Genomic DNA, 61,284 nt, shown 5'->3' with positions numbered 1-61,284 from the left:
AATAGCAATTTTTTGAAATGAGAGAATAAGAACAATGATCAAGTGTATTTTAAAAAAATCTTATCTAAGAACACAAAAATAATATGAGTTCACTAAAGGATAGATCAACACAAAAAGAAAAGATTCATCCGACATATGAATTCATAAAAAATATATGGATTCATCAAAAAATAATTAAATTGAACAACTAAGATCAATCAACATGGAAATGGACATAAGTACTACTAAGTAGTAACATGCAATATTTGCCATAGTGGTCAAGGATTTCAACCCAAACAGTGCATGCATGGGCTTCAGGCAATGTTGAAAAGTCATTAGCTCGTAATCATTGAGTCACAACTTGAAATACAATGTTATCTTTGACATCATGTCTGTTGTGAAAAACAATACCAATAACAAAGTATAATAGGGAATTAGGGAACAGAAGAAGAGGAACACAAGAATTGGTTATAACTGCTATTCTTTCACTTTCTCTTAAAACAAGATTACAAGTTTACAAGAATAACAAATAACCTCTCTCACCCTAAATTAGGATTTGCAGCTTAGCAATGATGAGAGACTAGTATGCTATTTATAATAAAACCTAACATACTAACTAATGGGCTTTTTCAGCAAGGCCCATTACACAAGCCAACTTAATAAACAAGCTAACTTAACAAATTAGGGTTTAAACACTAAAACCTAATTTAACATGCTAACAACCCTAGCATCTTCGACATCTGCATGCTAGACCCATCTTCGACTACATCATGCACACTTCGACACCAGCATGTGAACAATCCTTCGACTTCATGCTTAACTCTGTCGAACTGTCGAACTAAGAAACTACCCTTCGACAATACTAGAGTTCGATCCAATATCTCACAAATCTCTACCTTGGACCTAACTCTACAACGTCAAGGAACAAACTAGCTTTCTTCATGCAGCTTTATCAACTGCATACAGTGGAAAAACTTGAAACTGCATACAGTGAACTGACTTTTATTTTTTATATGCAACAATGTTGCGGTGAGCATGAGTCGCCACCGACTTTTATTTTGTCCAATGTTAGGAAAGGTAAAAAGTACAGAAAAAGACCTTTTTGAAAGAAAACGGGCTCGGGGGGTAAGTTATGAAAAGGGAAGGTGCAAGCACCCTTTTCATCCGTAGTTATCTACGGGCTCTTAATTTGCTTAGCTCATGTTTGTTTGTTTTGAGTTGAAAAGAGGCATAAGGACTTTAGCGTGAATGCGTAGCCTTAGTTTTTCGAAAGAGTGTTGAAAAGATATTTTTGTTGAGCTAGGCAGATTAAGAACACTACCCTAACTAATTGGTCCTTTTCTATACTTTTTACGGTTCCTAGGATTATCCATACTATATAGAAGTAGGAAATCCTTGTTTATATTGGACGTATGGGTCATCGAAGGGTCATCGAGGTCGTTGAAGGCAACAAGTAGAGGAACCTTAGCATTTTAGCGGGACTATCATCATTTTTTGAGGGACAAGATCATTTACCGAAGGCAACCTTAAGGGACATCGAGGGACTATGATCTTTTATGATGATTTTACTCGAGGGTCATCGTTTTGCTAAGATACCTCTACATTCGAGGGATACGACCTTTATAATTATTCGTAAGGCAACCAAGAGGGGCGTACCCTAGAGGTGAGTGTGTGCAGCAATCACGTGTGTTATGTTCAGTTATTTTATTTATCTTTTAATTAAAGGTGATCTAAAGATTAGTTTTATCTTGTCATACAATCCTAAGGCATACATCTAAACAGTTAAATATGTGCAGGAAATAAAGAGCGGAAAATAAAGTTTCTACGCTATTACAAGGCTTCGGGGAGGGGATTACAATTTGCCGAATAGGGGATGAAAATTACGAATTAATACAAAACCCAAATAGAAATTAAAATGGAATGAAATAATTAATGTATACGAAAGCTTATGAGTATCCCCAAAATAGTCCGAGTCCTCAAAGGAGGTAGTACCTCGCACAAACACGAAAAATGTTAGTACAATATATCAAATGATGCATGATTAAAATGACAAAAATATGAGCAACAATTAATTTAAAAATTAAAGAGATAGCAAACGTATTAAATTCTAACAAATAATAATTAAAATATTTTTGTATTTTTTGAATATTAATAAAAATAAATTAACTAATACCTTTTTGGTGTTTTTGAGATTTAAAAAGAAAATCTAATTAACAATAATATCTTTGTATTTTAATAAAGAGAGAAACATTTTTTTTTTTGTGTTTTGAATAATAATCACTGATGAAATAAATTAAAGCACATAAACTTAAATAAACTAAAATGAATTAGTATAACTAAATTGATCAAGAAAATTTAAATAAAGAAAATATGGGTGCACAAGGAATAGAGAATGTTCTTATTAGATCAACATATGGGCCTAAATCAAATTCTAATGCTGAGTTTTTAATTCACTTTCAAGCTAGATATATGGTGTATTTTTCATAATAACAACACTTAATTCCTTTGACATTTTCAACATCAAACTTCATCCAATAACACCAAGACACGTGGCATATTTAATTATAATTAAAAAAAATCAGCAAGAGGAACAATACAACATACACCCATACGTAGAGAGAGAAAGATGTGTGGTACTCTTCTTTCTTTTTCAAAGAAACAAACTCCTCACTTTGCTTCTTCTCACAGAGCAAAATTCCTCTTCTTCATCTTAAAATTCAGCACAAGAGAAAAGATGCAAACACACATTAATAGAGAGAAACATGAATTGAAAATGGGAAGGACAAAACAAACCAACGACAATTGTGATTGCCGGATCTAATCGCGGCTGAATCTTGAAGTTATCGCGGCAGCTGCAGTGCACGGTGGAAGGAGGCTGGTGGCTCCGAGGAGAACGTCGGTGGCCCTCCGACGGCGTTCGTAGTGATGCGATTGGGAGGGCTGGACGCGCGGTGCGGTGGCTTCTTCTCCGAATCCGGTGATAGCGGAGCTTCGCGGTCATCGGCAAGGCGGTGGTTGCGGATTTGGTGGCGGTTCTTGTGTGCGGCTGTTTTGTTTCTCTTTCTCTATTGTATTTTGTTTTTCTTTCACAACCTGTAAACAAACTGAAAAAAAGAAAAGTAGTACTAATAATGAAATAAAGATAGAATTATCATGAATTTTGAAATGGTTATTTGGTGGGATTAATTGTGATGTTAAGCATCATGTGATTTCTGCAGGTTAGATTATGTGAAGGTGGATGATTTTAACAAAAAAGGATGAAACTTTTATTTCTGAGGAATATATTTACATATTGTGGTTTTGATGGTAGATTAGGATGTGATTTAAGTGATATAGGTTTGTATTGTAAAAGATAGTTTCATGGTGCATTGAGAAAGACAAGGTTTTTTGTTTGTTGGGAAAATGATTTGAGAAAAGTATCTCCTCCTGGTGTTTGTACGTGAATGAGTTTTTATAATCTCATAAATTTGCCCAAATGGTATCAAACAAGATATTAATTGATATAATGAGCCTAGTCAACCATGATTAATCCCTTTTAATATTTGAAGATTTTTGTCTTGAAGATGTTTTGGTATGTTTGAAGATTTTAACGTGTGAATATTTTGGAATTAATTGGAAAGTCTTTTTTTGTTATTTTTGTGAATATAATGGAAAAATTAATAATTAATAATAATAAAAAATTAAAATAAAAAACGAAAATTAACATAATAAAATTATTTTTGTGATTTTTTAATAAAATACTACTAAAATAAAGTTAGAAATAAATAAAAATGGAAAATGTCAGAAGTGGGATTTGAACCCGAGACCTTGTACCTGTCAGCCTTACTTGTTTACCAATTAGGCTACATTATTTATTCGAAATAAAAAACCAATTGAAAGTGTATGAAGCATCGGCCAGTATTTTGCTATTCATTAAAATATAAATAATTTAAGAGTAAATTATTATATTTTAAAATAGACTCTAAATCGAATATTTATAAAATTCAGGATATCAATGTAAATGAACCCGAGATTTTATAAAATCCAATTTTAAAAATAGTTTTGAATTTTTGAAAAGTGTGGGCAAATTTTGGGGTATGACAGCTGCCCCTGTTCAATCTTCTTAAACCTGAGGATGTAGATTGGCTTGTGTGCCAGTCGGAATCTGAAGGTGGAAGAGGATTGAACACTAGAATACCAAGAAATTTGCCCTTGCGGATGTAGGGATTTTTAGCGGAGATGGGCTTAGAGATGCCATCTAGTTGAGTGGGGGGTTCATGCTTCCCAGGGTGTGTATATGATAGATCTTCAGAATGTTTGGGGTTCAAGCTTCCAAACGTATATCTGGGATAGAGATTTATAGATGTTCGGGGTTCGAGCTTCCGAAACATTTCTGTCGTAGATTTCGGATTATCCGGGGTTCAAGCTTCCGGAATATATCTGTTGTAGAATTCAGATCATTCGGGGTTCAAGCTTCCGAAACATATCTGCCGTAGATTTCAGAACATCCGGGGTTCATGCTTCCGGAACGTTTCTGTCGTAGATTTCAGATTATCCGGGGTTCAAGCTTCCGGAACATATCTGTTGTAGAATTCAGATCATTCGGGGTTCAAGCTTCCGAAACATATCTGCCGTAGATTTCAGAACATCCGGGGTTCATGCTTCCGGAACGTTTCTGTCGTAGATTTCAGATTATCCAGGGTTCAAGCTTCCGGAACATATCTGTTGTAGAATTCAGATCATTCGGGGTTCAAGCTTCCGAAATATATCTGCCGTAGATTTCAGAACATTCGGGGTTCATGTTTCCGGAACGTTTCTGGCGTAGAATTCAGATCATCCGGGGTTCAAGCTTCCGGAACATATCTGTTGTAGAATTCAGATCATTCGGGGTTCAAGCTTCCGAAACATATCTGCCGTAGATTTCAGAACATCCGGGGTTCATGCTTCCGGAACGTTTCTGGCGTAGAATTCAGATCATCCGGGGTTCAAGCTTCCGGAACATATCTGTTGTAGAATTCAGATCATTCGGGGTTCAAGCTTCCGAAACATGTCTGTCGTAGTTTTTCTTTTTAGAACATCCGGGGTTCATGCTTCCGGAACGTTTCTGGCGTAGAATTCAGATTATCCGGGGTTCAAGCTTCCGGAACATATCTGCTGTAGAATTCAGATCATTCGGGGTTCAAGCTTCCGAAACATATATGTCGTAGTTTTTCAGAACATCCGGGGTTCATGCTTCCGGAACGTTTCTGACGTAGAATTCAGATGGTCCGGGGTTCATGCTTCCGGAACATATCTGTCGTAGATTTCAGATCATTCGGGGTTCAAGCTTCCGAAACATATCTGTCGTAGATTTCAGAACATCCGGGGTTCAAGCTTCCGGAACGCGTAGAATTCAGATGGTCCGGGGTTCATGCTTCCGAAACATATCTGTCGTAGATTTTGGATCCTCCGGGGTTCAAGCTTCCGGGGTGGATTTTTCAGGAATCTGGGGTTCAAGCTTCCAGACTATACATTTGATAGTGATTGATTTGTTGATGATACTCGCCTGACTGGTTGGTAGACCTGAAAGACAAAGTTAGTTTTATGCAATGTCATGATGCATGTAATGTATGTTTTTTGAAATGAATGAGAGTGTTAGGCATATGACATGAGGTGTATGATGTATGAATGCAAAATGTTGCTAATAACGACAAAAAAATTGTAGCCGTGTTTGGCGGGGAAAATAAATCCCTGACTGTTCAGCGCCTTTGAGAGATTTTTTTGAATCTCGACTTGACTGCCCCAGATGAATTGGATAATAACATGTCATGCCCCTTGTACATATTGGCATTTTAACCAAATGAGTCATTTGTAGGAAAAATTTCTGCTTTTGACGTGCTTTTGAAGCGACTTCGTCTGTCTGGAGGACTTTCTGAATTCTGTGATACCACAAGCAACCTGCCCCAGTATCATGAGTTTAGGAACGATGCCCCTGATTGATCAACACTTTTTGAGAGAGTCTTCGAGTCTTAACTTGGTTGCCTCAGATATATGAATTCTTACTCAAAAAGGGTATTCAACTTTTTTTGTGCCCCTAAGGGTGATCAGTATTTGAGATATTCTTGCTCGAATTCAACGGAGTTCTGAAGACAAATTGTCCCTTGGGAGGATTAAAATTTTCATCTGCAGTTCATGATGTAAGCTTTCCTGGTGTCAAGTACTTGTTCATATGCAAAGAATGTTTAGTATGAGAAATATAATTGTAATGCAAAGTTCATGTTTGTCTTGAAGTTTAAAGAAGAATGTTTTTGAAAGGATGTCAAAACATCAATTTTTTTAAAAGGTGATGTGATACCAACTCAAGTGTTTAGCAAAACTCCTAGGAGTCAGTTTACAGTATTCTCGTTATAGTATGCTTTCGAATTAATCCTGCCTCAATTAGGACTTTTGAGGGTTGTAACGTGGCCAGGTTCACGGTTTTTTAGAAGAAAGGATTTTTAGGCTCAAAATTTTATTGGTGCCCACCCCCTTCGTGATATTCTCCAACCTAAGTTCAGTTAACTTGATGCGAGCATTCATCCTTCAAGAGGAGTTTGAGACGATTGAGGAATCAATGAGGCGTTTGGACATGGCAGTCACTTTACCTTTCATATTTTGTGTCTGATCACACGACTTGTTCTTTGAATTTATAGTCACACGACTTTGCCCTTTTGTTGAGGATATTTTTTTGTTTCCCTAACTTTTGCCTGGATAAATTATTTTGAATTTCGAGTTTGAAGACCAGCGGGATGCCCTAACTTTTGCCTAAGTCATTTGTTTTCAAGTTTTTTGACTTAGCGGGCTTTATGTTCTCTTCTTCTTTTTTATTCATTCTTTTTTTTTGAACAACTCATATGATTCTAAGACGTCTTCGATTCGTTGGAGAGATAGTGACTGCCTCATTTCTTGGTTGATGAGGGATAGTCGTTGTTGCATTGTCATATTTTGACCTCCTGTTGCGAGAGATGACCATCGCGGTCTCGAATTTTCCTCAACTTTTTTGAAAGATAACCATTATTGTATCCTTAGATTCGTGTTCCTGATGAATTTTGAATGCTCAATCAAATTAACTGAATACTACCCTGCCCCTGGGTTAAATGTGAGGTTTTTTTTGTATAGAAAAGAAACTCCTACTTCAAGGCTCAAAAGGGGTTGGCAAGGGATTAACTTCCTTATATCTCCAGTGTTTGGGAATTTGAAACAATGCCTGTACATCATCAACAGGGTTTTACTCGAAAGCACACCATTTGAGATTATTGGTATTATGTGTTCGTCATTCTCTCTTCAGAGTCATCATGCTTTATCATTGAGAGTTTGGTATCACAAGCAAATAAAAACATATTAGAGCGAGAGCGAATGAATTTTTTCAAGACAAACACATCCAATGCATCGTTATTATAGTTCAAAAACAAACAAGTATTGCATATAGACAGTATTGAACGAGAACAAGAAAGATTACGCATGAAAATGCATGAGAAATTACGAATTGCCAATATTGAGGAGATTTTCTCCGTATGGACTTATTGCTTCAGAAGATCCATTGAGTCGAAGGAGAACTTCAAATTTGGCTTCCAGGTACAAATGATGATAACCTTTGTGTCGATCAGGCTTTGAACCTTGTCTCGGAGTGGCTGACGATCATCAATCGGATAGTCAAGTGCCATGAGTTGTAAGTTTCCAGCTTTAGGGATTTGAGGTAGAAAATGAGAAGCTCGTTGTCTGGAAACCTGTTATGCAATGATATGTATGCAAATGCATATGCAATGCTTTCAAGGATCTTTTTGGAACCCAATTTGCAACATTGACATGTAGTTGCAGCTTTGTTGAAGAACTTCGACTTCCGTCTTTGAACGTCCTTCTTTAAGAATCAGGCTCACCATATCCAGTGGGTCATAGCCTCTGATTCGGGATACCTCTGAATTTGAAGGTACATGGCTAGAGGAAAATAAATCCTCTTGCCCCTTGATAGGTATGGTGCCTATAAACTGAAGACACATGGCTAGAGGAAAATAAATCCTCTTGCCCCTTGTTAGGAATCTGGCTCTTGAGGATGGCACCTGGAATTGCGCGCCCTAAATACTTGAGATCCTTGAAAAAGGTTAGTTAGGTAAAGAGTTCAAGTTGTTAGCGTACACAAAAATCCTGCAAGGAAACCAAGAGGTTAGGGTATAAACAATCCAAACGGTTAGTGTATAAACAAATCCTGCAAGGAAACCAAACGGTTAGATAATGAATACAAACAAGTCACACAAGTAGCCTTAGGTTTAAAGGCTTGCATGAAGTTCAAAGGTAAGTACCCTCCCCACTGAGGTTTAGTTGGTTCAACCTGTCCTAGAATAGTAACCGGGTTCTATGGTGCTCATATCCTTGATCTTTCTCGAAAGCATTATCTCAGTCAGCGCTCGAGTGGCTGACCGAAAACATCTCGAAAGATTGATCTCAATGAGTGTAGCTTCGAGTATCAACCAGCTTCGGTCAAGGTCCAAAGCCGGCCATCTCACTACTTCTTAATAGGCCAAAGTCAAGTTCAACTAGGGTTCTAAGGGCAAATTAGTGCTTCACGACACTACATGGTAGCCTAATGTCTCCTCGATCATGTTCAAGGGCCATCAGAACCAACCAAAGTGTCACACTAACGGTGGCCACCATATCAACCATATCGGGACGAGCCGTACAGTCTCCTTGGTCTATTGCCACATACCTAAGGTACACTAGATCCGGGTGTAGGATCTTTCACACGAGTAAACCCAAACAATGCCCTTAAAAATAAAGCACGCAAAACAAACAATTGAGAACATTTATAATGAACTAAAGCCCTAAGGTAAACCCCTCTTAAAAATATGTCCCCAGCAGAGTCGCCAGTTCTGTAACTCGGTGAACTGACTTTTATTTTTTATATGCAACAATGTTGCGGTGAGCATGAGTCGCCACCGACTTTTATTTTGTCCAATGTTAGGAAAGGTAAAAAGTACAGAAAAAGACCTTTTTGAAAGAAAACGGGCTCGGGGGGTAAGTTATGAAAAGGGAAGGTGCAAGCACCCTTTTCATCCGTAGTTATCTACGGGCTCTTAATTTGCTTAGCTCATGTTTGTTTGTTTTGAGTTGAAAAGAGGCATAAGGACTTTAGCGTGAATGCGTAGCCTTAGTTTTTCGAAAGAGTGTTGAAAAGATATTTTTGTTGAGCTAGGCAGATTAAGAACACTACCCTAACTAATTGGTCCTTTTCTATACTTTTTACGGTTCCTAGGATTATCCATACTATATAGAAGTAGGAAATCCTTGTTTATATTGGACGTATGGGTCATCGAAGGGTCATCGAGGTCGTTGAAGGCAACAAGTAGAGGAACCTTAGCATTTTAGCGGGACTATCATCATTTTTTGAGGGACAAGATCATTTACCGAAGGCAACCTTAAGGGACATCGAGGGACTATGATCTTTTATGATGATTTTACTCGAGGGTCATCGTTTTGCTAAGATACCTCTACATTCGAGGGATACGACCTTTATAATTATTCGTAAGGCAACCAAGAGGGGCGTACCCTAGAGGTGAGTGTGTGCAGCAATCACGTGTGTTATGTTCAGTTATTTTATTTATCTTTTAATTAAAGGTGATCTAAAGATTAGTTTTATCTTGTCATACAATCCTAAGGCATACATCTAAACAGTTAAATATGTGCAGGAAATAAAGAGCGGAAAATAAAGTTTCTACGCTATTACAAGGCTTCGGGGAGGGGATTACAATTTGCCGAATAGGGGATGAAAATTACGAATTAATACAAAACCCAAATAGAAATTAAAATGGAATGAAATAATTAATGTATACGAAAACTTATGAGTATCCCCAAAATAGTCCGAGTCCTCAAAGGAGGTAGTACCTCGCACAAACACGAAAAATGTTAGTACAATATATCAAATGATGCATGATTAAAATGACAAAAATATGAGCAACAATTAATTTAAAAATTAAAGAGATAGCAAACGTATTAAATTCTAACAAATAATAATTAAAATATTTTTGTATTTTTTGAATATTAATAAAAATAAATTAACTAATACCTTTTTGGTGTTTTTGAGATTTAAAAAGAAAATCTAATTAACAATAATATCTTTGTATTTTAATAAAGAGAGAAACATTTTTTTTTTTGTGTTTTGAATAATAATCACTGATGAAATAAATTAAAGCACATAAACTTAAATAAACTAAAATGAATTAGTATAACTAAATTGATCAAGAAAATTTAAATAAAGAAAATATGGGTGCACAAGGAATAGAGAATGTTCTTATTAGATCAACATATGGGCCTAAATCAAATTCTAATGCTGAGTTTTTAATTCACTTTCAAGCTAGATATATGGTGTATTTTTCATAATAACAACACTTAATTCCTTTGACATTTTCAACATCAAACTTCATCCAATAACACCAAGACACGTGGCATATTTAATTATAATTAAAAAAAATCAGCAAGAGGAACAATACAACATACACCCATACGTAGAGAGAGAAAGATGTGTGGTACTCTTCTTTCTTTTTCAAAGAAACAAACTCCTCACTTTGCTTCTTCTCACAGAGCAAAATTCCTCTTCTTCATCTTAAAATTCAGCACAAGAGAAAAGATGCAAACACACATTAATAGAGAGAAACATGAATTGAAAATGGGAAGGACAAAACAAACCAACGACAATTGTGATTGCCGGATCTAATCGCGGCTGAATCTTGAAGTTATCGCGGCAGCTGCAGTGCACGGTGGAAGGAGGCTGGTGGCTCCGAGGAGAACGTCGGTGGCCCTCCGACGGCGTTCGTAGTGATGCGATTGGGAGGGCTGGACGCGCGGTGCGGTGGCTTCTTCTCCGAATCCGGTGATAGCGGAGCTGTTGCAAATTATTAATGATAATTAATAATATGATTATGTTCCAAAATGACAAGGAAAATATGTTATGATTTGAATTTTGAATTCGAAGAGTGGTAACTCTTCATGGAATATTGCAACTGTTGGTGAACCATGCTGTGGGCCAAAAGTCATAACTCTTGGAAAAGAAATTGTTTCACCAAGGGTCGCTACCTTGTGAAACAATATCAGCATGGCCTATAAAAGCATAATTTCGGATTCATAATTTAAAAAATCAGAAAAATGCAAATCCTCTAAAATAATTCCAGAGCACTCTTCGCTACATTCGAGTTTTCGCCGGTCTTGCGCAAACTCGAGAAGGCTGAATTATCCTGGGTATTCCTGCGTAGAAACTCCAAGACAAATTGGGAGTGCTTGAAATACTATAAGGAAAGTGTTTCGTGCACGATTCTAGCATCGATTCCATTCGGTTTCAATTGATTTTCTAACAATCTTATAGTAATTCAAAAATGACATCGAGACTTCTGGTTTGAATATCAAAGGATAAAATATTGGGTTGTCATTAATCCAGGTAAGTTTGATTGTTTTCATATAATTAGATCATTGTGCTTGATCACTTATACTATAATTTCTTTTTAATGTTTGATAAATAAGTATTTATTGTTATCAATATGTATATATTGTTACCGACTCTATTACGGCTTGTGATATGTATTTATTGTTAACAACATGTGTATATTGCTGCAATGTAAAAACATTAAAAGAAAAATTACTAATCTTTTTCAGAAATATATAATCATAATCATGATTTATAAACATTTTAATCAAATGAATAACTATATTGCAGTATATGTGTATTGTAGTCTCCCTATATATATAAATATATATCTTTTGTAGATCTTTAAGTAGTATATAACTATATGTGCTGTGTAACCATGATATTTGCAGAGTAAATTTAGTTATATCTTTTGGTTGATCAATGTGTGCACTGTAACGAAACAACACATACATATATGCATGTTACATATGATTCAATTTGATGTTTCAATAATAGTTTAGTTGGAAATGGCTTGAAATTTTTGAAATTAAATTGTTTGATTCTAACGGTAAATATTGTTAACGGTTAAATATTGTTAGTATAATTTGATACTAACATTTTAGTACTATTTGAATTTAATTTGTATAATTGAAATGGTTCATGCACAGTGATGTACAATTTAAACTTTAAGAGACTTATTATTATAAGAATATAAAGATCTGGATCATGACTTATATAGATCTCTGAATTTGGAGTCTAATGTAACTATTGAATCATGAGATGTGGAATTTTGAAAATCTTCATGGAGGATAAGGAATTCGAGATTTCCGCAAATTAAGAACCTCGTGAGGAAAGTTCTTCACGGATTGTTGAAACATAAATCAAAAGTTCGTCAATGATTGTTGAAAAGCAATCTGAACTTAGAATAAGCAAAAGTCTGAAAGGCTAAGGTTTTATGACCGAACAAAATCGATTGTTGACATATTTCTTTTATCTAATAAAAGAAAATAGTGGGAATTTTGTTCGTAAAATTCCTATTATTCTTCAAATGGAAGATGATCCTAAGAATTACAATGAAGAAGTAACTTCAAGGGACCTCTTTTGGAATGATGTTATCCAAGAGGAAATGGATTCAATAATGTCTAACCATACTTGGAAATTTGTTGATCTACCTAAAGGATCAAGACCCATCGGATGGAAGTAAGTGTTTGGAAGGAAGTATCATAAAGATGGTACACTAAACACCTATAAGTCTATATTAATATCCAAGTGTTTAGACAAAAGAAATGTGTTAATTATTTAAACACATATGCACTAGTAGCAAGGACAACAACAATTAAAGTATTGTTTGCATTAGTTTTTGCATGAACTTATAGTTCATCAAAAGGATGTCAAAGGACATTCCTAAATAGAAATCTCAATGAGGAGATTTATATGGAGAAATCGGAAGGTTATGTATATTTTACTAATGAACAAAAGAAGTGTACAAGCTTGTTAAATCCTTGTATGGATTAAAACAAGCACCGAAACAATGGCATTAAAAGTTTGACTTTGTCATTGTAAGATTCTCCGATTAAGGAGGAGACGCACAAGTTAGGGGGAGAATTTTCAATCTTATCAAAACAAGAATTCAAATAGTTTGTCATCATCAAAAAGGGGGAGATTGTGAAGAATATATCTTATATTTAGTTTTGATGAAGACAAAGGTTATCAAATAAGAAAAGGATCTAAAGTGTCATGTACATCAATGATGTGGTTGATCAAGAAGGTTGAACATAGAAGTTCAAGAGAAGATTTGAGAGAAGTGAACATAACTAAGGTACTCATTGCAATTTATACTATTTATTTTAAATTGCTCATAATTTAATCTCTCACTTCATCTAAAAACCTTCTTGCATCATCATGCATGATTATCTAAAAACCTTTTTCATCTAATTCTTGTGAAAAGTGTTTGTACACAAAGTTGTGTAAGAATTTTGTGATATTCCTTTGTCTCCATGTTGATCATTATCAAAGAGACGAATGAAATCTTAGAAACAAAGAGGTTTCTAACTTCCACATTCAAGATGAAAAATCTTGAAATAGTGGGCACTCTTTGCGATCAAAGTAAAACGAAAGAGTGGGGGTTGAGAAAACCACATTCAAGATGAAAGATCTTGGACTAATTGACACTCTTTTGGAGATCAAAGTAATACAAAAATAGTGGGGGTTATAAACTTAGTCAAAGACACTTTGAGAAAGTTCTTGATAAGTTCAAACTATCACGTTTCAAGAAAGTGAATATTCAATTTGATCTTAGTGTCAAAATGATGATGAAAGAGATGTGGCTTTATTAGAATACGCAAGTGAAATTGGTGTTCTAATGTAATGTACTAGACCTGACATAGCATTTGCACTTAGTAAATGAGTAGATTTACTAGCAATCCAAATGGTGAGCATTCCAAGGAAATCACAAGGATTTTGATTATCTTTCAAAACAAAATCTTGACCTCCATTATGGTAGGTTTCCTACCATAGTAGAAGGATATACCAATATGAGTTGGATATCGAGTGTTGGAGTTCATATATTTACAACTAAGTGGATATGTACACTAGTTGGGGTGAGATTTCTTGGAAGAGCAATAAATAAAGATGCATGACTATCTTGGCCATGAAGCCATAGTGTGTGGATATTTCTACCACTGGTCAAAAAAGTTGAATGATTGAGGGACCTTCTGTTGGAAGTTCCATTGGCTATAAACACGGTGTTTCAAAGGTGTTAACACAACGTGACAGTTAAGCCAGTTTAGCAAAAGAATTCAGATAAGTGTAAAATGAAAAGTTTGGGCACTGAGGCCTTAGATATTCTTTCGTGAGAAAATTGATTAAAGATGTAATCATTTCATTCACATATATACGATCGATCTATAATTTGAATGATTCATTTACTAAACCAATGGTCATGGATTAGTAAAGACAATCTCAAAAAGTGTGAGGTTGAAACTCCTTGAATAAGTGTTCCAACAATGATAGCAACCCAATCTGAAGTTAATACATCTTAACCTAAGATTCAATGGGTAACAACAAGTCGTTGATTTGGAAGTTGGTGCAACATTTTGTGACAATGTTGACTATTATATAATTGAGGGTTGAGTTTTTATAGAAACTCTTAATGAGGTTCTATATCGAGGAGGATATGTATCTCAAGAAATAGATACAAATTGAACTTCACCTATATGAATTTCAAGATGGTGCCATCTTAAAGTGAGAGTTGGAGTTTCTCTCATAAAAAATTCATGAAAACAGGAAAAGCACATGGCCATAAATAGTGCTAGGCGAGATATGTAGGCGAAGAACCTTTAAAGAGTGTGTGTATAGTAACGCCGGTCTGATCACATGGGATAACGGTTCAAAGCATAGCTACCTAACGTTCCGATTAGGCTTTGCGTTGTCTTTACTAAGGTTAAGTTCAAATCGAAAGATACCTAACTGTATTAACACTCTTTTGCTTTCTATATTCTGGAATTAGACTTGTCATTATTAGAACAAGTGGGGGATTGTTGCAAATTATTAATGATAATTAATAATATGATTATGTTCCAAAATGACAAGGAAAATATGTTATTATTTGAATTTTGAATTCGAAGAGTGGTAACTCTTCATGGAATATTGCAACTGTTGGTGAACCATGCTGTGGGCCAAAAGTCATAACTCTTGGAAAAGAAATTGTTTCACCAAGGGTCGCTACCTTGTGAAACAATATCAGCATGGCCTATAAAAGCATAATTTCGGATTCATAATTTAAAAAATCAGAAAAATGCAAATCCTCTAAAATAATTCCAGAGCACTCTTCGCTACATTCGAGTTTTCGCCGGTCTTGCGCAAACTCGAGAAGGCTGAATTATCCTGGGTATTCCTGCGTAGAAACTCCAAGACAAATTGGGAGTGCTTGAAATACTATAAGGAAAGTGTTTCGTGCACGATTCTAGCCTCGATTCCATTCGGTTTCAATTGATTTTCTAACAGGAGCTTCGCGGTCATCGGCAAGGCGGTGGTTGCGGATTTGGTGGCGGTTCTTGTGTGCGGCTGTTTTGTTTCTCTTTCTCTATTGTATTTTGTTTTTCTTTCACAACCTGTAAACAAACTGAAAAAAAGAAAAGTAGTACTAATAATGAAATAAAGATAGAATTATCATGAATTTTGAAATGGTTATTTGGTGGGATTAATTGTGATGTTAAGCATCATGTGATTTCTGCAGGTTAGATTATGTGAAGGTGGATGATTTTAACAAAAAAGGATGAAACTTTTATTTCTGAGGAATATATTTACATATTGTGGTTTTGATGGTAGATTAGGATGTGATTTAAGTGATATAGGTTTGTATTGTAAAAGATAGTTTCATGGTGCATTGAGAAAGACAAGGTTTTTTGTTTGTTGGGAAAATGATTTGAGAAAAGTATCTCCTCCTGGTGTTTGTACGTGAATGAGTTTTTATAATCTCATAAATTTGCCCAAATGGTATCAAACAAGATATTAATTGATATAATGAGCCTAGTCAACCATGATTAATCCCTTTTAATATTTGAAGATTTTTGTCTTGAAGATGTTTTGGTATGTTTGAAGATTTTAACGTGTGAATATTTTGGAATTAATTGGAAAGTCTTTTTTTTGTTATTTTTGTGAATATAATGGAAAAATTAATAATTAATAATAATAAAAAATTAAAATAAAAAACGAAAATTAACATAATAAAATTATTTTTGTGATTTTTTAATAAAATACTACTAAAATAAAGTTAGAAATAAATAAAAATGGAAAATGTCAGAAGTGGGATTTGAACCCGAGACCTTGTACCTGTCAGCCTTACTTGTTTACCAATTAAGCTACATTATTTATTCGAAATAAAAAACCAATTGAAAGTGTATGAAGCATCGGCCAGTATTTTGCTATTCATTAAAATATAAATAATTTAAGAGTAAATTATTATATTTTAAAATAGACTCTAAATCGAATATTTATAAAATTCAGGATATCAATGTAAATGAACCCGAGATTTTATAAAATCCAATTTTAAAAATAGTTTTGAATTTTTGAAAAGTGTGGGCAAATTTTGGGGTATGACAATAGAGCAACAACCTTCTAAAGTGTTGCTTTCCAACTAATTGCAGTGCCAAACATAGTGAAAACATATCCAGAAATAGATTTTTCGGAATCCATATAACCTGCATAATCAGAGTCGACATATCCTTCTATTACTGATTTACTATCTTCACCCAAGGCTCCACCATAAATTAGAACTCTATTCAGAGACCCATTTATGTACCTTAAAATCCACTTCAATGCTTGCCAGTGAGCCTTTCCAGGGTTCGCCATGTACCTGCTTACAAGACTTACTGCATATGCTATATCGGGTCTAGTATAGACCATATCATACATCAAAGAACCAACTATATTAGCATATGGGATGCTATTCATATAGGCTCTTTCAACATCAGTACTGGAACACTGATCAATACTCAGCTTGAATTGAGGGTTTGTTGGAGTCACAACTGGCTTCGAATTCGACATACCAAATTTTTCGAGAATCTTTCGTAGATATGCCTCTTGAGATAAGCATAACTTCGAATTCTTTCTATCTCTTCGAATGTCAATTCCAAGAATCCTGGAAGCAGCTCCCAGATCCTTCATATCAAACTCCTTATTGAGTTCAGCCTTCACCCTCGTCACATCTTCAACATTGTTGCTTGCTATGAGAATATCATCCACATAAAGCAACAAAATAACAAATGAATTACCAGGCCAAAATCTGAAGTAAACGTAGTGGTCGAACTGATTTCTAATGAAACTTATGCGTGCCATGAACTTGTCGAATCTCCTATTCCACTGTCGAGGAGATTGTTTCAGCCCATACAAATATCTCTTTAAATTGCACACACAATCTTCCTTCCCCTTTTCGACATACCCTTCAGATTGCCTCATCAGGATCGTTTCATCTAGATCACCATACAAGAACGCAGTCTTCACATCCATCTGTTCCAGTTCAAGATCGAACTGTGCCACCATGGCAAGCAACATTCGAATGGACTTATGCTTCACAACAGGAGAAAACACATCATTGAAGTTGACACCTTCTTTCTGAGTGAAACCCCTTGCAACTAACCTTGCCTTGTATCTTTTCGACGTCACTCCTTCAATTCCTTCCTTAACTTTGAAAATCCATTTACAGCTGACTAACCTTGCCCCAGCAGGTTTCTTGATCAGTTCCCAAGTATGATTATCATGAAGAGATTTCATTTCATCATCCACGGCCTTCAGCCATTCAGTTTTATTTCGACTTCTCATAACTTCCTTATAGTCTCTAGGTTCTTCGTCTAGAACCTCACTTGCAGAGATTAAGGCATAAGCTATAAGATCTGCATATCCAAGTCTCTGAGGTGGCTTGATGACTCTTCTCGACCTATATCTCGATAATAGGTAGTCATCGTCAGTTTCCTCAACTTCAGCATCTTCTGCTTCTTCTTCGACTTTATCTGGGATATGCAATTCAGCATCAACATGCTCCACCTCAACAGGAATCTCTACCTGTTCCAGCTCTTCGCCAGATGTTTCTGTACTTCGACCAACATCATTAGTTTTCTTAAAAGCCATTTCAGCTTCATTGAAAACTACATCTCGACTGGTGATACACCTCCTGTGACCTGGCTCTAGGCACCACAGCCTATAAGCTTTGACTCCTTCAGGGTATCCCATGAACATACATTTCAGAGCTCTAGGTTTGACCTTGTCTTGCCTAATGTGAGCATAGGCTACGCAGCCAAATACTCTCAGTTTGTCGAGATCTGGTGGATGTCCCGACCAAACTTCTTCAGGTGTCTTCATATCTAACGCTGTCGAAGGACATCTGTTTATCAGATATGTTGCTGTCGAAACAGCCTCAGCCCAGAACACCTTCGTTAACCCCGCACTAGTCAACATGCATCTGACTCTCTCCAAAATAGTTCGATTAAACCTTTCAGCCAAACCATTTTGCTGTGGAGTACCTGCAGTAGTTCTATGCCTTGCAATACCAGAGGCAGCACAAAAACTGTCGAATGCCTCATTGCAAAATTCAAGGCCATTGTCGGTTCTCAACCTCTTGACCTTTCTGCCAGTCTGATTTTCAACCAGAGTCTTCCAACTTTTGAAATTCTCAAAAGTTTCATTCTTAGTCTTCTGGATGAATACCCATAATTTTTTGGAATAATCATCTACTATGGATAGAAAATACCTTGCTCCTGAATGTGATGGACACCTTGCAGGCCCCCAAAGATCAGCATGGATGTAATCAAGGGATCCATGTGTTCTTTGTTTGCCTTTGTTGAACTTCACTCTGCAAGATTTTCCAAGTACACAGGGTTCACAAAACTTCAGCTTTTCGACTTTGTCTCCACCAAGCAGATTTTGTTTCCCTAATTCGACCAGACCCCTTTCACTGACATGGCCCAATCTCATGTGCCAGATTTCTGTTTTTGACAAAGGTTTCGTGGATGCAACATTTGTCGAACCACTTACAACTTCAGCCTCAAGGGTATACAAGCCTTGTTTCTTCACGCCTCTCAAGACTTCCTTCAAACCCTTCATGACTCCTAGGATACTTTTCTCTCCTTGGAAAACATATCCTTTCTTGTTGAATTCACCAAGAGAAAGCAGATTTCTCTTCAAATCAGGAACATACCTGACTTCAGTCAACAACCTTATTGACTCATCATGGAGCTTGAATCTCACAGATCCAACACCTGCAATCTTGCAAGCCTTGTTGTTTCCCAGCAATACTGATCCACCATCTTGATCACATAATTCCTCGAACAAGTCTTTGTTTGGAGTCATGTGCCAAGTGCAACCTGAATCCATAATCCACTCCTTCTTAGAGTCACTGCTTGAAACCACAAGAACATCAGATGATTCGAAATCATCTTGAACAATGGCAGCGTTGCCATTATCCTTACCTCCATGATATTTCAGGCGTTCAGGGCACACCTTTCTTGTGTGACCCTCATTCTTACAATGGTAGCATCGAATGCCAGATGCTTCGCCACTGTAAGACTTTGACTGGCTTTTGCCTTTCTTCTTGTCGAACTTACCATCCTTTCGTAAGAGTTTTCCTTTAACGGCCAAACCTTCGCCAACAGTCGAAGGTTTATGCTCCTTTCGTTCATTCAAGTCCTTAGAGTACAAGGCTGATTGAACTTCTTCAAACGTCAGGGACTCCCTTCCATACAAGAGAGTTTCTTTGAAGTGAGCATGTGATCGAGGCAAAGAACACAATAGTAACAGCGCTTGATCTTCATCATCGATCTTCACATCAATATTTTCAAGATCAAGAATCAGCTTGTTGAACATATCCAACTGCTCAGCCAATACTTTGTCTTCAATCATCTTGAATGAATACAAAGCTTGCTTCAGGTAGAGTCGATTTACTAGAGATTTGGTCATATACAAACTTTCAAGTTTCACCCATAACCCTGATGCCGTCGTCTCCTTTGATACCTGTCTGATAACCTTATCACCAAGGCTTAACAAAATTGCGCTGTGAGCTTTCTCGATTATATTCGTCTTCTCTGCTGCCGTCAATTCTGCATTCATGGCTGCCTCTCCCTTCAACGCTTCCAAACAACCCTGCTGAACCAGTAGGGCTTTCATCTTCAAGCGCCACAGACCGAAATCATTCACTCCGGTGAACTTTTCAATCTCATACTTTGTTGAAGGCATCTTCTCCATGCTCACCACACCAATTTGTTGTGAAAAACGATACCAATAATAAAGTATAATAGGGAATTGGGGAACAGAAGAAGAGGAACACAAGAATTGGTTATAACTGCTATTCTTTCACTTTCTCTTAAAACAAGATTACAAGTTTACAAGAATAACAAATAACCTCTCTCACCCTAAATTAGGATTTGCAGCTTAGCAATGATGAGAGACTAGTATGCTATTTATAATAAAACCTAACATACTAACTAATGGGCTTTTTCAGCAAGGCCCATTACACAAGCCAACTTAATAAACAAGCTAACTTAACAAATTAGGGTTTAAACACTAAAACCTAATTTAACATGCTAACAACCCTAGCATCTTCGGCATCTGCATGTTAGACCCATCTTCGACTACAGCATGCACACTTCGACACCAGCATGTGAACAATCCTTCGACTTCATGCTTAACTCTGTCGAACTGTTGAACCAAGAAACTACCCTTCGACAATACTAGAGTTCGATCCAATATCTCACATGTCTAACAAAGCAGAAGAAACCTACGAAGAACGATCGAAATCAGAAATAACCGAAATCAAAGAAAAATTTAAGTTTTATATAAACTTACAACAAAGATGAGAGCTAACTATAGAAAACATGAGAACACCATGAATCGATTTTTGCTATTCCAATGTTTGGTATCGATGTGTGGAAGCCTATTTGTAGAGGGGAAGAATAGAGGGTAAGAAGCATTGATAACCAAAAACGTGTGCAAAATTTAAAAGGGTTTACATTGGAAAGTAACACAAGGATTTGGTTGTTCAACTTCGCATTTAAAGTTTGTAGGGAAAAATAGAAAACCTGAGATACATTCAAGCAGCAAAGTTTGGCTAATCAATGAAAAGGATATTTGGAACTTTTCCAAAACATCTTGTCTTCTTTTATATGGTAGATTGTTTTAGAAATAATGAATAATTACCAAAACAATTTTTAATTTTAATTTCTTAGTTTAAATATATTTTTATTTTATTGATTTAATTTAAATATTTATTAGAATATTAACTTTGAGAGTTTATTTTCTATTTTTTTTTTTAGTTTTTTAATCATTTATAATATATTAATAGCTTATATTTTGATCTCCTATATTAATAAAAAAAAATTGATCCACATTTCTAAAATCATTTTTTTAATCTTAGATTCAACTATTCTTAAATTTTGTTGGTCTCCTCATTTTTTATGATGTGGACTATGTTGAATAAATATTTTTCACGTTAATATTTAAGTTAAATGTATAATAAATTTATTTTTTAATAACTTATAAATTTAATCAAATTATTTTTTTCCATTTAAAAACTGATTGATTTAAGGGAACCTATCATCCATAATAATTTTAGAAAAGACTCCATGAAAATAGTGAAGAGGATAAAGCACTAGACATCAAGACTTCTTAGTTATGCAGGTAGAATGCAACTTATTAGAAGCGTTGTTATTGATGTGGCAAATTGTTGGATGTAGGTTTTTCCTCTGCCTCAAAAAATGATTCTTGAAATAAAAGCGATTTGTCAGAGTTTCTTGTGGAGTGGCCCTGACATGGTTACAAGGAAAGTTCCAATTTCTTAGGAGAATATCTGTGACCCTACAAATGCAGGAGGCCTCAACATCACCTCCCTTGAGGAGTGGAACCAAGAAACCGTTGGAAAGCTTTTATGGAACTTGCAAACAAAGCAGGGTAAGTTTTGGGTCAGGTGGGTTAATAGCTACTACCTCAAAGGGCAAGATGTGTTGCAGTGGACTATTTCTGCTAGCTGCTCATGGATGTAAAAGAGAATAATAAAATGCAGAGAAATAATATGGAACACTACTTGTTTAGTAGAAGTTATGGACACAGGGACTTATATAACTAGATATATGTATAAGGAGCTTAGAGGAGAAAAACAACAAGTGAATTGGAGGAATATTATGCTTGATAATCATGCTAGGCCTTGTGCGCTTTTTACGCTTTGGATGAACTTGAATGGAAAACTGCCTACTAAAGACATGGTGATGCGCTTTGGTTTCATTGCAGAAGCAAAGTGCAGTTTTTGTGATGAACAAGAAGCTATTGATCACGTGTTTTTTTTTGCGTAAAGGGAGTAACTACATTTGGCAAGATGTTCTTAGGTGGATGCATATTCAAAAATTGCCAGAAAACTAGAAGAAAGAAGTGAATTGGATGATGAAGGAAGCCAACAAAAAAGGAAGAAAGACTCATGTCATGAAGATTGCTTTTGCTGAAACAATTTATGAGGTTTGGCGGAATCGTAATAACTTGTACTTTTCAAATAGATATATAGATCATTTGATGGTGAATAAAATTAAGCATAATATTATTGTTAGATGTCTTATGAAAAGGTTGGATAGTCATGTGAATGTTGCCAAAAATTGTATAGAATAGGTTGGATAGTCTCCTGGATCCTAAGAATCGGTTGTATTAACGGTTTTGTTTTAGTTTAATGAGATATAGTGCGTTTATTAAAAAAAAAAAAAAGACTCCATGAAAATGTGAACTTTAAGGTTGAATTATTTTATATAGTCAAATCTCACAGCCTTGTTACAAAATTTTTAAGAAATATTTTGATTTTCTATTTTTAAAATATGATTTTTAGATTGTCTTAAAGTTAATCTTTGCTTCTCCGTATTCAAAATTTTCTTGAGTTTGTTTGTTTCAGTTTAAAAAAATATATTTCTTCTTTGTATTTTAAATAATTGTTTTTTAAAATAGATTTAAATAGTCATTCGATCCTTGTAAGTTGGTGTGTTTTTTATTTTGGTCACTGTATCTTATTTTTCTTGAAAATGGTCCCTGAATGTTAAAATCCTTTTAGTTTTAGTCTCTAAAATTAAAATTTGCAGGAAAATCTGTAAGAAACCTGCAGATTTTCATTCGAATTTTCATTTTAGGGACTAAAATCAATAGAAATTTAACATTTGAGGACTTTATCCCTAAAAATAAAAATACAGGGACAAAAAACAAAATCACGTTAACTTACATGGACCAAAATACTATTAAAACTTTTAAAACTTTTGATATTTGTTTTTCTAAATTTAAAAGACTAATTTAAACACCATATAACATAAATAAATATACATTATTGAAAAGATTAACACGTCAAATTCACAATTTTTTTAAACATAATGTATTTTAAAAATAATTTTTATAAAAATCTATTTGAAATAGTTTTAAAATTAAGTGATTTTTTGAAAATTTGATATTCAAAAATAGTTTCACTAAAATAATAAAATATTTAAAAATAATATTTTAATAACAACTATTCAGATCAAATTTTTTATTTGAAACTTTTATAAAAAAGTTTCTTTTGTAATTTTTTTACATGAACTATACAAATTATTTTAAAAAAACATTTTAAAATCTAAAAGAGTTTAATGGTAGTACACTGACAGTATAAACTAACTTTACACATACAACCAAACAAAATTCTTGCACTTGCGATGTCATATTAGTTTTTTTTAATTAAAATTATATTTTAATTAAATACATGGTTGTGATTGGTTGACTGCGTAAAAATATTTTACGCTGTCAGTGCATGTCCCTTTTTCTCATTCTAAAATCAAAATTGATTTTCTTTTTAAGATCAATTTCTGCCTTTTATCATTTTCGAGAATCCATATAAATATTAATAGAAAACAAATAAATTTTTAATTTTTCTAGTGGAAAAAGAAAATTTTAGTTTGAATACTTTAAGTTATTTTTGTAACGAGAAATAATTTGGGTGTATTAGTGAACTATAAGTGGGTTATTGGGTTGGAGCCCAATTCCTCTTTCATATTTCATCTATAACCTAGACACTACAACTCAGAAAACGGAGAGTGCCGCTAAGAAGAAAAGTTGCAAACAACAAGATCGATCATGTTTCTGCCTCACGAATTGATTATCCAAATCTTACTGAGGTTGCCGGTAAAGTCTCTTTTACGTTTCAAGTCTGTTTGTAAGTTGTGGTTTTCTCTTATTTCTCATGATCCCCATTTTGCAAATTCACATTTTCAACTTAACTCTGCAACACACACTCGTAGAATTCTATTAATATCATATAGAACTCTTCAATCTCGATCCATAGATTTTGAAGCATCGTTTCACGATGACAATGCTTCTTTTTCACACAACCTTGATTCTATCTTTCCAAAGGATTTTAGAGGTTTTGAAATTAGAGGATCATGTAGAGGTTTCATACTTTTCTGCAGTTCCTTAAACATCTACCTTTGGAATCCATCCACTGGAGTTCATAAACAATTTCCTTTATCTCCTTTTGGTTCCATTTTACATACTGAATATTTCTATGGTTTTGGGTATGACGATTCAACCGATGATTATTTGGTTGTTTCAATGTCTCGCATTAATTCAAGAGATCCTCCGTTACGCTTGGAGTACTTCTCATTGAAATCTAATACATGGAAACAAGTTGAGGGTCCTTACCTCCCTTATGGATTCCAGGAGTATGAGCCCAAAGGTGGTTTGCTCTATAAGGGAGCTATTCATTGGGTGGCTTTTCGCTATGATTTACAAAGTGATGGTATTGTTGCATTTGATTTATACGAAAGGAAACTTTCGTATATGCCTTTGCCGAGTGATTGTTATGGTAGTCCTTCGGATAGAGGTTTGTGGATATATGGAGAATTTCTCAGTGTATATACTTGGAATTATAGTAATGATACGGTTGAAATATGGGTGATGAAAGAATACAAAGTTAACTCCTCTTGGACTATGACTCTTGTTCTTCCTATTGATCCCTTTTTTCCTTTGTGTTGTGCAAAAAATGGTGATATTATTGGAACAGATGGTGAAGATGAATTGGTGAAGTGTGATAAAAGTGGACAGTGTCTGGAGCAACATTCTTATCCTAATTACGATCTTACATGTGAATTGACTATGCATATAGATTCTCTGCTTTCACTCCCCGGTGGTGATGGTGACAACCAACAAGCTTAGGATGCTTCACTATTTTCTTGATATTTATATTGAACTATAGCATAGCTCCTACTGTAACAATGCAGGTTTCCCCAAGTGGCTTTGTATGTAGAGTCTTCGCATTCATGGTGAATTGAGAAAGCTTAAGAAGATGACGGACGCAAACTAGAAGAATGAAGAAGAATGATGTTTTGAATCATATGTTTGGATGCAATTGTAGGGTACTATGTCTTTGATTGCATTTGTAACGAGTAAGTGTGCCACATGAGCTAATGTTTATTGGTTGTTTGTATGATTCAATGTTGTTTATGCATGTAGATGGGTTTTATTCTAGTATATGTTTAGGTCAATGTTCATTGCTTGAAATTGTCTTATAAGGTTAATTATTCTGATGAGTTTATGCATGTTAAACAAGATCACTTAAAATTTGATCATAACTACATATCTATTTGAATGAAATAGAAGGTTTTATGGATGCCCAAAAAGAGTGTATATTTGATTTTAACTTGACCTGTTTTTATTAGATGATGAAAGGAAAGCAGAAATTATCTAAACAAGTTTTTTTCTTATTAGGTGTCATTGACAAAATAAACACTTAGCCTAACTATTGATTATGGTTTTCTCTCATCTCTCATGATCCTCACTTTGCTAATTCACAAGGAAGAGGTGGAAATTTAAATTGATTAGGGTGGTCATGAAATTGTTGTGTAAAACTTAATGAGGAAAATGTGAAGCAAGTGGTGAAACAAGTGATGAGGTTCATGATAGTAGAAATAAGAGAATGGATTAGATTGTACTGATGAGGTTATGATGAAGTTAGAAAAGCTTAAGAAGATGATCGACACAAATAAGAAGAATGAAGTTCTGAAATCATATGGTATATGAATGCATTTGTAAGGTGCTGAATGATAGAGTAATATGAGTTTGAACGGATTTGAAGGGTACTGAGTTTGTGGACAGTTTTTGAGTCAGAATGCCACACTAGCTAATGTAATATGTTATGAAATGTTTATTGGTTAACTATATGCAATCAGCTTATTGTTAACATATCGTTATGAAATGGTTATAGGTTAACTATTTGCAATTAGCTTATTTACATTGATAGCTTTGTTTCTTATTTAGATGCCATTGTCAAAACGAACAACTTAACATTTTTTTATACCGTTCATGATTGGCTCTTTAATCAGTCGGCAAATCTGAAAAAAGACCAGAGAAAATGTGGTTGAATTTTGCAGAGGAGAATGCTTCAAAGAAAACAATAGAGATAACTATTTGATTGACTCAATCATACAGTGATATCAAAGCTTTATATGCATGCAAATGCAAATACGATGTGCAGCAGTGTGAAATTTGAACAAGAAATTCAGTGGAGTAGGGATGAACCTCATAAAGAAGAGGTGAAATCTAAATTTGATTGAGGAAGAAAGTGAAGCTAAGCCGAGAAACAAGCGAAGAGAAAGAGATTCATGATAGTAGATTGTACCCAAGTGTTGGATATTATAGAAATAGGAGCTGTTAGAATTATATCATGTAGACTACATTACACAAGGCATTATGTAGGCTCGGGTATAATTTCTTTGAAATATGAAGAATAGTCTTTTAACCAATCAACACAAACTTATCACATAGTTGTAGTATGGTAGTAGTATCAGTTTAATGATACGTCTATTAAACATGAGTTTACTGTCCCGTAAACATGAGTTTAGAGTTAGGATCTAATTTTTAAAACTCTAAAATTTTAAAAGTAAATGATTTCTAAAATAAGGACCTATCCTTAAAAATTTAGGGGTCTAAAATTTAAAAGTAAATGAAAACCAATATTGGCCAGTTGCAACTTTATTTGATGAGCTTGTCAAAGACTGTACATAATAGACAAACATGTAAAGCTGGATTTGTAAAAAGTTGTAGACCATTAATAAGATTTGATGCATATTTTTTGAAAGGAGACTATGGGGGACAATTGGTGGTTGTTGTTAGAAGGGATGAGAATAATCAATTATTTCCAATTGCCTATGCTGTTGTAGAGGCTGAGACAGGATTCTTGGGAGTGGTTCATAAAGCTTCTGATCAAGGACTTGCAAGCCATAAATAATAGGCAATATGTTTTCATCTCTGACCAACAAAAGATATAGAGCCTGTTATATTGTGTTTTTATAGTTCATGTGCTTTTATTTCAGACTTGTATTAATGTATTATGTTTGTATTGTTTTACAGGGACTTGTCATGATGGTTTAAACGACTATGTTATTTTTGCCTTTCATTTTAATGGAAAGAGAAGTTTTGAGATGTATTTTCCAAATGTTTTTGACCAAGAATCAACTAATTGTGATTTGTGGGTATTTGGTGAATTCCTTAATCTATGGGGCTATGGAGCACCGTTCTTTTGTTAATATATGAGTTATGAAAGAATACGGACTGCATTCGTCCTGGACTAAGACTCTTTGTTTTGTCTATTGTTGCCGTTCCGACTCGGTACTTTTATCCAATATGTTGTACAAGAAATGGTGAAATTATTGGAACATATGGTGGTACTGGATTGGTTAAATACGGTGACAAAGGACAATTGTTAGAGCATCGTTCATATTGTAATGATCTTGAAGGATCTCAAGTAGTTGTGTATATAGTCTCTGCTTTCACTCTCTTCTGACAATGAACAAGCTTAAGAAGATGACACAATCAAGAATAATGAGGTATACTATATTTATCTTATTCATCTTGTACTATAGTATGAACTATAGGAATGCTCCATTCAGTAAGGTATTGGAGGGTAATATGATGAGCCAGTATGCTACCTGAGCTCATGTAATATGTTATGGAATATTTATTTGTCAACTGTTTGTAATATGTTTGTTTAAAATGTTGAAACCTTTAATTGCCTGTGTTTTTGTGTGGTTAACTGTTATTGTTATTTATGCATGTGTGTAACAGATTAAGTTCTAACGTATGTTGAGGTCCATGTTTAAAATGGTTTTGTATTGTATTTATAATTTATTTGATGAGTTTATGCATTACATGACTCTGACTCAAAGCACTTTATTAGAAATTTTATCATGGCCACATTTGTATTTGAAGGAAATCTAAGGTTATGTTCTCTAATTTCAGTGGACTCTAGTTACTCTGGCTCTTGCCATTTATCTATTACAAGCTAGAAATAAAAACTCCAATTAATGAGTTACATCGATAAGAAAGAAAATTACTACCGGAAGCATTTTATTTTTAAAACTAGAATCAAAGCATACATGATAGCTTTGCATACATGCTTTAAAGAAACTGTGATTTGCGCAGTGAAAACAAGGCAAAACAATAGTTTGATAATAGATTGAATGAAGAAACATGTCAGTGAAGTGTTAGCTATGTGATAATAGTTTGATCTTGAATGCCAGTTTAATTGATAATAATTCTCTTCTACCTCAAATTTTGTTATTGTAAAAAGAATAAAAAAGAATGAAGAAACATATTATAGAGAGCTCATTCTGTCACTGAACACCTTATGTAAAAAACATATTGCCACATTTGTAATTTATTTGATGAGTTTATGCATTACATGACTCTAATTTCAGTGGACTCTAGTAACTTTGCTCTTGCCATTAATCTATTACAAGCTAGAAATAAAAACTCCAATTAATGAGTTACATCGATAAGAAAGAAAATTACTACTGGAAGCATTTTATTTTTAAAACTAGAATCAAAACATACAGTTTCTTTGCATACATGCTTTAAAGAAACTGTGATGTGCGCAGTGAAAACAAGGCAAAACAATAGTTTGATAATAGATTGAATGAAGAAACATGTCAATGAAGTGTTAGCTATGTGATAATAGTTTGATCATGAGTGCCACTTTAAATGATAATAATTCTCTTCTACCTCAAATTTTGTTATTGTAAAAAGAATAAAAAAGAATGAAGAAACATATTATAGAGAGCTCATTCTGTCACTGAACACCTTATGTAAAAAACATATTGCAAGCAGTCATCAACAAACCTTAAATTTCCCAGAGTTCAATAACTTTATTTTTTAGCCAAAGACAAAGATATTTTATTAATAGCTATAAACTCACCCAAACACAAGATACCAGGATGGAAGAGTATAAACATAAAGCTATATATCAGAGTCAGATTTCAGCTTCTTTAAACTAACAGACACTCAATAATGCCATGAGATGAGACTGAACCTTGTCTATGGGTTGCTACCCTCAGCCCCCTCACCTATAATTCCAAGTGTCACAATGATTTGACACTGCAGAGGCAAAAGTTATGACACTCATGAGCATGCAGAAATAGAAGCATGGAAAATGATCATAGCTATTGCACTGTTGTATCAAACAAAGAATTATGTGAAAAGAGGTAGTGAACACGGTGATTTCAAGGCATCCTGTTTTTCAATTTTTAGTGGTTACTGAGCATTAATTCAATTAAAATAAATTTCAGAATTTTTACAAATAATAAAAAGTGATTTATATTGTAATTAACCAGGTCAGCCATGCCACCTAAGCTTTTTTAATGACACATCAGCGTTTTGGGAGGGGGGGAGTGGAGGTTAGGACCAAAATCGTGGATTTCAAAGAGGCAGGACCATTTTCGTGAGTTGGTTAAAACACGAGGACCAAAAGTGTAATTAAGCCTAAATTCTAATGTATGTTGAGGTCCATGTTTAAAATGGTTTTGTATTTATAATTTATTTGATGAGTTTATGCATTACATGATTCTGACTCAAAGCACTTTATTAGAAATTTTATCATGGCCACATTTGTTTAATAATAGATTGAATGAAGAAACATGTCAGGGAAGTGTTAGCTATGTGATAATAGTTTGATCATGAGTGCCAGTTTAATTGATAATAATGCCAAGTGTCACAATGATTTGATATCAATTAGACACTGCAGAGACAATTGTTAATTAGAATTGGAACAATGTTTGAAAGAAGAATTTAATAAGGTTTCCTTTTTCGGAAGGATGCTATTCTATGTTCAAAACATCTGTTAAATCATCTTATAAGATGTTAACCTCCACTAATGATGCTTGGGAATGAGGCGTTAAATGTTAAGTTGTAGCATAAATTCATACTGTCATAGAATTAATTTACAATTTTTAAAAAAATGTTGGGTCAATTTGGTAATTTAGAAAATATGAGGACCAGTTTGCAAAATTTGAAGAAATAATAGTAAGAAATATATTCTATGGAGTATGAGAGAAATTTCAAATTCTTTGGTTTTTTGTGTCATTTCAAAATGATTAAATTTAACTTAGATAAACTACTCTATAAATTTTCATCATTTTAACAATTATTCATTTTTGTATCCAAACAATAAATTTCATGAAAATCATTTTAAATTCCCTCGAAACATTACAATACCTCATTAAAATGCTTCATTCAAACACACTCTTAGATTGTGTTTGGATGAGGTAATTGAAAATTTTAAAGGAAATTAAAATTCAAAGCAATTCAAAAAATTCTATTGAAATCCATTCATTTTAAAATTATTTGTTTAGATGGAATATTAAGATAATTCATTGTTAAATTCTTGGGGTCATTTTTTATAAAATTTAAAAATTTTGGACCAAATTAAAAAATTGAAAAGTAGGGACCAATTTGCAATTTTTAAAAATTTGAAGGACCAAATTGTAAATTTTGAAAATTATTAAGGGCTAATTTGCAATTTTTTGAAAATTTTCGGGTCAATTTTGGAAAATATGAGGACCAATTTGTAAATTTTGAAAAAATAATAGTAACAAACACATTCTATGGAGTATGAGAGGAATTTCAAATTATTTGATTTTTGATGTCATTTCAAAATGATTAAATTTAACTTAGATAAAATACTCTATAAATTTTAATCATTTTAACAATTCTTCATTTTTGTATCCAAACAATAAATTTTGTGCAAATTATTTTAAATTCTCTTAAAACATTACATTACCTCATTAAAATATTTCATCCAAACACAGTCTTAAATTAATTAAATAATGTGATTCATGAATTTTCTTTTATGCAAATGAAAGTGTTGAATTATTCAATTACTTCTAATATTTAACAACTTTTTATATTTTAGTAATTTATAGATTGAACTTAAGAAATAATTTCCCTTTTAACATTAGGTTTTGTTTTGTGACTTAAATTAGAATAACTATTCATTAAATAATTGTTTAAAAATATATTAGATCATGTTAATGTAATTCTAGATTTGTTCACCTAAAATATCATAGAAAAAAGAGATTTTGACACAAGACACTATCCTTAGTTATTTTGTTGGTATATTCCGTTGTATTAAATAGTGAATAAAATGATATTCAATAGTCCTAGTCAATTTTTAAAACATTGTTAATTTTAATCATTTGCAAACTCAATCATCAATTGCAAATCTTCATATTTCATCACCTAAATATATTTTCTAATTAATCTCAATTTCTATAAAGACAAAATTTGAATTATTTGTGACGAATTTTAATAGATTTACCAAATATCTATAGGATGTCTCATTGTTATTGTTGTTGTCGATAAAAATGTTCGTCAAAAGGATTGAGTGGTTGACTTGACTATCCCACCTTATAAAGAAATTTGTGAAGAGTTCAGAAGAAGGATTAAAAAACATTCAAGCCCCACATTACTTATATCAAAAGAAATAAACAAATATAAAATTTTATTTCAAACAGATTTGTTGTAGTGAATTGAATTGTATAATATATTTCTTCATATTTATAAAGATGAATTATTGATTTTTCTCTTATTTTTTCATCAATTTTCTTATATAAATACATGTGCTCATCTACATTCGAGGGAGGAGGAAAAATTGTACAGAAACTCTACTGAAATGACCCACAAATCTCCTCCCAAATTCAATCTGTAAATTCCTTCTCTAAAATTCTGCAGAATTCACCTTCACTGATCTATACAATAACTCCAAATAGCCATGTAACCTTTAATACATAACTTTCATAAACCTGCAAAAAATTAATCAATAATATCCAAACAACTCCACAAATATTCATCAAAACTAATCACTAAATCTACATCATAACTTACCTTCGTCATCATCGAACTGTCGCAACATCTTCATCCATCTTTCATCAACATCCAAATCGTAGCATCATTCAATAATCTGCTTCAGCTACAATCTGCAACAACTCCATCAATTTCATCGATCTTCGCATCACCGCTCAACAACAATTCAATTCCACAAAAACCTACAACAAAACGCGTCAACAACAAACTCGAATAAACATCGCAATAATCTCAATCAACGATTCCACAATGATTTACAATAACCTTCAACACGAAACGATCCACACTACACAAAACCCTAACCTGCAATTAATTCAAACAAAAATACAACAAATAAAAAACAGAGAAGTAGAGAGGAGGGACAATATTTTAAAGAAGCAGAGAAGTGGTGCGATTCATGATGAAGCTGAGAAGCCTCTTTTCTATGCTTCTCTCTACACCTGCAAAAAAAAAAGGCACAAATCAAATAAAACAACTGACAAATCCAAAACCCTTCACAACACAATCCTTGATTCTGAAATCAAAATCTTCATTACCTTCTATTCTGAAACCAAACCTTAATTTTCTTAGGCTCAATTTTGCCTAAAATCGAGCACTCCCTAATCAGCTGTTGACTTCTCACAGCAAAAACAACCATCACCAAATTCACTTTCTTTCTCACGTTTTCGACAAGTAGCACAAACTAATAATCAATATCATCACTTTAATCTACTAAATACAATCATCATCTTCATTACAAACAAGGAAGGAACATGAACCAATTCGTTAAAGATTCATAACAACATCAATTCAAATTTACGAAATTAATACAAACAACCTTTTTTTAACTAAATATTCACCAACAATTATGTTAGTTCAAGATCTCCAACAATTATTTACATAACCTGTATATAGAACCAAAACAAAATTCGTACAAAGCATAACTCACAACCTTTAAAACCTGTACAAATTGAATAACACAACACCAATATATTTTGTACAAAGTTTCTTTTTTGTTGCAGAAAACAGAGAAAAGAAACAAATGTCAAATTAAAAAGAAAAAGAAGAACTGGAATCTCGGATATGCCGGACCACCACCACCCACAACACATCCGACGACTTCCATGGGTTCGCGATCTCGATCCCTCATTCCACTGTCGCCACGAACTCCGAGTTCGCCGACGCCGTCAACAGTCGGACGAACTCTCTCCCTCGACGACTTTCTCCGTGCGGCAACCATCTTCGCACCCTCATCATCAAAAGTTTCTTATGGTTGTTATTTGGACTATGATGATCGATTTTGTTTGGAGATGGAAGGTTAAGAAAAGTTTTTTTCTTCTTTTAAGGAAAGAAGAAGAAGAATGTATAGGAGAGAGAAGATCAAATTATTTTGGGTTTGTTTGTTCTGATGCATAATATTCATTTGTAGAGTTTAATTTATTTGGTTGTGCTTTGAAAGGGAGAGGTTGTTTTGTATTTTCCAACAACATGTGTCCTTCCAACTTTCAACTTGACTTTTGAGTTCTCTATGCATAGAGCATAACGAAAAATTGAATTTTTATTGAAAGTTGGAAAGTGTTATTCAATTTTGCATAGATAACGTGAACCAACTTTAATTATGAAATAATTAAAAAAACAAATTATAAAAAAATAATAACAACTAGAGTAAGATTTCTTAAAATAGAAATTTATAAAATAGCAAAGTGGCTAGAATGATGACACTTGACAAACTTGTCAAAGTTCCCATCTTGCTTTTTTTATTACTAGTATTTAGACCCGTGCGAGGCACGGGTTAAATGTTTTAGAATATTTAAAAAATACTTAAAATTGAAATTTATTATTTATTATTTATTTAAAATTTATGGAACTAATATAAAATTTATAGTAAGCAAATATTTTTAAAATTATATTAATGATTAATTATCATAAAAATATTAATGCTATAAAAAATTAGTATTTACATGAGTTAAAAGACAAAAGAAAAATAGCAAGACATAATTCAGACGTCTTAAATTAAAAGACGAAAGAAAAATAGCAAGACATAATTCAAACGTGTTAAATTAAATATTTGATTGTTATAACTAAAAAACAATTTGATATAATTTCAAAAATGTTTGGTTATTTTTTTTAAAAGAAAACAAAAGACCAAATACACATCTATTATGTTTATTTTTTTAATAATTACAATTTATTAACAAAACTAAATCAAATGAATAAGAAATAAATAAAAATATAGAATTAAAGAAAATATATAAAATTATAGAATCAATTCTACTTGGAATTCCTTCATTTAATAATTTTTTTATAGAAACTAAATAATCCAACTCTATTTAATGATTTCTTTCTATAAACCAAATGATCCAACTTTATTATTTTTTACTTCTAAATTTAGCTTTTGTGAAATATTAAAAAGAAAATCATACTATTTATAACTCCAATATTTTTACTATAACTCTAATATTTTTAATATTTAAATCATTTAATAATGGTATTAAACATATAATATATTAACAAATACAGAATTTAAATCAAATTCATTTCAAATAATCTTAGTAACTTATATTTTAAGAAGAAAATAAATAAATAAATTTCATTCAATACGTATAAAAGATAATATAGTAGACCTATGTAATGAATTGATGGACAATATCATCAGACCTATAAATTATGCATAAATTGATGTTACAACTGTCAAAAGTCTTTTTATAAAAAAATTAATAGAATTAAAAAAGCTGATAGTATAGAAGTCACAACAACTCATAACTTCTGGCAGTAAAATGCAAAACTGTTTTGCCATTACTTCTAGTCATGGCTGCCAACCTACCGCCTTTTTCTAATAAAAATTTCATAAGTGAACTTCTTCAGTACCTAAACGAAATAAAATAAGCAAGTAAATAAAATAAAATAAATATATTTATTATATAATAATCACGAAAACATGGCACATATGCTGCCACTAATTCAAATGAATTTTCATATCATCAATAGATTAGTAACAAACATCAAAATCATATATCTCTTGTGTTCCTTTGTGGCTGCTTCCCAGACTTTTGTGTTCCTTTGTGGCTGCTTCCCAGACTTTTGTGTTCCTTTGTGGCTGCTTCCCAGACTTTTTCATTCTGCACGAATAGCAGCATGAACCTTCTTGTAAGGTTCCTCAATTCCGTGATTTCCGTCAGCTTCTATCCCTTTCTTGATATATTGATGAAGTGAGTATGATATTTTTATGGTTCTTCTTCAATCAATGTCTACAAAATAATATATCAATGTTGATAAAAAAAGTCATCAAAACAACATATGATGAATTACTTAGCGACCAAATAAAAAAGATGGGCAAAAACACTAACAGAAGCATAAATCAAGTCCAAGCACAAGTTTAACAATTTACACATTACCTTCAATATTCTACATCTCTGTTTAAGATCTTGCAAATTCTTTTGCATATCTTCTGCAGCAGCTGCATCATTTTCGACCTTCATTGTCTTGTATCTGACTGCAAAGTTCAATCTATGTTAGCATTTTAATGTTAAATTCATATCAAAGAAATTGAAATCTTAAACAACTTTTAACCCGCTATCAGTGTGTATTACTTCTCCATGTTTCTTCTACATTTTAAAGGCATAGTCTCTATTTCTCTTTCTCTTTATGGTGCTAAGCAGTAAGTGAGTCAAGCTTTATTTCTAAACTCATTATCAGCTGCTTGACACTTTCAAGGGCAATGTCTCTGAAATTAATAAAATGAAAGGTGGTGTCTCCACATTAAACAACAAAAAAAGGTAACTACTATTAATCCCCAAACCAAAGCACAAATCAATGGCACAAATCAATGGCAAAAAAGAATGATGCAAATATAAAATTTCATAATCTTATTCCAAAGAATATAATCTATAATAGTAAAGATATTAATTCATTAAGTTGTACATAAACGAAAGAACTAAAGCATCATAAAACATAAATAGTTTTAGCTACTCCATGGAATCAAAACTGAAAGAATATTGGTTCGAAGTTTTCAATAGTTGCAGCAGAAAGATGACCGGTACTTCTAGAAGCATCAAAACCCACCACTTAATTTTTCCACCTATTACAAATAAGATATAAATTCATTAATTCAAACAAAATGTCTAAATTCAGAAGCCAATATATCAATATTTAAACAAATACTACATGTATATCATAAACCTCATCAATCCAAGTAGGATCTGAGTTCAATCAAAGGACAGGAATTTTGCCATCCATTAAATGGCGGGCCAGCGGAAGAGTTCCATCACCACCAGTTGCAACAACCAGGTCCAATTGTTTCCAAGCACTACTTTCCGTTCAACTGACTTTTTCTGCATTTTACAAAAAGACCACTTGAGTACTGATACTCTACCGCATACCACATGTTCAATAAGTATATTGGTAAACAACTATATCTTAAGCTTTTTCGAATAAAAAATTATTGCAACATGTTATTGGTGGTTCTGGTTGATTTTACTTTACCAGCGGCGGCAAAAGTGGCAGTTCAATGGCTTTGATAAATCCAATGCATCTAGCCCAATGTGTTTCCAATATCTACAACATTACCTATAGTACATGATATCCATAGTGAAAAGCCTCTGGTTCACGGGCCACTGATGTTGTGGGCACCCTATCGATCTGCAGTAGAATAAAATCTAGAAAGGAATAGCAAACAACATATTATGATCCATGAGTATGTCATTAAAAAATAAATTTGAAAAACTTCAAACCAAGCACGCGAGAATAGATTTACATAAATCAAGATACATGAAGTGATTTAAAAAACCACCGATGGCAGCCAACACTCACCACTGTTAAATGCAACCCTGAGTACTTGATTTTTTAGCTTCATGAGCAGCCAGTTAAAACAAAGTAGTAAGTTGTGGTTGATTGCTAGCTGTAGTAGCTGAAAGCCCTCGCATTGCTGCAATTGTTGACTCAACTTTGCTGCTAAATTATTTTCTCAGCTTTAATCATTATTAAAATGCAACAAACATAAAAGTTCAGTACACACTTTCTGCATCCACCTAGAAATATAGTGTTTCAAATATTTATATGGAACACATGAAAACCCTGAAAAAGAATTTATATTGCCCTATATGCTAATGTCTAAATCTAGATAGCATGTCAACATTCCATTACTCATGTGCTCATACGGTAAGCAACCGAACCCCGGACACGTTTCAAATAGAAGAACCATGTTTGGATGCCTTATGCTTATCACAACTTCAATCTACATGAATCAAATGTCAAATAATAATTAATTGATTCATTTAAATAATATTTAATTTAATTCAATAATTTGCATACCTTGGTTGAAATTGCAACCATCCTTGAGCTGCACAGGGTTGCAACACTTTTATTGCAAATGCAGTGAGAACTAATTCAGCCCTATAGACTGGTCCATAACATACTTCACCAACTTCAGTGAGTTGGAAAAGTATTTTGTCGCTTCTTCTATTTCCTCAATAGTGTATCTTCGATACTGCATAATTATACAACCCAAAACAGTCATAGCACATATGCAATTTCAGAACCAAGTCACTGCTTATCCATGTCACAATTAAAATTCTCTTCCAATACAATAAGAAGCCATCACTTCATACACAATCCTACACACACACACACAAAATCCAGTTCAAGCCAAATTAGAGAAAAACAAAGGTATGTACATACATCTAATTCAATTTAGTGCATTTAAAAACCGATATCACCATATATTTGTATGCACAAATTCAAAAATTCAAACACAGTGCCGGTTCCAATCACCTTTCCATGAGTATTCCCTTCATTTGCTAGCAGCTGCATCTCTTTTTGCTCTTTCTTTCACTTCATCCTCTGCAAATATCAGCAAACATACGAATTAAAAGAGAAAACAATAAACCGAATTCAAATTTCAAATGATCATATTTAGATAAGAAAAACTCGGTCATACCCTGTTAGATTCAAAAGTCAGCGGTAAAACCCGATCAAGTCTAAATCCTGAAAAACAAACCTCCAAATCATCAAATCAACCACAAACCCAAACCCTTTATCAAATGTCAAAAACCACATAATTTAATTTTACCATTCACAAACCTTTCTGGCTACTGAGATGAAATCCTATATGATGTAGCCTTAATTTGATTCAATATATAGCAGAGAAAAGGGATGAAATAATTTGATTTATAAAAACAGTCGTGGAGATGAACAAATACACAGATCTAAACCTGAAACAAACATTAACCATAAGTAACAAAAGAATAAAAATCAGAAATAAACCCTCAAACATAACAATAAACTAATTAGATTTATGAAAACAACCATGGAGATGAACAAATACACAGATCTAACCCTAAAACAAACATTACCCATCATCATCATTGCACTTTCACCGAATCAAGCTTGGACAGAAACACACAATACAACAACACAAATCACCGATTCCGTATCACCATCATCATCAAACCAACAAACAACGAATTAGAAATCGAAAAGAGGAGAAGAAGATATTGAGACCGAGAGTTCGTCGGAGAAGAGAACTCGTATGAGTTCTTCGGCCGTCGGGTTTGTAATGGACGCGAGGTTGAGACGGCAGAGAACACGACTGAGAGAGAAAATGGAGCGCCGCCGCTGCATGTGTTGTTTCCGAACATGATGAAATTGAAGTTGGAGTGAAAGCGTTTTGAGTTTTGAATTTGTATTGAGATACGATACCTCGAGCGTTTCACTTTCTTATCAATTTATTTGCTCTTCCCCAAATATTCATGTTTATCATGTAACCCTTGAAAGAAAAAATGATGAATTGAGAATATTAATTGAATTGAGAATAAATTTCCATTAATAGAATGTTTAGAAAATTTGAAAAAGTGTAACAAAGCACCATAGAGTGCCACATCTCTCACTTGCCAAAGAACTCCTTTGGAAATATTATTATCTATGATGAACTAGTAGTTTGCCCGTGCGATGCACGGGTAAGTTTGTATAATTTGCTTTTAATAATTTGTTAGTCATATTTTTAATATAAAAAAATATTAATTGTAAGAAAATAAGTAAAACATAGATTGAAAAGGGAAAAGCGTGAGAGTAAGATAAAAAGAATATTACTGAAGTTTTATTATGATATAATGTGATTTTTTTAATGAAATGAAAACAAAATATAAGAGGAGATGAAGATGAAGATATGGCCTTAAAATAGTCTCAACCTAACATTCAAAAGTTTAATTCTTATGCTAGCATGAAGAAATATATAGCAAAGGTGAGATAATAGTGGAACGTTAAAAAAAATTTACATGATTATTGATTAATTATATATAGTGCATATTAGTCCATGATAAATAATTACATTTTTTAATAATAATGTAATCACTGGAAAAGAAAAACTAAATGGTAAAATGAATTATTGAAATATAATAATAGAAAAAAATATTAGTTAACTTCAGGGACTAATCCTTTGATTCGATATTGTAGTAGATGATTAAATTTTCTCAAAAAATTTAACATTGATGTGTGGTTAGAATGAAATAAAAGAATGAGGTTATCCGAAGAATAGTGATAACTTATAAAAAAATGAAGGAGTTTATCATGGGTTAGGGGAGATGAAAATATTACTCTAATTATTTATTTATTATTATAATTAATGGGTTGAATGCTAATTATTTAGGCACTAAGAAAAACCATTTATGAAACAGTGACCAATTCACCGTTACTAAAAAATAATAATACTCCTTTAAATAAAATATTGATGGCTTGGTATAAATTCACATGAGATATAACTTTTCCAAAAATAACTACAATATGAAAGACATAGTAATATGATAGTTATTGCTATAATATTATTGTTAAATAGACCTAATAATATGAGTTTTGGATGATTAATAAGGTTAGTGGATTATATAAGAATTAAAAAATTAAAAAATGTTTTTATTTTATATTATTAAAATATTAAAATAAAATGTCATATCAATTAATCTATAGTTCTATTTTAAAATTATTATTTTTATAATATTTTTGCTACTTCATTTCTTAAATATATATTTTTTGTTATCTTGTTAGATGAATGTTATATATTTTTTCATATATTTTTAATAATTTTTAATATAGTTTCAATTTATTAAATTATATATATATATATATATATATATATATATATATATATATATATAAATAAAATTTAATATTAATATTATTATTATTAAGTGAATATTATATTGAGTATCATATGTGTAATGAAGTTATTTTTTTAAATAAATTTCGTACAAATGAATGTAATAATAACAATAATAATATCTTAGAAATGAGAATATATTAGGATTAAAAATATATGTATTTATGTAAAAAAAAATGTCATAGACTTCCAGAGCAGTCATGATATCTTGTACTCCTGATTGAGGTGAAAAAAATAGTTATATTTATGTTATTCAATACAAAAATGAGAAAGAAAAGTAGAATAACGAACTAATAAAAAAATCATTAAAAAGAAGAGTTTTCAATTATTCAAATATATGGCTATATACATGTACTAACCTGAATGAATATTAGATTTTCCATATAACGATAATGCAATGCAATTTTATTATCATGTTCTTCTGATTTACATGGATAAAAGTGATATTCACCTCGACTAATAAAATACTATAAAAATAGTTAGCATATGAGACTAACAAAAGTTATATCAATATAAACGAAAATTTAAATATTTGAAATAAAATAACTGGAGTTTCTATTATGCCACAAAACAAATAGCAAGACACATATGTAAATTGAAATAAAAATAACTTTACAAAATAGGAAGAGCACTACCAATGATTTGTCTACAAAATAGGAAGAGCACTACCAATGATTTGTCTGCAAAATACAATGATAACTCAATATGACATATATATATATACACATACATGTGAATATGAATAGAATAATAATAAACAACGAAAATAATAATCAATTAAATTATTAATTAAAATTTATATCAATATGATAAGTGAATGAATTACCATAATTAAATAACAGGAGTTACAAAACATAAAGAGATGTAAGTCCAATATTTATTTGGTATATTAATACATTTATTTTATTTGGATATTATATAATTATATCAATTTTATTAATCTTTTTATATTTTTGATTTGTATTTATTATTTAGAACAAATTGAATTTTAGAAAATGAGTAGTTTCATAAACAATCAATTCAATAACCATTATTTAGAATTAAATTTTAAAAAATTGTAATTTAATAAACAAATTCAAAGACCATTTAAGGGAGAAATCAATGAAAAAGTTGTAAAAATAATTTATAGTTTTATTAGTGTTATTAAGTTTTATAGTTTTAACATTATAAATAATAAACTAAAGATTCCTGTCAAAATAAAAAAGGAGAAAACACCCCTATTTTACATTTCAAATTAATATATATATATATATATATATATATATATATATATATATAATCTTTTAAAAGAATAAAATGAATAAATATTTAATATACATGAATTTTTTTATAATAAAGTTAAAAAATCTTTTTATTTTATATTACTAAAGAGTTAAAATAAAATGCTTATAAACTTTAAATTATCATATCATTTTATCTTTAATTCCATTTATAAATTATTATTTTTATAATATTTTATCTACTTCACTTCTTTAACATATATTTTTGAATTTGAGAAAAATATTTTTATTTTATACCATGAAAGTATTAAAATAAAATGTATATAACATTTAAATTATCATATCACTTAATATTTAGTTTATTTTTAAAAATAACTATTATTCACAATATTTTATTTACTTCAATTCTCTAACATATCTTTTTTTGATTTGAGAAATTTTTTAATAATAATTAAATCAACATGATATGGGAAACTTTAAAATATTATTAAAAAAATCAAAATTTAAAAATATAAAGAAAAAATACTATAATATTTTTAATTTTTATAAAAAAATATCGATGTTACTTTTTATTATTATTTAAATTTAAATTTGAAATGTGGAAAAGAGAGATTTTTAACTTATATTTTAAAAATGATATATATATATATATATATATATATATATATATATATATATATATATATATATATATATATATATATATATATATATATATAATCTTTTAAAAGAATAAAATGAATAAATATTTAATATACATGAATTTTTTTATAATAAAGTTAAAAAATATTTTTATTTTATATTACTAAAGAGTTAAAATAAAATGCTTATAAACTTTAAATTATCATATCATTTTATCTTTAATTCCATTTATAAATTATTATTTTTATAATATTTTATCTACTTCACTTCTTTAACATATATTTTTGAGTTTGAGAAAAATATTTTTATTTTATACCATGAAAGTATTAAAATAAAATGTATATAACATTTAAATTATCATATCACTTAATATTTAGTTTATTTTTAAAAATAACTATTATTCACAATATTTTATTTACTTCAATTCTCTAACATATCTTTTTTTGATTTGAGAAATATTTTAATAATAATTAAATCAACATGATATGGGAAACTTTAAAATATTATTAGAAAAATAAAAATTTAAAAATATAAAGAAAAAATACTATAATATTTTTAATTTTTATAAAAAAATATCGATGTTACTTTTTATTATTATTTAAATTTAAATTTGAAATGTGGAAAAGAGAGATTTTTAACTTATATTTTAAAAATGATATATATATATATATATATATATATATATATATATATATATATATATATATATATATATATATATATATATATAATCTTTTAAAAGAATAAAATGAATAAATATTTAATATACATGAATTTTTTTATAATAAAGTTAAAAAATATTTTTATTTTATATTACTAAAGAGTTAAAATAAAATGCTTATAAACTTTAAATTATCATATCATTTTATCTTTAATTCCATTTATAAATAATTATTTTTATAATATTTTATCTACTTCACTTCTTTAACATATATTTTTGAGTTTGAGAAAAATATTTTTATTTTATACCATGAAAGTATTAAAATAAAATGTATATAACATTTAAATTATCATATCACTTAATATTTAGTTTATTTTTAAAAATAACTATTATTCACAATATTTTATTTACTTCAATTCTCTAACATATCTTTTTTTGATTTGAGAAATTTTTTAACAATAATTAAATCAACATGATATGGGAAACTTTAAAATATTATTATAAAAATCAAAATTTAAAAATATAAAGAAAAAATACTATAATATTTTTAATTTTTATAAAAAAATATCGATGTTACTTTTTATTATTATTTAAATTTAAATTTGAAATGTGGAAAAGAGAGATTTTTAACTTATATTTTAAAAATGATATATATATATATATATATATATATATATATATATATATATATATATATATATATATATAATCTTTTAAAAGAATAAAATGAATAAATATTTAATATACATGAATTTTTTTATAATAAAGTTAAAAAATATTTTTATTTTATATTACTAAAGAGTTAAAATAAAATGCTTATAAACTTTAAATTATCATATCATTTTATCTTTAATTCCATTTATAAATAATTATTTTTATAATATTTTATCTACTTCACTTCTTTAACATATATTTTTGAGTTTGAGAAAAATATTTTTATTTTATACCATGAAAGTATTAAAATAAAATGTATATAACATTTAAATTATCATATCACTTAATATTTAGTTTATTTTTAAAAATAACTATTATTCACAATATTTTATTTACTTCAATTCTCTAACATATCTTTTTTTGATTTGAGAAATTTTTTAACAATAATTAAATCAACATGATATGGGAAACTTTAAAATATTATTATAAAAATCAAAATTTAAAAATATAAAGAAAAAATACTATAATATTTTTAATTTTTATAAAAAAATATCGATGTTACTTTTTATTATTATTTAAATTTAAATCTGAAATGTGGAAAAGAGAGATTTTTAACTTTTATTTTAAAAATGATATATATATATATATATATATATATATATATATATATATATTATATTTATATTTTTTATTTATTATCCATCATAAATTAGTTATATACATTTTTTAATATTTGTTTTTAGATATTTGGATGTTATATAATTATATCAATTTTATTAATCTTTTTATATTTTTTATTTGTATTTATTATTTATAAAAACTAAGTAATTCATGATTATATAAAAATTATAATTTTATTATTAAACAAAATAAATAAAAGAGAATAATTAAAAAAGCATAATTTTTTAACATTGCAATGGGATTTGTAAAATCAATTTTTAAAAAATTAAAATTAGGATTGATATTAGAGTGACATGTGTCAAATGTCAAGAGTTGTTATCATGATGCTACATGGCTAGGGTTGCCATCATGACAACTTTGCATTTATATATAAGATGATTAGTATGGAGCACTTCTCCCCTACGAATCCCCTCAGGAGAACCAAAAAGTGGCTTAGGAGGGAATTTGGTTCCCTCCATCTACCTCCTCTTCCCCTCTTAAAATTCGAACCAAACATATAAACTATTAAAAATCTCCTCCCTTTCCCTCCATTTACTGCAACCAAACAAACGCTAAACTTAAACCTCGCTTCACCATATTCACAATTTTCTTATATTAAATTCTAAGATCAAAATTGATTTTCCCTTTTACCATGGTATAAGTCTTTTTTTTTTCTTTTTAGACCAGGTTTCCCCATTTATTATTTAAAAAAAAAACATTTTTAGTTTTTCTAGTACATTTATTTTTAGTTTTAGAGGTTAAAGGTAGTGCACTGACAGTGTAAAAAAGTTTTATACTGTCATCCAATAGAAACAAATCGTTTTGCCATGTCATATAAGTTTTTTTAAAATTACAGTCTGACTTGTTCTGATTCATGGTCGTGATTGGTTGACAGTGTAAAACTTTTTTACACTGTCAGTGCATCACCCATTTTCTCTTATTTTTAATACTCGAAGTTGTGTTATTTTTGTGAGAAAAAAAAATTGGGCTGTATTAGTAAAATATAAGTGGGCTCTGGCGTTGGAGCCCAATTCCTTTTTAATCCGTCATCTCTAACCTAGAGGCACTGTATGTCTGCAACTCAGTAAACGGACAATACAGCGAGCAGAGAAGAAAACTTGCAAACAACATTTTTCTAACAAGATCGATCGATCATGTTTCTTCCTCATGAATTGATTATCGAAATCTTACTGAGATTGCCGGTAAAGTCTCTTATACGTTTCAAGTCTGTTTGTAAGTTATGGTTTTCTCTTATCTCTCATGATCCTCACTTTGCTAATTCACATTTTCAACTTAACTCTACAACTCCCAATCGTAGAATTCTATTAATATCATATAAAACTCATGAATCTCTATCCATCGATTTTGAAGCATCTATTGGCGATGACAACGCTTCTGTTTCACTCAACCTTGATTACATGTTTCCAGTGGATTTTACAGATTTTGAAGTTAAAGGGTCATGTAGAGGCTTCATACTTATCTGCGGTTCCTTAAATATGTAGAGGGTAAATGGAGGGGAGGGGAGGGGAGGGAATGTTTATAATAAAATGTGTTTTGTTCAATTTTTAGGAGGGGAGGGGAGGGGAGAAAAGCAAAATCCCTCTTCCCCGAATCGGGGGATTCGGAGGGGAGGGGAGGGAATGTGATGGTTGATATTTAATAAATTAATATATTTACTAAAATACCCTCGATTTTATTTTATTATTTCAAAATTATTATTTTCTTTCGTCTGCTTTTTTTCTCTATTGCTTATATCAATTTATTATAATTATTTTTTACTTTTAAATTATTATTTTTATTTAATAAAATTTATAATCACTAAAATTTTTAATTTTTTATTATAATTTTTATTTTTATGTTTATTTACATTAATTTTTTTTCTAATTTCGTTATATATTCTATTATTTATATTTAATGATTAAAAATTTATAACTTACCACATAATATTAAAAAAATTAAATACACTTGATACGTATTATAACATTTTAAACCATTCAATTATTTTGTTTATTTTATATATTATATATATCGATAAATTATTTTATGTATTCAAAAGTTGTTATTAACATATAGATAATTTTGTTCCGAAAGTTATAATACGTATCAAGTGTATTCAATTTTTTTAATATTATGTGGTAAGTTATAAATTTTTAATCATTAAATATTACGAATATTATTTTCAAAAGATTATTTATGAAATTTTCAACTTTGAATATCATATCAGTTATATGAAATCATAAGGATAAAAACGTAAACTATTAATAAAACCCCTCCCCTCCCCTCGTGAACCAAACATGTTTTTAACCAAATTCCCTCCCCTCCCCTTGTTTGAACCAAACATATATATAATTAATAAAATTCCCTCCCCTTCTCTCCCTTCCCCTTCCCTCCATTAAAATCCCTCCCCTCCCCCTCATTTGAACCAAATAGACCCTAATTCAAGATTAAAATCAAGCAATTTCACATCATCTTTTTTCATAAGAAAAACTCAGATATTTTTTTCGCCGCGACACCTATATATTTTTTAAAAAAGTATAATGAATGAATCTCAAAGATAACTTCTGCACAAGTCTTTTTAGGATTTTATAGCACAGCAGCATGTTAATTTTGTGAAGAAATATTACTGGGCTGTTGGGTGCAACTCACAAAGCCGACAATGCAGTGAGCAGCGAAGAAATTTTGGGCACCCAAGGGTAAAAGAAGATCGATCATGCTTTTGCCTCATAAATTGATTATACAAATCTTAGTGAGGTTGTCGGTAAAGTCTCTTCAACGTTTTAAGTCAGATTGTAAGTTGTGATTTTTTTTATTTCTCATGATTCCCATTTTGCAAATTCACATTTTTAAATTAACTCTATAACACACTCCTAGAATTCTTTTGATAGATTTTTAAAGATTACCCCTGCAGTTTTGGGGCTAATTGACTATTAGCCGATTACTTTTACTCTTATTATAAATAAAATAGTAATTGAAATATTATAACTTTCATTTTAATTAAACAAACAAAAATATTAATCATTGTTCTTATTTCAAAAGTAAATTGGAAGATGACATAGAATTGGAAAAGTAGATAAAATCAACCTTTTATTGCTGATATTCTCTTCACTACATTCTATGTTTCCTGACTACCAAAGAGACCAATGGAACAAGCTTACTCATCTTTGTCAATTTTGTGACAATATCACTTTTACTAACCTTTTCGTTGATACCCTTAATTCTAGCCACAGATTTAATAAGTTTGTCAACTCCGTTTTGGCGTTTATTTGGACTCACATTCAATCAACCTCAAGTTTATTATGGTAGACTTCATTTGACTTTACAAAAATTGTCAAATGGCTCAATATTGTTGTTCAATGTCAAATGATAGCCGCTGACACGGAAAAACAATATTGAGCCATTTGACCATTTTTGAAAAGCCTAGTTGAAAAACAAAATAAAGGCTACCATAAGAAACTTTGAGAGTGAAAAAGTATTGAATGTGAGTCTGCATCATCTCTCAAGGCCAAAACATAGTTGACAGACTTATTAAATCTACGACTAGAATTAAGTCTACAAACGACAATGTTAGTGAAGGTGATACTGTCACAAAATTTCTAAAAATGAGTCCATCTCTTGCTCAATACGGCCTCTATGGTGGTCAGGAAAGATAGAATGCAGAGGAGAATTTTTTCGGGAAATTTTTTATCTACTTTTGCAATTTTACGTTGTCTTCTCATTTACTCTTGTTTCCAAAGGGAATTAGAACAATGATTAGGGTTTTTGTTTGTTTAATTAGAATAAAATGTTGTAACTCTAATCTTTCACTTATTATTTTATTTATAAGAGCAAAAATAATTGGCTAAGAGTTGATTAACTCTACAACTCAACTCATGAAGAATCTCTATCCATAGATTTTGAAGCATCGCTTGACGATGACAATGCTTCTTTTTCACTCAACCTTCCAGAGGATTTTACAGGCTTTCAAATTAGAGGGTAGTGTAGAGGTTTCATACTTTTCTACAGTTCCTTAAACATCTGCCGAATCCATCCATTGGAGATTATAAACAAATACTTTATCTCCTCATGAATTGACCATCCAAATCTTACTGAGATTGCCGGTAAAGTCTCTTATACGTTTCAAGTGTGTTTGTAAGTTGTGGTTTTCTCTTATTTCTCATGATCCTCACTTTGCTAATTCACATTTTCAACTTAACTCTGCAACACACACTCGTAGAATTCTATTAATATCAACTTCAACTCATCAATCTCTATCCATAGATTTTGAAGCACCGCTTCACGATGACAATGCTTCTTTTTCTCTCAACCTTGATTCTATCTTTCCAGAGGATTTTACAGATTTTGAAATTAGAGGGTCATGCAGAGGTTTCATACTTTTCTGCAGTTCCTTAAACATCATCTACCTTTGGAATCCATCCACTGGACTTCATAAACAAATTCCTTTATCTCCTTTTGGTTCCAATTTGGATGCTGAATATTTCTATGGTTTTGGGTACGACCATTCAACCGATGATTATTTGGTTGTTTCATTGTCTCGCATTGATTCAGGAGATCCTCCAATACGCTTGGAGTACTTCTCATTGAAATCTAATACATGGAAAGAAGTTGAGGGTCCTTACTTCCCTTATGGATTTCGAGAGGAAGAGCCCAAAGGTGGTTTGCTCTATAAGGGAGCTATTCATTGGATGGCTTTTCGTTATGATTTACAAGCTTATGTTATTGTTGCATTTGATTTAATGGAAAGGAAACTTTCATATATGCTTTTGCCCAGTAGTCGTTTGGAGTGTTGTTTATGGGTTTATGGAGGATTTCTCAGTGTATATACCAAGTATCACTTTAATGATAGGGTTCAAATATGGGTGATGAAAGAATACAAAGTGAACTCCTCTTGGACTATGACTCTTGTTCTTCCTATTCATTCCTTTTTTCCTTTGTGTTGTACAAAAAGTGATGATATTATTGGGACGGATGATGAAGATGGATTGGTGAAGTATGATAAATGTGGACAGTGTCTGGAGCAACATTCTTATCCTAATTACAATCTTAGCTGCGATTTGACTGTGTATATAGATTCTCTGCTTTCACTCCCCAGTGATGATGACAACCAACAAGCTTAAGAAGATGACAAAAGCAAGAGGAATGCTTCATTACTTTCTTGATATTTATGGTGAATTGAGAAAGCTTAAGAAGATGACGGACGCAAACTAGAAGAATGACGTTCTGAATCATATGTGTTTGAATGCATTTGTAACACGAGTAAGTGTAATATATGAGCTAATGTAATATGTGATGAAATGTTTATTGGTTAACCATTTGTAACATGCTTATTGATAACATTGACATCATTGTTTGTGTGATTAACTATTAGTCATGTATGTAGCTGGATTTTATTCTAATGTTTTTTCCTCCACTGTTTGAAAATTATTCTGATCAGTTTATCCATGTTGATCAATATCAAAATTATAAGGTTTTGATTGTTCTCTACTTTCAGTGGACTCTAATAATTTGGGTGCTTGTCCTTTCTGTGTTTCAATCCGGGAAAGAAATTTAATTTCAAACTAATGATCTATATATGATCAATTACGTGAATTTTAGTACTTTAGATTATAGGAAACATTAAAACTAAACAAACTCATGAACCTAAATAGTGTTACAATTACAAATTGGAGTTTTCAAATAAAGGGGTTTAAGTAATAGAAAGTGCAGTTTGCAAGGTGATAAGCTACAGTGAAAGGTGTTCATTATTAAACTGTTAGGAATAGACATAACGCAAAGAAGATGTTTACTGAATTTTGATTAGATTTGTTGCATATCTTCTTTTGAAGTGAAAATTTCTCTGGCTTCCAATTAAAATTCTATACGGACTTTGTCTAATTTTACCTTGACCTGTTTTTATCGGGGACAAGATAATGATGAAAGGTTGGGAATATTATATTGTGTTTATGAGTTGATATTAAACCATTTTCCATTCTAATAACAAAAAACCAAAACTTTAAAAGAGCGTTAAAGGCTTGTTTCTAATTAGGTGTCATTTGACAAAATAAACAATTAGCTTAACCTGTGTTGCAAGTGTGAAGTTCCATGATTGCAGAAATAGGAGCATGGAGTAGATTGTTCAGAAGTGTTTGCTCCTGTTAGCAGATTGTATAGTGTGAGAATGATGATAACTATTGCAAATGATACATGAGTATATGTCAAATTTGCATTCTTGTATGAGACATGAATTAAAAATATTCGGTTATGTTATTTTTTCCTTTGATTTAGTGGAAAGAGAACTTTTACACATGTCTCTTCCAGATGATTTTGACCATGATTTTTACCAAGAACCTACTGATTGTGATTTGTGGGTATTTGGAGAATTTCTGTCTATGGGCTATGGAGGAACGTACTATTGTTAATGTATGGGTTATGAAAGAATATGGACTGCATCCGTCTTGGACTAAGACTTTTGTTTTGTCTATTGTTGCCATTCTGACTTCGTTCTTTTATACTATATGTTGTACTAGAAGTGGTGAAATTATTGGAACAGATAGTGGTGAACTCAAGTGGTTAATGAGTTTCACTAAATCATAAATCATTTTGGAGAGACTGAATTTGAATCTTGGTAAGATCAATCTTTGACTAGACTTTACTTACCTCTCAGTCGAAGTCGATCTTCAAATTACCAGGACCTCTTCCTCTGAGAATCAAATGGATAAAAGACCAAAATAATTGATGAGCTGCACATAAATCTATAAGACTTTAGATAATAAGAAACAGAAAAATTAAATCTCAAATCTTAAATAATGCTAAAGTTAGATCTAATTCTCAACACCTTATTATGCGTAAACTTAACACATCTGCATAAATTTATCACAACTTAAAAGTATTAACAGTTTTTTTTTTGTGACAAAAAAGTAAAATCTGGATCACACTCAATGTTCATCAAAGTATCTATTCAAGTGTTTATTTTTCAATGAATAAAACTAGGAAAAACAAGATAGATTTTTTTGATAAAATTTATCAAATATGTATGTTCTTTTCTCTGCTTAAGTAACAGTTTGCAGAGTCGTATACCAGGAAGAAAATTACTATTGGAAGCATTCTTTTAAAACTAGAATCAAAGCATTAATTCTATTCCATTCCAGCTACTTCGTGGCATACATTCTCTTTGGTCTCCATCTATAAATGAATTCTGCAGCAGCCATACACCATGACACAATTGTCCTTGATTGAACCAATACACTTTCTCAACCACCAATACACTTCCCACATTGTACTGTACTCCTTCAAATCACTTCATACACACTGAGAAAAGAACAACACTTGAAACTCAGGCACTAAGGCAATCCGAATCGCAACGCATCCAAATAGGTTTGGTGTTAAGCCCAACAAAGCCACTATGTGTTACCTTACAATCGCTCATCCAAGGAGGCCCAAAGCAAGAGAAGTTACCAATCTATACTTGTCTTCATCTTCTTTGTCGGAGTTAGCGGATGAAACCGCCATTGAAACGCTTGAACCTGCTGCTCACTATCTCTATGTAAAAAAAGGGAAGTAGTCGCCAATCACTGCAGCGGCCTATCAGTAAAGTCTTCTATCTGGCTTTATCTCTGTCTTCTATGAATGTCGTTCAATTTTGCGTCCGATCTTCTCAAAATAGTTCTTTTGCTCTCTAAGGATTAAGGCGGCGAACCAGATTTTATGATCGAGAAAGCGACATGCCTAATGTATTCAGTGTTGGAGACTTGGAGTTCTAAAAATGAAGCAACTGGCCCTCCAGAGAATGATAGAATCTTGGTCTCATTGACTCACTCTGACAAGGACAAAGATGAGAACCAATCACTAATATTAAATCCAACGGCGGGCTGTGAATACGAAGCTAAATTCTACAAACCAGGAGCAGCTGGAGAATAACAGGTTGTATATACACCCGGAACATTTTTTCAACAAGTGATGTTCATTGCTTCACGATGCTCTTTATTATATTTCTTTTAACAGTAATATTTGTCACCAAAATTTGCTTGATTCTCATGTTGCTCATAAGAAATTGCTGGTGGTACAATGCTACCTACATGCGTAGATAAGTTGATAGAGTTGCATTATTTCACTCTATAATTAGGTAATGAGGTAATGATATATTCATGGGCATTCACCATTTATTTTATATTTATAATTGTATTGTATTATGAAATAGAAACTCTTAGGTGACTGACTACATTTGAAGGTTATTATGTGCCAGTGCCCAGTATGTAGCATGGGCTGATTTAATATTTAATGAAATATTGCTTCTTTTACTGTTTGTAATATGTTTACTAAAAATGTTATTATTTGTTTGTGGGATTCACTTATGCACGTGTAATTGGACTGAGTTATTTGTGAATAAGAATAAGTTTGTTTTTTGAATAAGGGTTTCAGAAATTGATTTGTTTTCATTAAATGTAATTATTTAGTGTAATTACCTGGATAGCCCTGTAAACTCTATTTATACAAGAAATAACAACGAGAAAGGTATCAAGCCAAAAATTATTGACATGGTATCAGTAGGTTTTCGATCAAACCTGTGAATTTTAGGTTAGTCTTGGCTTTATTCGGCAACACCCCACTGGGTCGCTCTTGAAATCGTCTCGGCAGATCTCGATTCTTGGTAATCACTTCCCGGCTTGCGATTGTGATCTCTGGTGCTTACAATCGTTTCTCGGACCCGTTCTTTGTAGTGCTCACAAGCTGCAATTTCGTTGTTCCTCCAAGTTCGCAAATCGTGTTCGGCTTGGTCGTGTTCTCGTATCGTTGTCGACAAGTATTCTAATTTGGTGTCGGCAAGTATTTTCTTCTGTGTTTGTTTGGTTGTTTTCACGTTGATTAAAAAGGCAATTGTGTTTGGTTTTTATGTGTTTCACGTTGATCAGGCAAGGATGTTATTCTGTGTATGGATATTCTTCTGTGTTTTTTTTTTAATTTCACGTTGAAAAAAAAATTGGTTAAGTGCAAGTGAGTCTTTTGGTTAAGTGCATCAGCTTCTTTTGGTCACTAGCAATCAATATTGTTTCTATGGCTTCCGAAATAGACAGAGACCATATTTGTGTTTGGTTTATCAGAAAGAATTATCCGGCTTAGGAATTTCAGTTCAGAATGCATGTCAAAGGAAAGAAATGATGGAGTCACTTGGACAAGGTATCTAAGGCACCGACAGAAAAAGCTGCTTTAGAAGAGTGTGAATATAAAGATGCTCTAATTATCACTTGGATTCTCAGTAGTATTGATCCTCAAATTATTAATAATTTGCGCTCCTTTTCCGCTTAAGAAATGTAGAATTATTTGAAGTGTATTTACAATCAGAACAATGCGGCTAAGCGTTTTCAGTTGGAGTTAGAGATAGCTAATTACAAACAAGGTACCTTGTCTGTTCAAGAATACTATTATGATTTTTTGAATCTGTGGACAGAACACTCTTCTATTATACATGCTGATGTTCCCAAGACTTCTCTTGCGACTTCTCATGAAACTTCGTCCAGAATTTGAGGTTGTTAGAGGAGCTTTGCTGAATAGGAATTCTCTTCCTTCCTTGGATACTTGTGTTGGAGAACTCCTTAGAGAGGAGCAGCGTCTTCTTACTCAAGATACCATGTCTCATGATGCCGTCACCTCTGAGCCTATGACGGTGGCATATGCTGCTCAGAGTAGAGAAAAAGGTCGTGATATGCGACAAGTTCAATGTTTTTCTTGCAAACAATTTGGACATATTGCTCGCAGTTGCAGTAAGAAGTTTTGCAACTATTGCAAACAACAAGGTCATATCATCTCTGACTGTCCCACGCATCCTCCCCGACTAGCACAACGTCCAGCCCAAGCATTCCATGCCACTACCTACTCAGTAGCTGGTCCTCTTAGTACTGGCGAATCTAATGGTGGTGCTCTGCAACCTGGAATGATTCAACAAATGGTACTTTCTGCTATTCAGCCTTTGAAATTCATAGTAAGTCTTCTAATGATTCTCAACCATGGTTTCTTGATTCTAGTGCATCCAATCACATGACGGGTTCCTCTGAATACTTGCAAAATTTATATTCCTATAATGGTAATCAGAAAATTCAAATTGCTGATGATAATAAACTCTCTATCACTGATGTTGGTGACATAAACTCTAACTTTTGTGACGTTCTTGTATCACCCGGACTTGCTTCCAACTTATTTTCGGTTGGTCAATTGGTGGATAACAATTGCAATGTTAACTTTTCTCGTGTTGATTTTCTTGTGCAGGAGCAGGTGTCGAGGACAGTGATCGCGAAGGGGCCTAAAGTGTGGAACAACTTCAACTTGCTTATCTTCTCCATGCTATCTACAAAACACAATCACACATGTTAAGAAAAAGCACGAATACTCTGCTCTCACCAAAAATCTTCCTTCTCTCCTCCTGGCTAACTGCAATCAAAATAGTGTAAGTATAATTCATCTTTTTCTCACTTCAGAATGGGCCACCTCACCGGGGTCGGACCTTTCCTCACAACCAATCCAACAAACTAAAATTGCATTTCCTCATTCATTGTCACTTGTCTAGATAAAGAGAGCCCAACTTGATACAATAGGAGTGAGAATCCCGGTTAAAACGTATCTTAGACAAATACTTCAGATGCAAAATCAGACAGAAGTGAGGAGAATCGACAGATGGTAGCATGAGCTGTAGGTGCGAGGGGATTTACCAACAAGAAACATCTGAGGAAGTGGCCTCAGTCTAGAGTAAAGGGGTCGAACCAAGGTTTGACTTGATTGAAGTAAATAAGTCCCTAATTACAAAATTTTTCCTAAGAAGTGCACCTCAGATAGAAAAGAAAAAAATAATCTTAAGGAAGACTTCCAAGATTTGTGCTCGACACATAGCTGAAATACCTTATATATGCCCATGACCCTAGATGAAGTTGGGAAGGAGCATCTTTTAAATATTTCTGGACAACTACCTCAAAGTATGAAAAAAGGAAATTCCAATCATATTCTTGTAAACACGCATTCATAAAATGGGATCAGACAATCAATAAATGAAGTGCATATCCTCTTTTTTGGCTCATTGGAAGAGCTAACCACTCTAAGGGATTGTCGACCACACTGTTAACCGCATCTATAATAGCCTTAATAATAGCCTTAATGCCCATAGACGATGAAGTACACACTATTTTTGAATCCACCCAGTTGTACTCAACCGCATATGACTGGGCTCGAAGATCTAAATGAGCCTTCACTTCTGCGCGCTAGGTCAACCGTATTATTGCTCAACCTAGTTAGAAAATAGGAAATGATAAAGATAAAAGCTTGAGTTAGAAGGGTACCTGGTTATGTAGGATTGATAAAGCAGGAGGAATGAAGAAAGCGAAAGCTTTAAAGAAAAGCACTGAAATCGCTTCTAGTGACACTCTAAAGGAAGAAGAAACAAAGACTTTTTTTGGAAAGTAACTGTAAGTTTGAATGATAAAGGTTGCAAAAAATTCCAAATACTTCATTCACTCTATTTATAAACAACGACATTTGAGAGGATCAAACAACCTATAGAAAGAAATCACAAGATCAACAACTATAATTCCACTCATGGATACACGCCAACTCGAGTGCATTTAAGTACTCTATAAATTGTGTTATACTCTAGTTGGTCATGTCACTACACATGTCAAAAAAAGGTGATAAAGCGTTTCAATGATGAAACCGCATTAAAAGGGTTTGTTCCCCCACTACCTTTTTCAAAACTGATCTCAAGTGTTTCAGTTTCATTTCACATCAGAGCATGTCATGGAGGCCGGTAAGTGTCACTTAAGGCTTCCCCTGCTTCTTTAGTGTCTGACAAAGTCTTAGGGACAAGTGTTCTAGATTGGCCAAAGGACCAAGGCTCATTCCATCTCAATTTCACTCCACTTGACCCAAGGTATAAAAATTAGTTCACACGCTAAGAGCAAGGGACAATCTCTTATCTCCACTTTTTACTACTTTTATTTTGAATCTTGATCTTATTTGGACGTTGGAGTGTTAACCATGCAGGTTTACCCTGCGCCACCGTAAAGAAAATCAGAGCCACCGTTCAAGATCATCAGTTTTTCATCTGTAACTATTTCTTGATCCCAAATAAAACAAAATATATAATAAGTTATTTTTCAATAACTTACCAATTTAATCAAATTATTTTTTTCTTCTAAAACAATATTGATTTAATCAAATAATAATAATAATAGTAAAAAAAATAATACATTTTTAATTTTTCTAATGAATTTACTTTTAGTTTGAATACTCGAAGTTATGTTTTTTTTTTTTGTGAAGAAAAATTATTGGGCTGTATTAGTAAAATATAAGGGACTGGGGCTGTTGGGTTAGAGCCCAATTCATCACTAACATAGACTCTTTGAGGCGCCACAATTCTGAGTGCCGACAATGCAGTGATTTGATAAGAAATTTTGCGCACAACATTTGTAATATGACACTTGGAATTATAGGAATGATACAGTTGAAATATGGGTGATGAAAGAATACAAAGTGAACTCCTCTTGGACTATGACTCTTAGTGGAAGTTGAAATATGGGTGATGAAAGAAATTTTGCGCACAACATAGACTTTACTTACCTCTCAGTGGAAGTCGAACTCCAGGTTACTAGGACCTCTTCCTTTAAGAATCAAATGGATAAAAAACCAAAATAATTGATGAGCTGCACATAAATTTATAAGACTTTAGATAATAAAAAACTGAAAAGTTAAATCTCCTAATCCTAAATAATGCTAAAGTTAGATCTAAGTCTCAACACTTTATTATGCGTAAACTGAACACATCTGCATAAATTTATCACACTCAATGTTCATCAAGGTATCTGTTCAAGTGTTTATTTTTCAATGAATAAAACTAGGAAAAACAAGATAAATTTTTATGATACAAATGATCAAATCTGCATGTCCTTTTCTTTGCTTAAGTAACAGTTTGCAGAGTCATATACCAGGAAGAAAATTACTATTGGAAGCATCTATAAATGAATTCTGCTGCAGCCATACACCATGACACCATTGTTCTTGATTGAACCAATTAGTGGCGGAGCCAGAACAGTTATAAAGCCCGGGCAAAAATTTAAAGACTACAAAATCATGAAGTTTCAAACTTTGAATCAAAATCATAAACAGTACCAAATAAGCTAGTCACAAACCTGTTAAATGTGGTTTCTTTGCTATCTTTGCTCACGTTTATTTCTTTGCTTTCGTGCTCTGAAAACGGCTACAGTGTTAAAAGCATAAAAAATAGAGACGACTATAAATTCTTTTTTCATAACTTAGTTAAGTTGGGGGTTGTACTAGCATTTTGTTTGCAACTAAAACCATACACCAAACTCAATTTTTTTTACTAAAATAAAATTTATTACATATAACAAACTTCATACAAGACAACATAACTAGGTATAACTATTGGAGCATTCTTCAGATTCTCTGCGGCAATGATGACATTCCAAGCAATCTGCCCTTTGAGAAACATGGTGATATGCCTCGTAATTTCTTCTTCCAGGGCATTATAAAATTATACTCCAGTATATTATACATATTATAAAGGCATAAAAATTCTTGAAATGCAAAGAATGCAGAAAACAGTAGATGCTAACAATTAATACTGACATAGAAATTCTTAAAAATGCACATCCAACTATCAACAATACTGTCATCACCTAATCAAAATTTATCATAAAAAACATGTCATAATATAAATTAAACTCTCATAATTTAAATAAATATGATTTTCAGAGCATATTTAGGAGAAAAAATAAACAGATTAAACTTACCAAATCAAACAAAAAGAAGAAGTAGTAGTCTTTTAGTTGATGTGTTTGTTGCCTCCTCCTAGATTAAATATGAATAATAACAGACAAAAAGAAACAAACCACACTATATGCAGCAACAAAGAATCTAGTTACAAAAGAATTTTCGTTCAGAACTTTTACCGAACACTTGGTGGGCATAGCGGGAAACGATAAACTCGGCACCAATTCTCCATCCATTCGTCACCCACAACCTGCAACAACAACAAATAATAACACAAAAACAATGTTGTAGCAGAAATTGAATAAAAATAGAAGAAAAAGCAGAAATAGTGGAGTCGCCGGTGTGCATTTGTTCACGGTATGCTGTGGCAGAGGATGGGCATTGAAGATCTGATATGCGTCTATTACGTTCTGGTGTGGCGGAGAATGACGCGGGATGGTGAAGCGTGGCTAGGCGGAGCCTGGGCAACTGCCCTCGCTGGCCGGGCGGTGGCTCCGCCACTGCCCTTACCTATAATAATTCGAAGTGCTACGCTCATTTGATATCAACTGGAAATCAAAGACAGTTACCTTCCACCAGCATGAATTGGTTGGGATTTGTTAAAAGTATTTATGTTATTGATGCTTCATTTCATCCGCCTCAGTCCATTTGCAATTTACAGTGATCATTTGTATCTTACTTTTTGTAGAATGCGTTTTGATTGCAAATATAATGGTGAAACGAATTCATAGTAAATTGCTAAAGGGAGATCTACTCCTCTTCCACGGAACGGCGTTCTTTTCAAACCATTAGGACTGGGGAAATCTCAATATCGTATGGATTTGGCAACATAATAGTAAGAAAATGGGAGCAGGGGCCTCTGTTCAAGGTAAAAGGCAAGCTAAAGACTGTCGTATTAGGACCAATGGGTGCTATTGAGATTCACCGATACCTTCTTGCTTTGGTTCATGCACCCAGGAAATTCTTGGACCTCCAGTTCACAGGTAAGATTCTGCTGTCTTCTCTTATGTTTTATGTTTAATAATAGTAATAGCCTGCTTCTTTGTCATTGTTTTTATTAGAAGTGACAATGATTGCTTCTTTGCTCTTTTGGTTTTACAGAATCAAAGTGAATTTTTTCTTTTTTGAATGGTGAATCAAAGTGAAATTAATAGTATTAGAAGAGGAAAAAAAAAAGATATTGGTTTTTTTACCAAGTGATGTTCATTGCTTTACGATGCTCTTTATTATATTCTTTTAACAGTAATATGTGTCATCAAAATTTACATGATTTTTATGTTGCTCGTAAGAAATTGTTGGTGGTACCACGCTACCATCACTGGTGGATATGTTTAATGAACCTTTGAGAATTTTCAAATCCAGTCAATGATATAAAGTGGTAGAATTTGTAGTGTCCTTCCTGTTGCCTATCTTTAATGTGCTCATTTCAAAGAGTTCCCTCACTTCCACAGATGGAAAAAACAAAAATATTTCACTATTTTACATGGCTTAAGAACAATGAAGAGAAAGAAACAGATTTACCTATTAATTGTTTGTGTACTATAATGAGAGTTCGCCATTAAAAATTCAATATTTTTTTCAACAGAGTGGGTGGCAAAATAGAAAACATAGAAGTAATGAACACCGCCAAAACACTACAGTCTGCAAAACAGAGTTCAGTGTCAAAGTTTAGTTGGCACTTATCCAAGTTCCACATCAAATGGTAGGAAGAAAAAAGAAGTAGCATGTTAATATAAATATGAAGAGTTAGTTTGTATTATTTTCCACCACATCGATTCTAGTCTCTTGAGTGTATAGGGGGCTAAGGTTGTTATGTGCCTAGAGAAGATTTGCAATTTTGTTTCTATAAAAATTCTAGACTGAGTAATAAAATATTGTTGTTTCTTTTGTAGTCGTACTTTTGCTTGTGAGCATGAGAATTGACACATTCATGTACTCGTCATTCTGCTAGAGCCTTTGTTGGAATAGGCAGTAGAGAGCTTTGTTTTCTCTCAACTGAAAAGCTTTGGCTCGGGTTGTTTGTATTCCATTCTTTACATATATTTTTACTATAATCAGTACATTCTTCATCCATTTTCATTAGCCGTTAATTCTGTTCTATAATTAAAACTTTGCTCTATCAAGATCATCCTTGAATGAGAATAACTGCTCAAGGAACAGATTGATTCATTGAATATGAGAATAAGAGAATGATCAATCCTTATATACAAGTAGACGAGGCCACTTAAATCAGATCAATGATTAGCTGAATCCAATTCTACTTTACTATTGTAAATCAGTAACATAACCATGGTTTTAAATTGTGTTGCGGCTATTGCAGTTGCGGCTACTGCGATGCGGATTGCAGTCGTTACGGCGTGAATTTAATATTTAGAGCATAAAATATTATACTTTATTATTTAGTTTATATTTCCCATGTCTTCCATTTTGTCTCTAAGTTTTCATTCATATCTCATTAATAGTTCGTCATCACTTTGAAAATCACTAATCCGTTCAAAACATAACTATTTTTTTTTTTATTATTAGTTTGTGCACAACAAAAACAAGACTCATAAATTTCATGACATGAGGCCATTGACTCGGTACTTTTATCCGGTATGTTGTACAAGAAGTGGTGAAATTATTGGAACAGATGGTGGTACTGGAATGGTTAAGTATGACGACAAAGGACAATTGCTAGAGCATCGTTCATATTCTAATGATTGGGAAGGATCTCAAGTAGCTGTGTATATAGAGTCTCTCCTTTCACTCCCTTTTGACAATGCACAAGCTTAAGAAGATGACACAAACAAGAAGAATGAGGTAATCATATTTATCTTGTACTAGTATGATCTATTGAGATGCTGCAATCAGCAAGGTTTTGTAGGGTAATATGATGAGTCGGTATGCCACCACCTGATCTGAAGAAATATGTTATGGAATATGTTATTGGTAAACAATGTGTAATATATTTGTTTTAAATGTTGAAAGCTTTAATTGTTTGTGTTGTTCATGGTTATTTATGCATGTGTAATGGACTGAGTTCTAATGTATGTTGAGGTTACCATTTAAAATGGTCTTATATTGTAATTGTAATTTATTTGATGAGTTTATGCATTACATGACTCTGTCTCAAAGCAGTTTATTAGAAATTTTATCATGCCCACATGTATGTGAAGGAAATCTAGTGGAAGCATTCTTTTAGAGAAAGTTGGAAAATGGTTGGGTTTTATAGGAACAAGGTACTCTTGTAAGTTCTACAATACACTTTGAACATTTTTCAATCAAGAAAACAACAAGGTACTCTTGTGCTGTTTCTATTGCATAATGGTAGTGGTACTACAAAACATGAAGGAACAACTTGCTTTGAAAGTTAGAAGCATCCAATGGAACTATGTAACCTTTTAGTCGGAATGTGTTAACCAACCAGGGTAAGATTAAGATATTAACTATTTTCATTCATAGTAGTGTTTTTTTCAAAATCTGAAATCCGGTGTTAAATTATTTTTACTAAAACAATTTATGCAACAAGATAGGGGTGAAATATACATTATGCTTGCAT

The 61,284-nt window shown here is 32.1% G+C and overlaps 1 protein-coding gene, 4 long non-coding RNA genes and 1 pseudogene across 6 annotated transcripts; 2 read left to right on the top strand and 4 right to left on the bottom strand.

The window, feature by feature from the left end:
* The first annotated feature begins 23,956 nt into the window (after window positions 1–23,956).
* On the top strand, window positions 23,957–29,327 carry LOC131632280 (F-box/kelch-repeat protein At3g06240-like; annotated as a pseudogene).
* A 5,771-nt stretch (window positions 29,328–35,098) lies between these two features.
* On the bottom strand, window positions 35,099–35,721 carry LOC131632307 (uncharacterized). The gene is made up of 3 exons (XR_009292950.1): window positions 35,605–35,721; window positions 35,410–35,507; window positions 35,099–35,262 (listed from the first exon to the last, which is right to left on the bottom strand). It is a non-coding gene; the product is annotated as an uncharacterized LOC131632307 (long non-coding RNA).
* A 24-nt stretch (window positions 35,722–35,745) lies between these two features.
* On the bottom strand, window positions 35,746–37,070 carry LOC131632296 (uncharacterized). The gene is made up of 3 exons (XR_009292948.1): window positions 36,824–37,070; window positions 36,497–36,669; window positions 35,746–36,345 (listed from the first exon to the last, which is right to left on the bottom strand). It is a non-coding gene; the product is annotated as an uncharacterized LOC131632296 (long non-coding RNA).
* Window positions 37,071–37,081: 11 nt separating this feature from the next.
* On the bottom strand, window positions 37,082–38,724 carry LOC131632286 (uncharacterized). 2 transcript variants are annotated; one of them, XR_009292942.1, is made up of 6 exons: window positions 38,365–38,724; window positions 38,093–38,223; window positions 37,950–37,996; window positions 37,784–37,852; window positions 37,325–37,626; window positions 37,082–37,247 (listed from the first exon to the last, which is right to left on the bottom strand). It is a non-coding gene; the product is annotated as an uncharacterized LOC131632286 (long non-coding RNA). The 2 variants fall into 2 exon arrangements; XR_009292939.1 differs by having other exon boundaries at window positions 38,093–38,724.
* Window positions 38,725–45,065: 6,341 nt separating this feature from the next.
* On the top strand, window positions 45,066–50,338 carry LOC131599156 (F-box/kelch-repeat protein At3g06240-like). The gene is made up of 2 exons (XM_058871632.1): window positions 45,066–45,495; window positions 48,049–50,338. Exons 1-2 carry the CDS (start codon window positions 45,152–45,154, stop codon window positions 49,109–49,111), a joined length of 1,407 nt encoding a protein of 468 aa, XP_058727615.1. The 5' UTR covers window positions 45,066–45,151; the 3' UTR covers window positions 49,112–50,338.
* A 677-nt stretch (window positions 50,339–51,015) lies between these two features.
* LOC131632314 (uncharacterized) lies at window positions 51,016–57,800 on the bottom strand. Its single transcript, XR_009292954.1, has 3 exons — window positions 57,140–57,800; window positions 56,571–56,653; window positions 51,016–51,789 (listed from the first exon to the last, which is right to left on the bottom strand). It is a non-coding gene; the product is annotated as an uncharacterized LOC131632314 (long non-coding RNA).
* Window positions 57,801–61,284: the final 3,484 nt, after the last annotated feature.

The sequence above is a fragment of the Vicia villosa genome, linkage group LG1 (genome assembly GCF_029867415.1).
Source record: "Vicia villosa cultivar HV-30 ecotype Madison, WI linkage group LG1, Vvil1.0, whole genome shotgun sequence".
Taxonomy (NCBI): Eukaryota; Viridiplantae; Streptophyta; class Magnoliopsida; order Fabales; family Fabaceae; genus Vicia; species Vicia villosa.
Note: the sequence above shows the minus strand (reverse complement) of the source record. Positions and strands in the feature narration are given on the sequence as shown.

Excerpts from the sequence above, each read along its gene's own strand:
- LOC131599156 (XM_058871632.1), top strand. The coding sequence starts at position 45,152 with ATGTTTCTTCCTCATGAATTGATTATCGAAATCTTACTGAGATTGCCG. Across the intron at positions 45,496-48,048 it reads ATCTGCGGTTCCTTAAATAT|TTTATCTCCTCATGAATTGA; the intron begins GTAGAGGGTAAA and ends ATAAACAAATAC.